Source organism: Sebastes fasciatus, chromosome 19 (assembly GCF_043250625.1).
Source record: "Sebastes fasciatus isolate fSebFas1 chromosome 19, fSebFas1.pri, whole genome shotgun sequence".
In the NCBI taxonomy this organism is placed as follows: domain Eukaryota; kingdom Metazoa; phylum Chordata; class Actinopteri; order Perciformes; family Sebastidae; genus Sebastes; species Sebastes fasciatus.
Genome location: NC_133813.1, coordinates 17531903 through 17603991, shown reverse-complemented (window position 1 = coordinate 17603991; position 72089 = coordinate 17531903).

Sequence of the window (72089 nt, the reverse complement as noted above, 5' to 3'; positions counted from 1 at the left end):
GAAGCACTGGCCCATCACATCTATTATTCAGAAAAGCATGTGTGAGCAGCTGTTTCCAGGCTCATTAGACAGAGATCACACAGAGACTGATGATACAATGATTGATGTGCTCTCACCCTAACATGCTTTCTGTGAGGATCAAGGTAATAGCTTAGAGCGAAAACAGAATTAATGATTAAAAATACAGACACATATGATGTCAACTTATCCTCATTCATACAACATCAAGCATGATATCCTACAAAGTTTTTCCTTATTTTTCACATGTTTTCCTTTGAATGTCAAGCAACACATGTCAATTTCTGCATGTTACGTGCAAACAGTTTTTTTTCAAAATAAACATCAATCATTACAGGAAACAACTTGGTTAGGTTTAGTTGGGTTTAGGAAAAGATTGTGGTTTGGGTTAAAATAACTATGTTAGTGGCGTTACTTAAGTACGGAGGTTACGCGACAAATAAATAAATGTTGACTTCTGGTTCCACACAGTACACAAACACCAGTCTCCCGAATAAAAGTCCACTATTTTTTTTCACCCATCCGTCCACCCTGACCTCCTCCCTATGTTGCTCTTTATACTTTCTGGTTCACGATTACGTGGATAAATATATATTGATTTTGTGGAATATATACAAATTACAATGCATTACTTTTCGTAGGTATAACTACGCAGGCAGGTCTCATACACTGTTCGCTGCTAAACGTAACGAATAATAAATAATGAATGTGTAATGCACTGTAATTTGTATATACTCCACAAAATCAATTTGTATATAATTCTCATAATTATGAACCAGGAAGTACAAAGTGTGGCAACCACCACACAGGGAGGAGGTCGGGGTGGATGGGTGTAAAAATAAAATACCGAACTTTCGCCCAGGAGACCGACGTTCATGTCCCGTGTGAAACCAGAAGTCAACGTTGATTTATTTGTCACGGAACTTACTTAAGTAATGCCAATTCCGGAACCACAATCTTTTCCTAAACCTATCTTAGTAGTTTTGTTGCCTAAACCTAACTAAATAGTTAGTTTGCCTTATCCTGACCAAGTCAATCTTTTCCTAAGCCTAACGCAGTAGTTTTGTGCCTAAACCTAACCAAGTTGTTTCCTGTGAAGACAGAAGTGTATTTTGAAAAGACTGTATGTATGTAATGTGTGGAAATTGACACGTGTTGCTGGACATTTGTAGGAAAATGAACAAAAAAGGAGGAATAATGTTTCCGTAAGATATCGTAGAATATGTTAAGCTACGAACGGTGTATGAGAACAGCCTGATGATGTAGCTGGTTACATTTCATGCTACATGAAGTAGACTACTGGTAAATATCTGGAAAACCACTGTTTCTTAGCCTTCATAGCAAATGAAAGTATTAAAATGTTGGATGAAAAAAGCATATCTATTTCCCACAAAAAAATAACTAAAAAACACGAGGCTGTACTTGAGAATTTTAGCGAATCCTGGGATAGAAGATGTGAGCTTCACTGCTCTATTTCCCTTTGTGTCTTCCCCTGATGCAAGCATTAGCAGATGAGTAATAGAGGGGAAAGCCTCTACCCCTCCAACTAGTCAATCCCATAATGCCCCGCCCTGCCACTTGCTTGGATCTAGTTGCTAATTAAGGGAGTGCTATAGCAGGGTTACCCAGTTCACCCACAGGACACATAAATCAAATTAGTTTTCTTTTTAGCTGCAGAATCATCACAGCAACTGTACAGTAAAGCCATCAAGTAAATGCTTTTAGATCAGTGCACTTTTTTTGTATATGTGTGTATGGACCTTATGTGTGTGTTTGTGCAATTATACTCAATTGTGCTTTTAAGTGTGTCCTGTGTGTGTACATGCATGGGCAGTATTGTGCTTCAGTGTGTTCCCGTTGGTGCCCATTTGGGCATCTTAGTGGGCCTCATTCCGCCCAGTTGCGCAAGGGCTCGGCCCATTAACTAGATTTATTTGGGAGAATGGATGAAGATGGAAGGATGGGGGCTGGTGGAAGGGACAACATGGAGAAGAAGAAGTACATGATAAACAGAGAAAGTGAGAAAAGAGTGGATAGGGAGGAGAAATAAAAAGGGAATGACGAGACAATGATGGGAGTTTACGGGAGTGTGTTTGGAAGAGTAATGGCTCCCCTCTCGTCCATTGCTAACTTAAGGCCACAGAAGTGTCTGTGGGAAAAAAATGTGTATCAGGGTCTGGGCAGCTTAGGCAATTTCATGGAGCTGAAGAAGATGATGGTAATCCAGTTAAATTGAAAAATTGGAATGTCTATGCATCCTCGTTCATACCCTTATTAATTCTTTGTTACATTCATGCAGCCAGATAGTTTATATGATTAGCACTGAGTGGGGATAATAACTTGCTCAGTGCTGCAATTTTGAAAAACCCTCCTCTGCCATGGAGAAGTTGACTAAGTATTTACATGGTGTGGTTTGGGAAAAAAATGCTAACGGCAGGTTTTTAACTGTGCCTCAGTGATGCACAGTTCTGAATAAATTAAAGGATGTTGCAGGCCCACTCGTGTTTAATGGAACAGTTAAATGGAGTGTCATCGGGAGAGGAGAGAAGGTGAACTCTGGCTATATATTAGGTGTTCATGTGTTTCTCTAATTCCTGCATCTGTACATGTCTGTATGGGCTCTGATTGGCCATCCTACACACGAAAAGTGATCTTCGCTGTCGCAGCTATGAGTTATGAATGCCCCAAATGGATATTTGAGGGAAACTTAGCGCCATAAAACATCTAAAAGGCACAGATGTAAATTTTCCTGTCCACCCACCTGTCACAATAAAGTCCCTTCTCTCTTGTTCCCCAGGTTCAGTTCAGGGTTAATGAAAATGGAGATACTTTATGGCTGCTGAAAGGCACTGAATCTGTACCCGATCGTTACGCCGTGGAGGTAGTAATGGTTGGTTTGTTTCTATTTGAGCTTCTAGCAGCCGTGTTTGTGTGTGCGAGCAAGGGTGTAATAAATCATCACTCTCGCAAATGTTTTTACACAGCTCTGTCCTAAAAAAATCATTATGATTTAGAAGTGTGTCTGATTAGTAATGACAGTTTTATATCACTCACTAGTTGAGAGCAGGCAAGGAGATGTTTTTCTTTCACCTCCCTCGCTGTAGGACACCGCCAGAATGAAATGTACTGGATTCTGATGAATGATGAATGTGCAGGCTTCTGTCTTGCTGACATTTCTCAGTAATAGGATGCAAAGAAACAGGGAAAAGAAAAACAACATTGATAAATTGTCCTAATTGGCAATATAATATTACGAAAGAGAAGATGGAGAGGACATAAAATACAATTAGCTTTTATTTTTTTCCAAAAACAGTTACTTCTGACCCAACTATAAATATAAAAGTAATATTTAGCCGGGCAAAGTGGTTCAAACAAGATACAAGTGGCACATCAAACACGCCACTTCACACATTTACCATTGGCACACTTCACCTTTGATCTGCCTATGCTGATATTTTTCAGTTTGCACACACTGCTGCTACTGACATATCTGCTGCTGCCTAATTGGTTCAAAAAAGTAATGATGAATCATCCTTTTGCAGTGATGTTTGTACTGGATGATTCTGCAACACGCAATTAATGAAGCGTTACATTTACATAGTGTAGTTCTGGTATGTTGTTTGGTCTTAAGTGAAAAGTAAGGATCTTGAGATATTGGGAGTTTGCATCCCATTTTGAACCTAAAATGAATGCAACAAGTCCTCCCAATGAAACGCCAAATATCATTGTTTGTCCGTGCTCCCAAGTGTTTTCTGATCTGACGCCCCTATCGGCAGGAAGACATCATTTCTGTTGGCCCCCCAAAAGTGTTACAAACATAGACTGTATATAAGAAGTGGACGTAGTCAACATGACGTCACCCATTGGTTTGGGGACTACCATTTTGAAGCCTCGAGATCGTCATTTTGGTCGTTGCCATCTTGGTTATTTGCAATCAGAAGTGACACGACAGGGTTGAGCTAAGCACAACTGAATGCTGAACTAGACATTTTCAGGCGACCAAAACGTTTATATTTAACTTTAGTGACACTTAAGTTAGTTTATTATTTGAACTTTCATGAACTGAAAACACCTTGTGAAGCTTTTAAGACGAAAGCACGGACAACACCCAGACAGGACAATTCCGTGGTACCGGTCTGTCAATCACAAGGTAGCCACACCCTAAAGCGTACCTTGCCTTATGGTCTATTTGACTCTAAATGGGACCATAATTTACTAAATAAACACCATGCTGTATTACAGAAGACTTGAATAAACTCATATTTACAATGTTTACTGAGGTAATAAATCGAGTGAGAAGTAGGGTGATTTTTCATAGACTTCTATACAATCAGACTTCTCTTTCCGACCAGAGGAGATTAGAAAGAATGCAAGTTTAAGGCACTTCTGCATTGGCTTCACTTTTCAGACCCCAGAGTTGCGCAGTGGTTACAAAAAAACAGTTTTATGATGTGACAACACTATGGTTAAGTTTAGGCACAAACACAACCTGGTTAGGTTTAGGGAAAAATCTGATATGGTTAAGTAAATGTGTGGGTTTATCATGAACATGATCTTTTCCATATATTAGACACAATTACTGCTACAATGTGTGGATATTGGATAATACTGGCATTAAATGTTAAAAATGAATGATGCAATACCAACAAAGGTAGCCCAAACGTTACCATGACCAGTCAGCTTGAAGTAAGATAAAACTTAAACCCTGAAAAACTGCAAGTTCAGTTTATTCTGAGGTACCGAGCTGTTGAGCACAAATCATCAACCGACTCACTACCCAGTGCTATAGTCTGCATGAGGCAGTTACTCACCTGAATGTCGGTGTTTCACTGAATTTGTCAAGAGGAATTATTAGAACAGATTTAACTCCAATGGGGTGTATTTATTCTCTAATTAAAGATATAGAGCACAACGGTCAACAGGTCAATGCAACTGTCATAACACTGAAAAAGCATTCTACTTGGTTTCTCGCTAGAAAACACAGAGGGGTCAGTGTCACGGCGCTGTTATTGCTTTTGCTGTCTTTTGCTGCTTGCGTCTTATTTGGGTCAGGAATTGTGTTTTCCCAGCCCTGCTTTGTCAAAGCCAGATTAAATGCAGACTTCTCCTGCCAAGGGAAACCCAGCAGGGCCATCATGCCTGCCAGTCAGAATGAAGCTCAGACAGGTTGCGACCTCACTCTTTGTTGAATGTGGAGAGGCTGGTGTGTAATATCAGAGAGAGCAGCAGAGCGCTGCTCCTCTGCTGTGGCTGACAGACAAAGAAAGGTAATCATGGAGAGGAGGAAATTCTATTATAAAGAGATTGATCTCTGAAACATAGTTGGGGTCTCACTTACACCGTTTGGCAGCAAAGAAAAAGGTAGTGCAATTACAGTGCAGGTCACAGGAACACAAACAGAGTAAAAATGCCACCAATTAAGAGCCATTTGTCTCCCGCCACTCCAAGAATTAGCAGAATTGGACCCACTGCGGAAGGAAACTAATTTTGTCAGTCATTGATCCCGAATTTCTTTGTTCTCTTGCAAGGCACTTATTGTTTCTCCTTTGCAACTTAAGTTCACCAGAAGTTTAAAAAAGGTCCTTTTTGTGATGTTCCACTGGTATGTATGTCCACCATGGAGGTCCTGATGCAAGTGTAGTTTTAATTCGTTTTTTAACTTGCAAATGTTTCTTCTTTTCTGTACCTATACTGCAAATACTGCAATTTCCCTTTGGGGATAATGCAGTTAATCAAACTTGCTTGTAATCCATCGTAGCATGGTGAGGTTGTACCTAGTGACGAGAAGGGAAATTCCACTGCAATAGTGACAGAGGTGCAGTGCACATACGGTATAAAATGTATCCCATCCAAACCCTTCTGTGGGCAATACATTACAAACTCCCGGGCTTTGGGCTTGGTGGCCCTTGGTCAGGCATTCAGCCCCTCTCATTAGAGGTCTTTTCCAATTACAGTTGAGCTGTCTGCATTTCTAATGAGACAGTTATTCTGGGGCCATTGTTTAGAAAGCTCTGCCCGCGTTCCAGAGTTTGAAGCCTGAGAGGATGAATGTGGAGGAGTTTATGTTTTAGGGCTGCTTTACTCTGCATGGGGTCCAGAGAAGCAGGGCTGGCTGTCTGTGAAAACAGACAAAGACTACAGCAGACACCAGGAGAGAAACAACAGGATAGATGGGGGGGTGAAAGAGGGACACCACCATCACCATCACCACCACCCCCGCCGCTGCTGCTGCTTATGCTGTCCACTGAGTCAGGCAAAAGCTCCAGTGTTCCCTCCCGTGTTCTGTCACAGTCCAATTGGCCAATTGGCATTCCTGCATGCACCATGGAACATCCAGCTGGGACAGTGATGGAGAATGCTCTTCCTAAACAAACACTACAGCCATCCAGTGCACATACAGTACAATCGCCAGCTAGACTGAAATGATTACTCTCTCTATATATGACGCAAGTCACTGCGTACACTGTGATTTTCTATTTTTCCCTATCTGTCTCCCTACTTTCACTACTCTCTATCTTAGCCCCCATCTATTATACTGTATTTTCCCCATATAAAGGGAAATACTCATTATGACAAAATCGGAAGAAAAAATAAATGCAGGGGGAAAATTTGAGACAGGTGGGAAGACAAAAAGAGAAATGGGAGACAAAAACTGAGGACAAGATAAGATGAGATGAGAGTGTGATCAAGACAAATACTCAATATGGAAGCTGTGGCAACATCACATGAATTTGATAGGCTGAAATTAATTGCTAAGTTATACACTTTGTGCGTACGAGCTGGTAAGTGGTTTTAAAAGCACCAGGGATGATGTGTCCCCACTGTGAAGCTCCACTAAGAGGAGTGAAACAATTGAAGCATGCACTTGAAGGCACTCAGATGATTTTCAACAGCAGAACACTTTAGAGAATGAGCAGAAATGTTAGAAAATATGGTTAAAGGTAATACGTGTACCCTTGTATGGGTGTGTGTTCCTTCCCCTCAGTTTGAAACAACAATTAATCTTTGCCTCTTTTACCTCTCTTTTTATACCCTCTGAAACTAAAGCAACACTGGACTGGAATTGTACCAAGTCAGGTACCATTATGTCAGGTACCAGGTACCTGACATAATGGATTTACAAGCAGTTTAGCTGACAGCCTCATCCCAGCCACTTACAAAAGAAATGTCCACAATAAAAAATAAGTGAACATCATAACACCTCCAGAGTGCCTGAAGGGAGATTTTTCACCTCACCCCTTTTCATTAACATTTCATTTTCCAGAGTCAAATGGCTAACTAATCAACATTTATGAATACTCACTTATTGTTCAATCTATTATTTTCCTATTGGTCATGAATTCATCATTTTTGGGTTGAAAGGGCAATTAAAAAGACATACTACAGTGCATACAGATAGTTTGCAGCAGCTATGAGTAATCATGGCATGCCATCACATTCAGACTGATCAAAAAAGCACAATGCATTCTTGTGGCAGAAGTGTTTAATCCACAGACATTTAGGGTAAATGTGTGCCTTTGTGATGCCCTTGAGCAAGGCACTTAACTCAAATGCTACAGTAGGGTTGCCAGATAAGACTGTGGTTGAATTGGACAGCTTTCAGGTGTGAACATGGAGAAATATATAGCCTGCCAGTCGGTATCACAGCTAACAAATATAGCTAACACACTACATTCACATTTACAGTTGCACCTACAGGCAGCATATTGTTTTCATTTCACCTACAACTTGCATGTGTTTCTACTATTTAGGACAAAACCAGAAAGACTACACACACAAACACACACACACACATACGGTCCTTTCACTGCTGAGAAGATACCAATAAATCACTCCGCTTGGAATAAACAAATGAGATATGATGTGTTCATTTGTCATCTTTTTAGGTACTATTGGTAGGCAGATGTTTTTTTTTTACTTTCAACAGAGCCAGGCTACCTATTTCCTTCCGTTCCCAGTCTGTATGCTAAGCTAAGCTAACCATGCCCTGGCTCCAGCTTTATACTCAAAAAACATATATATGAAAGTGGTATGGATCTTCTCATCTCACTCTCAGCAAGAGAGTAAATATTTCCCAAAATGTGGAACTATTCAACCTTTACCAAAAATCAAGTCTTAACCTTAAAAAAATCTGTGGTGAACCTTGTGAGGACCTCTTTTGTCTCCAATGGGAGGTAAGTCCCCATAATGTAACTATGTGAGCAGGTACATGTCCCCACAATGTAGTTAATATGAACAAACAAACATACACATTCATTAGAATGAGATAATGAAACACCAGACAGCAATCCAGTCAAGATTCAATGTATCCTGTGGTAAATATAAAATTATAATATAAAGCATGGTTGTACATATGATTACATGTAGGAAACACAAAATGGACCACTCAAAGTTTAATGTGATGAATCAGTAATGGCCCTTTTAAAAATGCTAAATCACATCAGTTTGCCATAATTTAACTACAATGAGGTCAGTTAAAATCCCATATCACTTATTACATTATGTTATGATACCTCTAGTATTCATTATCCTAAAAAAATAACCTCTATAACCTTCAGAGGGGGGACATGTGGACAGAAATGCTTGCAGATATTATTAAAAAGTGTACAAGAAAGAAGCAGAGTTCCCCACTGATATTCCCATGTCAGTTTGGCTGTACGGTTGTGGAGAGCCAACTTTGTCATCAGGCCTTATTAAAACCAGACGAAAGGCAGTGGAGAGGAAGCTGGTGTCGGAAAGGAAGTGTGGTGAAGGGCTGTATAAATAAATCTTGACTTTACAGCTTCATTCTGGGTTTTAACTTAGGTCCAATTCTAGGTGGCATTTAAAAGTGTGCCACCTGGCGAAGATATATATCCGGGAGTACTTAACTTAACAGTGACCTCTCGCCCTTCTGCTTTTCACATCTGGAATAGTGACGGAAAAAGCTGAAAGTCACACATTATTCACATATGCTTAGAAGGAATATAACAATATCTGCTTCAGTAATAAAGGGATATGGCTCAATGTGAGAAAGCTCCCTCACTCCACCCAATTTGACTCAAAGTAATCTATTCCTCAGTGGCAGAGGACAATTACGCACTGAGAAAGCCTCACTTCACTGCTTTATCAAAGGCAGCACAGCTGTAGAGGCAGATAAAAGGCAAAACTAATCAAATAAAACTATTTTCACACACGCATACACAGGATTGGCCAGGAGAACAGCAGGACTTTTGACCCATGTGTTATATTGTATAAAGGCAAGACACTCACAGATGGTAGTACGGAGTGCCAAAATAATATTAGGCTTTTTGTGATCTCATACACTTTGGGATTATTGGAGGATTTCAATCCAAAAAACATCTAGATAGACGTCCTTTATCAAGCAGGCTTTGATTTTCACAGTCAGGGAATGATGTGGAAAAATCTCTCGTCCTTTGGTGCTGTGCCACTGTAAATTACCGACAGTGACTGTACATGGACAAAGAATATGTTCTGGCAAACGGAGCAGTTTTCTGGATTTGAACATTATCCTGGCTTGACCTTTCCCACACGGTGTTAAGCTTCCATTTATTCATTCACACGCAGAAATAACACTAAGGAAGTCTCAAGATGTTTAGCAGAGGATAAGGTAGGTCAATGTTCACCTCAAATGGCACTATAGTGTATAGATCAATTATGGTTTGATGGAGACACAGTGTCTCATTGGGATAGCTGTATAAGTCACCAAGTGTTAAAGGTCGCTGTTGGGACACAAACATTTAGTTTTTTTTCTTCTTTCTTTACTAGTATTTCCACAAAGAGTTCAAAAGCTGGAGCCTTTGTGTTAAGTGCTGCATAAGCATGCACGTTTACCCAAATTACAGACAAAATATATTTTCTCACTTACCTCTACCATTACCATTAGTTTTAGTTTTATTTACGCAAGGTTACCTACTGTATATCTCAGACCGATCTCATTCCCAGGTAATCAAATAACCAATGTCACGGCTGTCAGTGTTCGATACCGCCGCAAAAGGTACCCCTGAAGGTCAGTATGAAATGCACCGGGTGTTCCATTAACAGCAATGTAATTCGCGGTAAATGCTCTGAGAAAGTGCGCTGGAAATTTGGTGACGTATTATGAAGAGCAAAAAGACACACACTGTGTAGAGGAGTTGGATGGGTCCAACAAACACAAGGCTTTCATCCAGGAGAAAGCATCCTGTGCATCAAGCTGTTTGTTTGAGTCCCATGTTCACAACGTTCAGTGTCCTTTTCACTGTACAAATGTAGTAGTTTTAAGCCCAACCATGTAATTCTTGCCATGCAATGTGGCCACTCCAAATCTGCAGGAAGAAATCTACAAAGTGTACAACTGTGTGGTCACTTGACAACCAAAGGGCTTTTAGGCATCCATGGTCAGGGGCCCATCATATCACACTGTTACCCATGACTACATGGTTTCTGTATATGTATTTTAAGCAGTGGGCAACTCTGGGGTCTGAAAAGTCAAGCCAATGCGGAAGTGCCTTAAACTTGCATTATTTCTAATATCCAGCAGGGGGCGACTCCTCTGGTTGCAAAAAGAAGTCTGATTGTATAAAAGTCTGTGAGAAAATAAGCCTTCTTCTCACATGATTTATTACCTCAATAAACATTGTAAACATTAGTGTATGGTCTCAATCGCTAGTTTCAAGTCTTCTGGCTACCATATGATTGATATGTTGCTACTACAGCCATGTCCGGTCTGGAAGTTGTTTTCGTCTTAGAACTTTATTCCTTTCACAGTGTGTCTTATTCAGCAAAAGGTCATCGTTTGTACTTAGCTCCACCCTTTCATTTCACTTCTGGTTCCAAATAAAGAAGATGGCGATGGCCAAAAACCAAGATGGCGACTGTCAAAAATGCCAAACTTGAAGCTTCAAAACTGCAGTCCACAGTGACGTCACAGTGACTACGTCCATTTCTTAAATACATTCTATGGTGTTAAGTGAAAATGTATGTTTATGTGACAGAAATTTTGGTTAAAATTAAAATGTTTAGTCTTACATAAATTCGACATATAGTTACGTATTAACAGATGTAGAAGTGCAACTAAAGAGCAGCATCAGTAACTGTGGTGGTTAGCTTCATCTGAGTAATTAATTAATTTAATTCCCAAAGTGTTAATTTTGCTGACTTGAATTTTTGTTAGGCCATCTACTATCTGTGGTACACATAATTTGTCTTCCCCCTTTCTTTTAGGACAGTAAACAGTACTGCATACTGTATGCTGAACACAGCAACATAAAAGGTCTCGGTTGAGAGCAGCAACAAGTAGCAATTTCCTTTCGATCATTATCTCCATACTGCAATATCTGCAACAGTCTGCGAACAATAAATCAGTCATGAATTTAATTAGATGAAATTGATTAAACTGATCTTTCACCTTTTCAAATGCAACCCACAAGAGAAAAAAAAGCTACTTCTGCCATTTCATCATATTTGAAATGGACATTTTCCACAAGGAAGTACTGTAGCTCCACAATAAGTTTTACAAACCAGAAACACAAAGGAAAGGCTGTAAAACAGCAGCTGAGACACACAGGGGGGGAAAAAAAAAAAACAGCTTCACACGTGAAACTGGTGAGGCGCTGAAGAGAAAGACAGCTGGGGAGAGGGAATGAGAGAGAAAACAACAGCAGAGAAAAATGAAAGTAACAAAAGAACACAACTCTTAATAGAGGGATACAATATAACCCTCAGGCAGCTTCGCAATTAAGCAATGCCGCAAAGAATGTCATTATCACTTGGGAGAAAATAAGACTCCTTCTTCTTAAACAGGATGCAAGATTCTGTACCGTATGAATTATTTACCCTACTTAAAATTCTCTGCACCAAAGCACGTGTCAAGCTTGCAGCCGATGAGCTGTTTTCTCAGTCAGGTATGAAACCAGATATTTCTGCTTAAAGGTGAGCCTCTTTAGTTCTCACTTACAATGCTGCCCAAGACGTGATATACTCATAACAGAGCTGCTGAGGCTTCAGATGAAATGAATACAAGATGAACACAGGGGGAGGAAGCATTCAAGCAAAAATGAATAGAAAAGAGGCAGGAGAAGTTCACTTAGGCTTAGGTTATTGTTTTTTAGCCATATTCACACAGTTGTACCTAGTTTTGGGACATCTAATTATTTGTGATAATTGCACACAATTGCACTAATCTCGTGAGTCTCCCACATTCGTAATTTGTACAGTGAACATTATATTACATATTAGCTATTTGATATGGGTTACCTGCAGGTAATATTTCAGAGACCCTATTCTGTTTTACTTTTTGTACACGGTATATTCTTCACTTACCAATTATGGAATATGGAGCTGGTAATGACAACTGCACGGGTGATTTTCAACAGCACAAGCGTGGTGATAACTAGGTACATTAAGTCATGCAGACCTTTTTTTGCTTAAGGACAAAGATTTAATCTATCAGGGGGGTACAATTTGAGAAGATAATGAGATAAATAGCAGGAATTGCAGTATTTTGGTGGAACATGCACTTCTCTGCCAGTCACAGTGGCAATTTTGATGTGGCAGCTGGAGGGACCAGTGTTGGGAGATGATGATTTCCCCAAAAATTTGCCTCAAAATGATATGTTTAATGAAGACTCTGTAGTCTGGAACTCATTAATGAGGGAACCAAAATTGAAATGGGCACATTAATTATCTTTTTTGATCTTATCATCGTAAAAAAAATTGGTCTAACCTTCAGAGTAGTTCATTATAGCAGAACTACCCAAGATTGCTATTAATGGCGTGGCCAATGCACTTAATATTGTTCACGCGGGATGCAGTTTCACACTGCTGACTGGTTTTAGTATAGGACACTCTAGATGTTGTCTGTGTAGTAATGGAAATATGAGACTAATATGCAGGGATGGCAATATTTTACTGAAGTAAAAGCACTGTTACTTTAAAAAAATTCTTCTTGTGTAAAATGTAGTCAGAAAAAAGTGAAAAATAAGTATTTGAACTATTAAATTAAAGAACAAAATGAAGTGCATCATGCCAGCCTATACACTAGCCAAACAACATCATGCCACAGATTATTTATAAACCAAACCAACAATAAATTTCATTAGCAGCCTTTGCATACAACAACTGCCTTTTTCAGTGTAGTGTAATCAGAGTTAATCAGAAAAAAGGACAAAACTCAGACAATTAAACGTAAATGACCAACAATAAATTAAAAGAGATGGACACTGTGACTGGTGCACCATGCAATACTAGACTGCATAAATTAAGCAGCTTGACACTTTAACAACAGACTAAAGCACCAAAGGCAGACAACACGGAGGGGCAGAAACAATAAAAACTCCACAGCAGCTACAGCCCACAAACACACATTATATAGCAAAAAGAGAGCTGCACAGTGTTTACACTCTGTGTACCACACACACACGCACACACACACACACACACACACACACACACACACACTCACACACACACACACACACACAGACAGAAATATAGCCAGGCTATGCTGTGGTTGTTGACATCCTCTTCTGTAAAGTAAGTTTGCAACAATTAGTAAGTTTGTCCTCCACAATCTGTTCTAACTTCAACTTCTCTGCTCATTCATTGTCAATGCATAATATAACCAGTCTCTCTTTCCCACTGTGTTTCCTCAAACAGTTGTCAAACACTGTGCTGAATTTTGGCTCTGCAGTCACAGCAGGGATTGACACAAACAGCAGAAAGGCCCCACACGCATCACTGAAGGTAGTAGTTCCTCAGTAAATGATCATGATCATGTTAGCCATTCATGCACCTGTTGGTCACGCAACATCATGGGTGTGTTCGATTTGGATCTCTTTCCGGAGGGTGCATCAAATCAGTGTTTAATTAACCACATATTGACGTCATCCTTACTTTTATGGCGTTGTTAATTTGGCGTACTGTACACAAAGCTAGGCCTGGTCAGGAGGCGACTGCACCAGAATATTGTGGTCAATGATGTCCAACGCAGAACTAAAAGAAAAAAATATCCTAATCGTAAAAAAAACGACATTACAAATGGTAGTAAATAAAAAAATATGAAGCATAGAGCTTATTGATTTTAAATCCTGCAAAACAGGTGGATAATTTCCACCAACATTGCCTCATCTTCTCTGTTTTGCTTTGACATAAACCTCTCTATTGATCACTCTGATCCCAGTAAAGAACCGCTCTAAAAAAGCAGAAACACAAGCAAAACAGAAAAAATAGAGCATAATCTTCCCTCCAGTGTGAATCAGTCTGTGCTTGGCACGCATGCATGTGGCCTCCCAGTCACATACAAACAAACACAGAGACAAGCTTCTCTAACTGTGAAATTACTGTGTGGGTGGCTGCAGAGGTGATAGTCTGTCACAGATACAGCATGTGGCACCATAGCAGAAAGCAATCATTGCATACAGTTAAAAAAAAAATTTGTGAAATATTAGTTAGGCTCTGCTTTCATCCAAAATACATACTTGTGCCAGAAATGCACTTATAGCATTTATACTCTCTGTGTGAGCCATAAAAGTGATATATAATGTAACAATTTACCAGACTCATATAATATATGTATTGAAGACCGGAAGGGATTTAATAAAAGCATAGATCCTTGTGCAATCATATCAGGCTTTAATGCCCTCAGGCTGGCGCTACAAAGCGCCCCCTTGGAAAACAAATAGCTACTCAAAGTCCTTTATTCCTTCTGCTCTTAGGCTGCTAAGTAAGGGATAATGTGCAGTGAGCCGGTCATTGTTGTGAAAGAAACCCCGACAGGGTTACCTGAAGGGGGTTTCTTTCACAATGACCCGCTCGCTGTACATTATCCCGCTTATTACACAGCTACTTTCTTAAGAAATCAATAATTTGACACAAAAACGGTCCTGCCAGAGTCCAACATCAGAACTGCGCCCATACTGTAGCAATGGTCTGTTATACATAGCAACAGTCTGCTATAAAGAAATAACAGACCGTAGAACGCCGTGATTGTATAGAGGATTGTACAGCGGATGTATTTTTACCATAAACTTTGTAGTTTTAAGGTGGACAACACTTATAATGAAAATGTTTTATTCTTTTTTTATTGAGTCTGTCTGACGTTCTCTTTTATCAGCTGGTATGGGTTGCTTAACCTCAAAAACAGGAACAGGTTGCAGGGTATAGTCAAAGTGTGCAGTTCTCTGCTGGTCACAGTGGCAATTTTGATGTGGTAGCTGGAGGGACCGCTGTTAGGAGATAAGAACTTCCCCAAAAATTTGCCTCAAAATGATATGTTTAATGAAGTCTCTCTGTAGTCTGGAACTCATTGATGAGGGAACCAAAATTGAAACGGGCACATTAATTATCTTTTTTGGTATATCATCGTAAAAAAAATTGTATTACCTTCAGAGTAGTTATATTATAGGAGAACTACCCAAGATTGCTATTAATGGCGTGGCCCATGCACTTAATATCATTCATGCGGGATGCAGTTTCACCCTGCTGACTGGTTTTAGTAGGACACTCTGGATGTTGTCTGTGTAGTAATGGAAATATAAGACTAATATGCAGGGATGGCAAGAGTACTATACTATTTTACTGAAGTAAAAGCACTGTTACTTTAAAGAAATTCTTGTTGTGTAAAATGTAGTCAGAAAAAAGTGAAAAGTAAGTATTTTAACAATTAAGTTAAAGAACAAAATGAAGTGCATCATGTCAGCCTATACACTAGCCAAACAACATCATGCCACAGATTATTTATATCCAAATCAACAATACATTTCTTTACCAGCCTTGCATACAACAACTGCCTTCTTCAGTGTAGTATAACCAGAGATAATCAGAAAAAAGAACAAAACTCAGACAATTAAATGTAAATGACCAATAAATTAAAAGAGATGGACACTCTGACTGGTGCACCATGCAGTACTAGACTGCATAAATTAAGCAGCTTGACACTTTAACAACAGACTAAAGCACCAAAAGTAGACAACACAGAGGGGCCAGGTTGCAGGGTATAGTCAAAGTGTGCAGCAAAATTGCAGGCACCGCCCTGAATGACTTGACTCCTCTACTCCAAAGTAGGGCCTTGAAGAAGGTTCAGTCAGTCCTAGCTGATCATAGCCATCTCCTGTCCATTGAGTTCAGGTTGCTCCCGTCAGGCCGCAGATACAGTTTGCCTAAACTTAAGACCAATAGGCTCAGAAATTATTTTGTTCTGACTGCCATTGGTTTCCTACACAATGCCCTGTAATGTTGTATGTTTTAATCTTTTGTATTTATTGCCGTTAATAGGCTATTTATTGTGTTTATTGTATTTGTTTGATCACTGCGTGGTACTGCTGACTGTACAACAAATTGCCCCTACGGGATAATAAAGTTTTCCTTGACCTTGACCCTTGACCAATCAGAATCGAGTATTCAACAAAGCCATGTAATAAATGTTGATAGTAGCCTTTTTTTCCTTTTTTTTTTACTTAAACCACAATAGCCAGTTTACACCAATGTCTGTTTTTCTTCACATGGCTGGTAAGCCTTTACATTCATTATATGTAGTAATGTAAATGCAATGTGTAAAAATGTTTTTATTATTATTTATGTATTTATTCTATTACCATGTGCATTTTTATTCTAGCCTGGTCCTCATGTGAGTCAGTATGCACGGGGCCACAGAAGGTGTCAGTGTGCATTTCTGCCCAATGGACTGAGTTATTTATTTATTTATTCTCTTATCTATTGTCCCTGACGTCCGTGTGTCTGTGAGTTTGTGTATGGTCTGGGTAAAATGTAAAACTGAATTGCCTTTCTGGGATAAATAAAGTTGTCTGAATCTGAATTTTCTTCATTTTCAAGCTAGTCAAAGTTAAACGTTATAATAGTGATACTCGTTACCCGGAGAGGTTAGAAGATATACATTTCTAAACCAATCAACGCACATTTCTACGTGAAAACCTGTGGACCTAACATTAGTACATCACATCATTAACGTTAACCAGCACTTCTATGCTACGCTAGCTACTGAAGGTATACTGTAATGCAATTCCCTCAAGGCGTTTCCGGAGATATTGGGTTCACAAGAATGGGATGGATGTGAGGTTCACAGTGACTTTGACCACCAATTTCTAATCAGTTCATCCTTGAGTCCAAGTGAACATCTGTGCCAAATTTGAAGAAATTTCCTCGAGGCGTTCCTGACATATTGCGTTCACAAAAATGTGACGGACGGACAACCGTAAACATAATGCATCCGGCTGTCGGCGGTATGGAGGCATAAAAATCTGAATTCTGGCTTTAAGGATAAGCTGAATAAAATCTTCAAATAAGCCATAATAAACTCATAAAGACGGAGAACAACTACAGGGACAAAGGTGCAGGAACAGGGGACCACGGATGAAGGGATGATTGGTGTAATTCTGAGCTACAAGAAATGGAAACCTGCCTTCCTGTAGACACCGGCAATTTAATCAGAGCTGAGTGAAAGGCTACAGCAACAGCCAGTTAAATGAAACGAAAGGTGCAGAAAACACAAAAGTGTGTGTATGCGCTCACACACACACATGCTCACACACACATATATATAGACTTGTGCTGTGGCCCATAGCCAGAAGAGAATAAGCTCCAAATTCCAACTGGTACAGTGAAAGCTGATCCGGTTTTCACTGAGCTGCCGGTGCTGCAGGCCTGCTGGGGCCAAATGCAGACTCTCCATTCACACTCTGTTGATCTCCATCAGCTGGAGCACTACACCGCAGGCTTTCTGCATTCAGAGCTGCACTACCTATTAAGATCGGATGCACTTTCACTGCGCCGAATGTGTTATTCTCCGATGACATTTCATCCATTATTCTGCTCTAAATGGATTGAGTTGCATGTTGGATTTGTTCTTTTTACATAGCCTACTCTACCTGAACCAAGGCAGGTTTGCCTCACTGTAGACAAGCATTGCATCACTGATTTTTTTTAGCAATAAAGTGTAAAACCAAAAAGCTCAGTCAGCGGCTGGAGGGGCGTGTCGGTATCTGTGTTTAATTGACAGAAGCTGGCAGGGAACGAGAGGCTGCTATAGCTTACAAGCCATGCATGGGCAGATAGTGTGTTGTTAGTGGTATTGAAGAGTAAGGGCGACACCAGCATCTAAACTGATCGAAGCGACATTTTCAGGTAAGTTTACATGCTGTTTAATGTGCTGCAGCTGAGCAGCTAATTGGCCCTTTTTTCACAACAGCCATCTTGACATGTCATTGCAGGGTAAACACAGGTGTAATCAATAGCATTAATTATGGCCCTGATCCTTTTAGGTGGGTCAGGGCTGTATTGTGCATGCTGGCTCACTGGAATGGCTTTAACACACTAAATATAATGGGAGCATGATTGATAGTATCAGTTACACCTGTGTATTTCCTGAAGACGGATATTTACGGAAGAAAATAAAAGATACAGTATCTGCTGGTTGTGATTGGTTATTCCTCATCACGACATGCGGTGCGCACCGCAGCGTTCCAAAAGATTAACTATTTTTTATCTCAGAGCGCAGCCGTCGCACCCTGAAAAATATCCGCTCGAGAACACTTGCGCATCGCGACAACGTCTCTCCCACTTTTGAGCGTGCCTGCTGCCATTCTACATTGACAATTGATTTGATGGCAAAAAAGCGGCCCCTAAAGCAGTAACGTCTGCATTCTAACATCAAATCTGTACATGTAAAGATTTGATTGTATGTATTGTATGAAAGCAATTTCTCCATACGTAGACAGAGAACTAACGGTATTCCGATAAATTAATGCAAAAGAAGTAAAGAGCGCCATCATAGTATAAAATATGAATGTATTCTTTTTGGTTTCTGATTTTTTTTTCTTAAAAGAGAACACAGGACATGTGATTTTACAGAGTCTGCTTTATCTGACAAAAAAGTCAATGATTTTCTTGGGCAGTATTTCTGGACTCACCAATATGGACAGGGTCAGACATCCTTGCTTAACCTGCTGCTATATAATGATCTGCATTTGGATAATTGAAAATGGATGGATGGCTGGAAGGAATAATTGATCAACTCTAAATGTTACCATTATGTATTATTTTATGTATGTTTTTTTTGTTTTTTGTTTTTGCCCTGATAACCATACCTGGAAGGACAATATGCAAACCTTTCATTGTAATATATTGCAACAAAAAAAAAAAACTAGCCTCGAAATTTAAATTTACAGCGAGACCTTTTCTGTGGCTTTTTGTGTCTCCACAAAATTGACATTATAAGGTCCAGTAATATGGTATTTGTGGCAGGGCTGGTGTTCATAAATCCATTTTTATTTGCTGAATCCTATTTCTATTTCCTGCTGCAATGATCCTTGCAGAGCCCATTAGTAACATGGCCCAAGCATAGTGAAATATGGTAATGGTTGATTTCTGGCAATTCACCATCACAGCCAGCAGGGTTGAGCTAGCCTGTCCCAAATTGCACAAATATGTTTGAGGACATGTTAGGGGTCATCAATTTATTTTGGCCTGCCTTGCTCCAGCTCTGGTCTGTAGGAAAACACTCCCACCTGTCACACTGAGCACACACATAGTGCAGCAAGGGTGCTTTGAATAGACACAGCTCCCTGTCTCCCCGAAACAATATTTCACACAGAGCCTAATACCAGAAAGGCTGCTGGCCAAAACATCCTCATTACTGCCAGAAAAGATACACAAAATTGTGTATGTCCCGTTAGTCCAAGATTATTAGGCCTCTCAAGCCAAAATTGAAGGGACACATTTATTCAGTGAATGTCATCAGAAGCGTCAAAACTAATTTCACATACGCCACCGTCTGCCAATACAATATGTGTGAGGAATGCATGAGCTCCATGCAAAGCTGGGGTATGAAAGGTGAATGGCTTCTCTTTTCTCATCAGTGCTCTGAATGTGAATTTGTGTCTGACTTACGTAGACATTTTCATACTAGTTATTCATGCTAAATATGTTTTGTGTCAAAAAAAAGTTGGGTATGCTTTAGCTATTTCATATATTGTTCAAATACTAAAATGTGGTTTTCGCTCATTTTGGTATGTCGCTATCGTTCCGTTCATTTCCAAAGAAAACTGGCAAAAATAGGACACACTCAAAGCGAAAAGCTGCAAGGCATTCGCCAACTTGGAGCCTCAGAAATTACTTCTCAAACTTGACAAGGAGAGCATGCCGGAACACATGAGATTCAGCTGATTTACAATACTACAGCAAGTCCAATTCAATCCAAGATTCAATCTGTTGGTGCAGATGAATTTTTACAATTTATTCCAGACAAAATGACACAGTTGAGCTTGTGGGCCATTTGTGAGCATGAGCGGAAGCACCAATATGTCTGTGATGGAGATCAATAAATCGTCAAATTTTTCTTTCAATGCCTCTTACAAGTAAAGCGACAGTAACAGGCATACCAAACAGCAATCTTATATCCTTACTGTATGTGTGATAGCCCTGTAATAGCCTGTACTCTGCATCTTGCCAAGTGCCTGCTGGGATAGGCCCCCGTCCCCTACAATCTTGCACAGGATAAGTGGTATACATATAATAGAGAAATTCATTCCTCCCTCTGGTGATGAGCTCATTTTCAGGATAAAATACCAAGAGTTAGAAAAATAAAGCATCCCTCCACAAAAGGGACGGCCTACTGAGTTGTTGCCCGTCTCACTCAGCACAAAGCTGTGTGGTCGATACTTTTCACTTTAGCTCGACAAATAAACAGCACACACAAAGCCGCCAAAGCTCAACTTTATTTCATTATTTACTTTGCCTCAACATTGTGCCTTTATTCTCCCTTCAATCCATTCAGTCTTCCTGTAATTTGATTTGATTTTCAATTCGATGACAACATTTGCCAAAACATAACGAGGACAAGTATACTCACAGGAAGAAATAAATCAAACAACACGTTTTGTTGTTAAATTTTATTGTCAATTTCTCCAAAGATCCCGCCAAGCTTTCCCGGTCACCCTGCAACACGGGAGCTTTAGAAACAATCAAACCATTTGGATGCTGATTTTGCCAATCTGTATTCCCCAAGCAGATGGAATATGCTACCATCTAAACCCCAAGCTTACAAATAAAAACTCAAAAAAGGTAAAACTTGTATCCAATTACTAGAATCACATAACTAGAACTAAAACTATAATAAAATAATAATAAGACTAGATAGACTGTGAAAGAATGTGAAGTTGGTGTGCTACTGCCAAACCAAGCACGGTCTTCTGGATCAGGTTAGATGCATTAAAGGGATAGTTTGGGTGTTTTGAAGTGGGGTTGTATACTTATGCTTACTAGGTGTATTCCTTACAGTAGATGATGGTCGGCACACCCCCAGCTTGGAGAAACAGACAGGAGCACCGGCACCGAAGCAAAGCACTGCAGTGCTGTGGATGGGGCCTGCAGAAAAACGTATTTTAGCTCACCTAAAAAAATTATATCCGTTTAAGGGCACGCTATATTTATAATATTTTCCGATGGTGAACTGAACTGAAAGTGAAATATATCGACACGTTTTTTTTTCATCTGAGCCTGCTAGCTTTGGAGAGGGCATAGATAAGTTTCACTTTAAGTTCAGTTCCTTGTCGGAAAGGAGAAGGAAAGGGCTGAAGATAAATTGGTGAAAACATTCTAAATATAGTGCACACTTAAACGGATATTGATTTTTTTTTTTTAGGTGAGCCTTTATTTCAGTTGGCTAAAATATGTTTTTCTGCCGTCCCCGTCCAAAGCCTTGTATTGCTTTGCTCTGGAATCGGTACTCCTGTCTGTTTCTCCAAGCGGGGGGCATGCAGACTGTCATCTAATGTCAGTAATACACCTATATAGATAAATACCTCATAGAACTGCACTTCAAAACACCCGAACAATCATTTCAAGGAGTTGTTCCACCAAAAGTCTGATGATCTGAACTCCATAATAGATCTTAAAAAGGAAACAATTCATTGTTAAGGTGGAGGGAAGGAAATATAAAAACACCTGATGAAACAGGTTAGTTTATGTTTGATTGCTTTCGACTTTCCAGTTGGGTCAAGATGTTGGCGTCTGGTAAAGCACCATCGGAGAACAGTTGCAGTATTGAGTTTTCAAGATGTCCTGATCCACTTCTTCATTGTACTATATAATGACTTTTTTGTCATTAGTCAGTGCAGCCCAGTATGACTTCTGCTGTGATTTCTCTGTTGCCAAAACCAGGCAAAGACCATTTGCAGGTGAATGATGTCTTGAGAGAGTGGTTATCTTTAATTCATATAGATCAAGTGGGTGTCATTGCTGGCCGCCTCGCCTCTAGTAACATGAGGAGACCTTTTCACATAATGTCGAGTGCCGTCATTTCAGCATCCAGCAGTGGCAACACCACTGGATGCCGAGAGAGCATTTGACATCATAGGATTGCAGTATTTGTTATGTACCAATATGTATACAGTGGGTTAAGGATCTTTATTGTACTGTAACGGTGTATTGTCACCTCATTTTCAACTGCTTGGATCTATTAAACAGGGTTGTCCTGTATCGCCACACATATTTACGTTAGCACTTGAACCATTGTTTTCACTATTAGAAATAATCAGAACATAACTGGAATCCATACGATTTTAAAGTCAATCTTCATGCCGACGACATTTTGCTATCTAACCCAGGACTCAATTCCATACTTTTTGAAGATCATTAATGACTTTGGCCAGCTCTCTCATTACATGGTTAATTGGTCTGGGAGTGAAGCCATCCCGATTAACTATCCTACAATTCCCGATCACCTATAGCTTTACCCCCATTGTATGGAAAACACAAGGGTTTACAATTTTTCATGGAAAGACAAAGAAAATACCAGAAATCTTGGTGGTTTGGGTATTCCGGATGTTTATACATACTATTTTGCCTATAATGGTAGATATCCGCTGTCATGAGCATTTAAAGCCCAATATGATGTAGGTTTTTGGGGTTGGTCGGAGCAAAATATAATTCCAGAAAATAACAAATACATTTCTTGTGGCTCCCTATTGTATCACCCTAAATGTAATAGAAATAACCCCTTAATTCTCCATTCATGTGAGATAACTACAGAACATTATAGACATATTTGTATTTCTGGCTTGTCCCTGCATTCGTGTCCAATTTGAAAGAACCCAATATTTACAGCTGGAGGAAAACCAGTTTTTAATGGGGTTTGGCAGCAGTAAAATCATTACTAAATTGTATCGATTTCTTTCTGATGGCAATGTTATTGAATTTAATGACTTGAAAATGCAGTATAATTTAAATGATGCCAAATTATTTTATGCAGTTAACAATTATCAAACATTTTATTAAATGGTGACATTGCAAAGGGCATCCCCATACAAGCTAATTAAAAAATAAAGACAGAGAAGGAGGGGCAATGAGTGGCAAAGGAACCGTTTCCAGCCCCTTGTCATGCACTTTTTATAACTGTTGCATAGATATGAAATCACAGTGGAAGTATCTCTCTCCACAGATCAGTTGAAGATTTTATTTAGGTCATGTATAATCCCCCTCAAATTAAAGAAAATGTGTGTTAGATCTGAGTTGGCGTGGTTGTGGTGGACCAAGTACATTTATACATCAACTGGATCAGAATAGCAGACTCCCAGACACTGTCAGATCTTTTTTTTTTCAGTAGTTTTTATTGCTGTTTTGTGTTTTCCTTCTTTTTTTTGGTGGTGTTCTGTCTGCTGCTTGAAACAAAATGAAATTGAGATCCTGAATGCTGATGTATATGCTACCCCACGTACCTTGATGATTTGCTGGAAATTGTGTATGAGCCTACTGATGATTTGTTTTGATGTCAAAGGTATCACTGTGAGCTTTCTGCTTTTGCGAGGGTGCCAGGCTGGAGGCTCCGCATACCCGTCCCATTTGCAGGACTGGACTAACGGTGTCTCCAACTTGACACCTCTCGCTCCCCCAACTCCCCCATCTGTGACTATGCATTGTTGTGTGTATGTCTCTTGTATTGTTTATGTCTTCAATAAATGAACAAATAAAGTTTTGAAAAAACAAATAGACAAGTGCCCCAAAACTGAAAAACCATCATCTAGAAAATGCAAGCAAAATTAAATCCAATGTTTACTATATCATAACTTTACAAAGTCCTAGATATTCTTTTTAACTGTTTTTTTTTTTTTTAAAGCAGGGTGGGATGTGGATGGAAGAAACTGTCCTCATGTCCTTCTTAAAACGGTGAATTATTTCCTGTTGTTATTATTTTACAATAAAAAAGGGCTACAATTAGGGCTGTCAAAGTTAACGCGATAATAACACGTTAACGCAAATTTATTTTAACGCCACTAATTTCTTTAACGCATTAATGCAACCTGCTATTTTAGGTTGTAGTGGACTCAAACCTAGAGTGAAGATACTGGCATCATATGAAACTAGAAAACCAAAGAAATCCATTGGTACCAACCATGTCATACTAGCTTGTTACGAATGAGGTGAAATAACACTCCAAACTTACGCTAAATTTTGGCAAGAAAAACTGGTATGTCCATTTTCAAAGGGGTCCCTTGACCCCTAACCTCAAGATAAGTGAATGAAAATGGGTTATCTGGGTACCCACGAGTGTCCCCTTTACAGACATGCCCACTTTATGATAACCACATGCAGTTTGGGGCAAGTAATAGTCAAGTCAGCACACTGACACACTGACAGCTGTTGTTCCCTGTTGGGCTTTAGTGTGCCATGTACAAATCACTGACTACATTTGGTTTCACAATTTGCACTGCCTGATGACAACTGTGGGACATCAGGACAAAAAAACAATGAGAAATATAGGTGTTTTTTTTGTGTTTGTTTTAAAAAAAGAAGACATTTTGACATGCCACAGAAAAGCACAGGTGTAAATAATAACATTAATGCTATCTGAATTTCATTTAGCTGCTACTTTGCATGCTGGCTCACTGTCACACTGTCGTGGCTTACTGGGACACTTGAATAGAGCAGAGCCATCGTTAATGTTATTAGCAACGCCTGTGCTTTTCCCACTAAGACAAGTCAAAACTGCTGTGAAAAAGGCCTATTGTATTGTTAGGCCTATGAGGAAAATGCCACTGGCTTCATTAATTTTATTATTCTACGTTTTTCACTTTGTGACGTGGATGAGCATTGCTCACACATGGCTCTTTCTGTGCTCACAGATTGTCTAGAGGAAGCGACAGAGCATAACAACCAGTGAAAAGTTTGAGTGATGTGAGGAAATATCGAGTTTACTACAAGTTTGCTGCACTTTTCTCAGAGTTTCAGCAGCCACAGAAGACACGTAGGAGCTAATTACTAATTAGACACAGCTGCTGGAGTGAGCAGGAAGACACTGACATGTGGGAAGACATATGGTGGGCAGGTAGAGAAACAAAGGGCCTGTGAAAGAACAAAGGGGAAACACATTTAAAAAAAGAACTATAAGAAAATACAAGTGCTTTATTTTTTAACTGCACACAATACCTTTCTGTACATAGATAGATAGATATTAAGTTTATTGATCCTGGGGGAAATTCAAGTTTCCAGCATCACAGTTCCTGCATACATTAGAACACAGCATACATTTATTGCTGATACAGCACAGGATTGCTGTCGTGTTACTGCAGTTGCCTAAACCAGCAATAAACATGGAAAGATTGTTTTATCACTCGTATGGATCATTTTGGAATGCATTGGACTTCTTTTTTTTTTTTTCATTGATTTAAGAGCACTTGTTGTGATATAACAAAATGTCAGAAGAGAATGATAAAGGGCAAGACGGATTTGAGCTGATGTTAAAATATTTTTAAATTTGCCCAGCAGAGTGGAAAAAAAGGGCCACGCTCATTTAACCTTTGCTAATAAGGAGGGAGAAGAAATGACAAGAGAGACAGACGGAGAGCATGATCAATGAATAGAGGAGAGTGGAAGAAAGACAGAAACAGCCAGGACAAAGAGAGAAAGAGACAGAGATTGACTGAGCAAAGACAGAAAATACTTCATTAAGGAACCGTCAAAGGAAATCTGAAGGAGGAACGAACGAAAAGACAGCCTCCCACTTCAATCTTCTTCTTGAGTACGGGCTACTTCACATACTGTAAGTGTTTTAAAACCTGCTAGTTAAATGATGCCATCTGTAGAATTTACTCAAAGGGTCATCAGCATGGCACCATAAAGTAGGCATAATTACAGCTAACTGATAATGACAAATTGGCTTGAATTTCCAAGAAGAAATGAATGTGAGTGGAGGATGTGGGTATAGCAAACAAGATAACCCACAGATGGCGGAATTTAAATGAAGCTGTTAAAGTACTGAGCATATTCACAGTTTAAACCTAAGCTCTTATTAGAAAAAATTTAAATAGAAGCTTCCAAACACTAAAATTTGCCTATTATAATTTATGTAAGAAACAGGCCAGTCTATACAGAAATGCATTCAAAATTAATTAAATGTTAAATCAAAGCTAACTAGTGCTTTAGCAGTCTGAATTAGTCAATTCAATTAGTATTTTCCAAAGTTAGTCTATGTAGAATGAAATGTCCTTTTTGTGTTGGCCAGTAGGCTTTGTCCATTGCATTAATATTGCAGGATGACATTTACTGGTATCCACATAATTGCCTTTGCCCAACCCAATCTTAAAGGAAGGTGTATAAATAGCACAACATTACAAGGACATTCCGTGTGTCATGAGAACACATTTTAGCCTTTTTGCATGTCATTTTTACACTACGGTAAGGGCCATAGTTAGGTTTAGGCAACAAAACCACTTAGTTAGGTTTAGGGAAAACATTATTATTGGGCTTAAAATACGTACAGAAACAACGTAACAGAAGTACAGAAAACACGTCACAAACGTCACTAAAAAACATGCCAAAAACGTCGCTTCAAAATAATTCAACAACACTTTGGGACACGAACACCACTCTCGAACACCGATCTCCTGATTGGAAGTCCTGTGTTTGTTGGACCCATCCACTTCCCCTCCCACCCGCCATAAGCAGTCTCTCTCACTTATTATTCTACGTCACTAGCTCTGAGCGTAGCATGTTTACACAGATGTGTTCACATTGCAATCAATATAGACTACATGGCGAACAAATGACACACCAAAAGCAGGAACGGTGCTCTTATTGCACGTGAAATGACTTGCGAATTACCGTGTCATTCATACGCCATTTAGTGCGACCGGGATGCTTTGCCAGTTTCTGCTGCAAAGACCACCAATAACTTGTGTCCAACCATAAACTACAATGTCCGTGGTTCAAGTCAGGGGACTTTTGTTGCATTTCTTTCTCTCTCTCCACTCTCCAGTTCTGAAATAACTGATGCTATTGCAGCATCTACGCTAATCTCTTCAGGTCGTGGGATGTGTGATCCCACAAAAACCCAGCTCCGGGCCCTTCTGTGTGGAGTTTGCATGTTCTCCCCGTGTTAGCGTGAGTTTTCTCCGGGTTGTCCGGCTTCCTCCAACAGTCTAAAGACATGCAGGTTAGGATAAAATACCCCCCCAAATATGATAATCCAAAAGGCCCCTAAGCACCACACAGAGTAGTGTTTGGTAGTATATTCCACCCCGTCTTGATTTGTCAGCTCTACAGCAGTTTGTATGACTTCATGTTTCAGGCAACCGCAAGAAAAAAAAATACATGTTATACGTTTAATATTCACACTTGAAGTTTTAACTCAAACTGATGTAAATGAAGTAATAGCTGTAAGGCAGTACTGCTGGACTACTTAGTGATTTTAATCACGTATGCTTCTCTTCATTTGATATTACTGCTCCCTGTAAAACCGAGACAATTAGGTCCGACAAAAGATCCCAGAGGATAAATGGTCGGCTAAAAGAACATTATATGCCCCATTATATGTCTCTGAGCTAATAACTACCATGAGTCAAAAACCAAGTCTGCTATTCATTGTCCTGTTAATGCTCCGCCTGCCACCCGGCTCCTTGTGACTGTGAGAAAATCTTACGCTTAACTTGGCAAAACTGAAGGTATTTGACAGATTTGTTACTCCTAATTCCATGAACAACTGTGCTCCATCTCCTTGCAAGACCTTGTAGACGTACTGTAAATGCCATGAAACCCCCTTCAGCCCATTAGTAAAGCACATTAAAGAAAAGGATTGAGCCACTTGGGTCAGACTTACTGGTATTTGCAGCCCTACTGGCCGTGTTACAAAAAGACAAAACCTGATATCAGACTGTTGAATCACCAAGCCTTTCCTCAAACTCCCCTTTATCTTCCCTTCATAAAATCGGACTCCCAAAAAGCAGCGTATCCTCATAAAACGGTTTGTATGGTATTTTACGAAAAGTTATTTCTCATTTTTCATGCGTTTTCCTGAGAATGTCCAGCAACATGTGTCAATTTCCGCCTGTTACATGCATGCAGTCTTTTCAACATAAACTTCCGTTTTCACAGGAAACAACTTGGTTAGATTTAGGCAACAAATCTATTTGGTTAGGTTTGGAAAAGAACGTGGTTTGGGTTAAAATAACTATCAAAGTGGCTTAACTTAAGTGTAGAAATTATGTGACAAATAAATCAACATTGACTTCTGGTTTCACGCAGGATGCGAAAGTCTGTTTGTTGACCCACCCGTCCACCCCAACGTCCTCCTTTTTCACATTTGTCTCTCTTCCTGGTTCACAATTACGTGGATTACATTCAAATTGATTTCATGGGATATATACAAGTTACAGTGCATTATTTTTCATAGGTATAGCTACGAACGATGTATGAGAACAGCCTGCAAAAAGACACATTAATGAGTTATATAATCTGGGTTCTCCTCTTAGAAATTGAAATCTTAAATATTTAAATTACACCAGAAACACCGGGACTAAAATGTGCTAATGCGAAAGTGTCCCAACACGCACCACATTTGCACTGAAATTAAAAAATATAAATTACATTCGTACTTTGTCAAACCCTTTAATTCAATTTGACACTAATAGCATTTAGTATAAGTATTGTAGATTCTATTAACAGCCTAAACTCTAGGACCAGAAAATGAAAATCCTCCTGTTACTAGTTTTGTTTTTTCTTTTGCAGCCTAAAGATGGTTTACAGGAAAGTATGATCATCAGAAAAGATAAGATACTGTATTAGGCTCTGACTGTGCTTGTACTTGAAAACTTCGGTAAGCACTTACAAAGAAGGTTTTGTAACCCTCTGCTCTAGACATGGATAGAGAATTTAGTAAATAAATAATTTAGTAAAAAGTAGAAAGAATATTTCAGTTTTAGACAAGCACCACACCTGTCAAGAAAACAACCCTGTCTCCCACAAAATTAAGTTCCCACTAAGCTGTATAAACAAAATACAATTTGAGGGAAACATATTTTTTATTACGGTCGCTGTTTTAAACAGTTTTAAACATGTGATTAACAAAACGAAAAAGCAACAAAACTACTGGGTTAGGTTCAGTTAAAAAACATCATGGCTTGTCTTAAAATAACTACGACATTTGAACAAAACAAAACTACTTTGATAGGGTTAGGCAACAAAATACTGGGTTAGGTTTAGTAAAGAAAAAATCATGGTATGGCTTAAAATGAGTTAAAAACAAAATGAAAATGCAAGAAATTACTACGTTTCACACAGGACACTAATAGAGGTCTCCTAGGGGAAAGTGCTTGCTCGCTCGTTATACCCGTTGTTATTCAATAACATTTTTATTCAACTTATTTTAATTCACGGTCGCTCGATGTACTACATCACCTGCTCTGCACGTCGCTCCTTGTGCTACTTCACTCGCTGCAGCCGTCCGCAGACTTACAAAGGTATTTGTGATACGTAAAAGACAAACGTAATCCGTGACAAAATAGAAAAACAAGAAAAATACCTTTTTTTGTTATCTTATTTTATTGATACATTTAAATCCTATCCTAGGAAATACGACCATATCGAACAATTACATAAAGAAGGAAGTAGTGCTTTATGTAGAGAGGCGGAAATTAAAGATGAGGATATCAGGTTGCTTAATGGGCGTGACGAAATATTGTCATTAGACAGTAAAAACAAATATTGGCATTTAACATAATCAAGAGTTGTGCAGAATCGTCAAATGTCAACATTCTTGGAGTTGTCACAAGCAATTACAAGTGATCAACAGAGTATGGCATTTCGTCAATAAGACTTGGTGTGCAAGAAATATAGTAACTGAAACATGTTTAGCACTAATGATGGTCCACAGTGGCAGATTACCAGCCATTGTGTATTCCAAGCTGTCTGTTTTGTTTGTGCTCCCAAGGAGATGTTACACTTCCTGCTCCACTGCACGCATTAGCCAAATACTAGAGAGACTTAAATCTGCCCTCTTGTATATTACGCAACCGAAGCGTTTAACATTGTTCCACAAACAGAGACAGGAGCATTTAATGCTCCTCTATGAACTGAGAGCACATATCTATTATTAATGTGTATTTATTTTGACTTGATTTGATTTTATCATCACTAAAAGCCTTGTTAAACTGCTCTTTCAACACTCAGTGAGATGTAAACTTGTGCTATTAAACAGCTGATGTAAAATATGCAGCGATAAAATTGGAGTCATTAAAATTATTACAAAAAGAAAACTGCTATAGAAAAATGCCTTAGGAATGTATATTCATTATGTTACCCTCTCCATCCTGCAGAGGAAAAAAAAAAGTTACTCAGCTTTTGCTAATGAAAAAAGAAATGGTGTAGGTTATCCAACACAACGCAGCCTTCAGGCTTCACGCTTAGTTTTAACTGTCTCCTCCTAAGTGGCTTTAATTGCCCAAGTGTACCACTGTCTGCTCAAATTAGATTAGTGCACCGCTGGATACACATAAGAATGAAGAACTAACACTGCATAGCCAGCCACGTGCAACTGAGGCTGATGATTGAGTCTGATCATGTTTTTATTAGACACAAGTTAAAAAGCTAAGATAATTAAGGTCAAGGCACTTTACAAAGGCATATTTGAATTCAAACTTTATTCGAACCACTATAGGCTATATATATACATAATTTTGAATGCTGGCATCGTATAAAAGGGGTCTAGCACTATCAGTAATCTGCAACCTTCATTTTCAAATCAACATTGAAAGAAAACATTTAGTCACAACTGTATTTTAACCCCTTAACACAGAGTGAAGATACTAGTATCATATGAAACTAAAAAAAACATAAGGAGTCCCATGTTACCAACCATGTCATGCTAGCTTGTCAGGAAGAATGCTAAATAATGCTATGATGTTACGGTAAATTTTGGTGAGGAAAAACTGGCATGGCGATGTCAAAAGGGTCCCTTGACCTCTGAACTGAAGAAATGCAAATAAAAATGGGTTCTATGGGTACCCACGAGTCTCCCCTTTACAGACATGCCCACTTTATGAATATTACGTGCAGTTTGTGGCAGTACAATGTTTTATTTTCGCCAATTCTAAACGGTATATTTTAATATTTCTGCATACTTGGGTTCCTAAACAGTCTTGGAATTACATAAATTTGGTATGGCTTGAAAGCTGAGACTTAGGTGTATTGACAATAAGGGGGATTTGTGAGCAGTTTTCAGAACAGTGTTGCAATTCTTGCAGAAATCTCTAAGTATCAAAGTTTTTGATACCAAATCACAGCATGGCTTTTTCTACGGTGTTCCTCGTGATCTTGGTGTCTTAATGTGGTATTTTTGAGGGATTATTGATATATTTTATACATTTTTGAGTGGTAAAAATGGTTCTAAGACCTTATACACTTTCACAATTTATTTTAATTAATTCATTACTTTTGATTTCTTATTAATGACTACAACAACTTGACACACAGTACAGTGAGCTGCATTTCAAATTAATCTTCAGGTTCCCAGCTTTCAGATGATGTACACTACTTCTATGTGATATATCTTGTTGACTTTTTATCTACCCCCGAACATCCCCTGTCCCCTACCCTTACCCCTAAAAGAGGGCATAATGGTGAGGGGTTAAGGGTCCCATAGTATTGCAATAATTTTCTAAAAAAAAGAACTGATATAACTGTAATTTCTTATGAAGGTTCCTGGAGAGGACCGTTGAATATGGTACTAATTATAGGGAAGATGGAGACAGTGTTTGTTAGATTTAAATTAATTTAAATTAATTCCAATTAATTGATAGAGTAACCATGAGAGTCGACGGAAAGTTGGTCAGCTGAACGTGCAAAAATGTAAATTTTGTGGTTGTAAATCACAGGCAAGCTTTAAAGTGAATGTGTGAAAGACATTCTCACTCCCAACTTGTCAAATACCAATGCTTGGTGCATCCCTCTGGTGTCAGTTTTGGACGTGCTAGGGACGGCGTGCCAATTTATGTTTGTTACATGCATAGTGTGTTTCCAAAATAAACTTCCGTCTTCACAGGAAGTTTAGGTTTAGGCAACAAAACTAATTAACTTGACTGACTAGGGAGTGACTAACGAGTCACGTGATTAGCGAGTGACGAACGAGTCGCTTGAGTATAGAGACTCACGTGACTGACTGACATGACACAATAAGTCAACGTTGACTTTTAGTTTCACACGGGACACAAACAGCAAGTGAAAATCCTGTGTTTTTTTGTCCCATGCACCAGCACTCCCATCCGGCCTTAGCAAACTTCTTGCTCTTAAATACTTCGTCAGTTGCTCTGACCGTCTAATAATGACACGAGCGGGCTTACCTTGGAGTTAGTTGAAAGCCTGATACAGATGCTAAAGGGTTCCTCCGTGCGTCTTTATCCGACCAAGCGTCGGCATTTGACGAGTTGGGAGTGAGAACGGGTTGGAACGTGTGTGCAGCCCAGAATCCCTTCTCACATGAAGTGAGTCTTATATGAGTTTGAGACAAGGTCAGTGACAGCACTCAAGTGTACTGCCACTGAGCAGGCAAACAAAGATCGAGGAATGACGCATCCTTCGCCAATTCTGTTCATCAACAGCCATACTGCTGTTGCACTGCTGTGGGTGAAGCTACTGTGAGACACAGGCAGCAGTGAAGAAGAACACTGAAAAGAAGTATCCTCGAACTCATGTAGGTAGTGATGAATTCAGGTGTGTCAGGGTATAACAACACAAGTTGCATCATACGGACAGCATCCTCATACTCCTGAATAGTGATGCCCACAGCATAGCTAAAACACCAGCACCAGCGTGTTCAGGTGGCTTGAGTAAATAATGGAGCCAGAAGCTTATTTTTTTGTAAAGCATTCAACTTAGATGCCTTATGGCGCAATGGTTATTGAAAGGTTACATGAGTCATGTACTGCAAATGTTCCTTGAGTCATTAATTAGATGTTTGCTGTTCTTATTTTATCATGTAATGGACTCAATGTGCGTTGTAGATACTTATATAATATGAGTCATACCTGATTGTACTTAATACATTAAAACTTCTTCTCTCGGAGCCTCAAAACAGAACAAAAGCTAGCTCAAGCCCAGTTCACGGTAACATTTTGACATTTCAGTGACGATAAGCAGCAGAGAGAAGCAAGTGAGTGAGCAACCCTGAATAATTGAATGTGAATGTGTGTGCAGCCCTTTATTGCTAAGAATTACATTCATATTTGAGGATTCTGAAGGATGTACAGTTCGTCCGATGTCAGTGCCAGTGCAGGAAGCAATGCGCTTCAGTATTTAGCGAGGTGGGAAGTACTGTAAGGGTTGGGACTTGATTAAGATTGAAATATTTCGACTAACTATTTGACAGATTGCCATGAAATTTTCAACCCGGAAGATGAGCATCAATCAGCATGTTTGCATTGATATTGGCATTCAGCCCAAAGCACAACTGTGCCTACATGCAGCCTCTCAGTAGCCACTAGGTTAGAGCAGCAGTGGGTGGAATTGGAGCAAACGTGATTAAAAAATGTTTATAAAACGGTCACTATATCCTGACAGTAGTGCATGAAAAAAAAAAAATATCCCTTAGTGTCCTCCGTTGTCCTCTGGTGCTCCTAATGGCATCTTCAAGATTTCACCGACCAGAGGAAAACATCCAATCAGAGCTCATCTGGAGCCTTGCTGTCTCTGAGCAGCTGTCAATCGCTCACAAACTCCGATCAAATGCTGAAGTTGAAGAAATACCAAGCACCGCCCACCAGCCAGAGCACAGACAATAGGAACGCACTCTCTGAAATTACCTGTGATTGGCCAAAGTCTCCCGTAACGGACTAGTTTTTCTAAAGCCTGAAAGCAGAGCCATGAGGAGGTGCAGAAGTCTAGTTATTTCTCAGAACACTTGAATTACAATATTCTGAAAGGTTATTATGGAATTTTTGCCCAATGATGCCAAAAGCATTCTGCCTACTGTCACTTTAAGGCATGTAGCTGTTACGGTTATGGTTAGGTTACACCTCCAGGAAATAAATATAAGTCAACGTAATGTCCTCACACGGGACAAAAACATGTGTGTCTGGATTTAATGAGGATACATTCCCACTATAATGACTGAAACTGTTCCCTGAAGATGTTCTCTATATTTATCTCCTTGCTCTCCATCCTCTATTCTCATCATTGCCGTCATCACTCCCTGTATCTGCAAACGGAGACTGATGACAATGCATCAAGCTAGGATAGAGCAATAAAAGAAGAGAGAGCGAGAGATGGATAAGGTGGAAAACAAAGAAGAGATATGAGGAAAAATGACAAATTGAAGAGGAAAGAAGCAGAATAGGAAAGGAAAAAAATTGTAGAGAAACTAAAACAAAGCTACACAGCACAAGATTAAGTGTCCAGGAAAAATGTGGGGCACTAGAAGAGATAAGTGGATGATGCTATACCTTTCCGTTTGTGTACTATCTGTGTGTTTGGGCTGAGGGAAAGATAATGAAACAATAGGGAGGGAGAGTCAGGGTTGAAATTGGGACTGACACCTTGAAAGTTTGTCCAAAAACCAGACGGAGAAGCATCCCATCTCTGAAACCAGATCTGTCAAGACAGAGAAGTTTAGAAGGCTTGGAGAGGGGAGGAGAGACATGGTGGGAAGAGAGGAAAGGAGACAAAATCTATACGAGAAGAGCTAAATTATTAGAGACGGAGCGGAGTTCAGAGGAGATAAGATTACAAGACAAGAGGCTCTGTGAGATAGAGGCAAGATAGAGACAGGTGCACCATTCATAGAAGGATAAATGAACCAGAAAGCAATAGAGCAATAGAGGAGGTGTGGGTAGATCATCAGCCGGCCAGAGTGTCGGGCAGCGATATGAGGGGGAGAGTGTGACAAGGATGCATGGCAGCAAAGAGTTGGTCATGATAGATAGAACGAAAGAAAAAAGAGGCAGAACTGCCAGAATCCACAGCTCGTTGTCATTGCAAATAATCTGCTTGGGGTCACTTTATTCAGCATGGCCATGGCGGTGTCCCTTAGTTACACCTTGCTGCTGCTCTTCTGCTCCACACTTTGCCAAAGAAGATGTTGATGTCAACACATAACAGTATATGTGCACTGAAACCCAAACCTTTAGCAGGAGGATTTGAAATGAGTTGTTAGCCCAATTAACATATAAGAACATTTTCTATCTGTGCTTTTAAGTTTAAGACACGTAAACACTTTCAGAGTTTGAAGCAAGTCAAAGTCAGGTCTCAAGTCAATCGAGAAAAGGTCAAATCAAGTCTCCAACTCCAAGTTTAGACTCAGTTAATAGTGTTCGGTCTGCACAAGGTACGCGGGTCATTCAGAGATGATTACATGGCTTTTTCTTTTTTTACAGTCACCCAATTTGCTTGCTTGACACTCAGGTTCGCATTATGAGTTTTGGGATTTGGGAGGTGTATGCATTAATTCCCTCGACGAGCCTCAGTGACCTACGATTTCCCACACCCTTCTCTGCGTAGGTCAGGTCCTCTTAAAGTCCATCTAAAATCACTATCAGTCACTCCTTTTTGCAGTCAAAAAATCGTTTATTTTTTTATTTTTAAGAAAGAAATATAATAAAATATATTGTGGAGAAATATTACAAATGTTCCTTTTTCTGTTAGCCAGTAAAGGGGTGGGGTGTTCATGTTTTATTGACAGTGGAGCTGGCAGGCTGAGCTCCAGCAGGGAAGTGACAAACAAACTGCGACTTACAAGCCATTGGCAGACAGCATTTTGTTAACAGTAGCATTGAAGAGTAAGTACGCCAGGACCAGCATTTAAGTTGACAGAAATGTCTTTTTCAGGTACATTTTAAAGCTGTATTGTGCTGCAGCTGACCAGCTAACTAAGCTGCTTGACGTCAGCAGTGCGCTGTCCCCTGACGATGTTTGTGTGGTAGCTCATTCAACAAGCAAGACGGAGGACAAGACATGGGTCCATGTTTGCAAGTTAGTTAAGAAAGAGACATTAGCAGGAAAATTAATACTAGCTGTTTTGTAGCATGTATGTCATGAGGAGGTATTTTAGGCTTTTCGCGTTTCATTTGTACGCGACGCAACATGCCTATGGTAATGTAGTCAATTAGGTTTAGGCAACAAAACCAATCACTTAGGTTTAGGCAACAAAGTCACGTAGGTTTAGGAAAAATGTCATGGTTGGGCAAATAAGTAAAATACGTACAAAAACAACGTGACATAAGTACAGAAGACATGTCACAAACGTCAATAAAAAACATGTGAAAAACGTAACTTACAAAACAAATCACAGGCTTGAAAATCCTGTGTTTGTTGGACCCACTCAACTTCCCTTCCCATTCACCATAAGCGGTCTTTCTTGCTTTTTATTTTACGTCACTAGCTCTGAGCGTAACATAATATACCTGAACGCGTTTACATTGCAGTCAATATAGACTACATGGCATAAAAATGACACGCCAAAAGCAATAAAGGCATTCTTATCGCACGGTGATTGCCTTATCGTGTCTTTCATACGCCTTTTTCTTTTTGACATACTGTGTAGTCATGAACATAAATATACAAAAACAGAATATGTCTCCATTAAGATATTAAGTATGCTGTCGTTCTCTCTCATGGAAAAACACACTTCCTGCCAACAGGTAGAAATATCCACAGAGACCAGAATTGGTGAAGTCCTGCCAAGCACTGTCATCTCCATTTTAATACTGCTTAATTAGCTTGGTTTGACAGGCTCTGTTAATATGTAGCTGCTAAATGACTTACATCCAAGGATTATCCACTGACCCTACAATCAATCAAGACGGCATAATGGTAGCCAACTCTGAACAGTGTTTTATTATCAAGAGAACGAGCTGAAGCAATAATAATTTGTTTTGGATTTCACCACATGGGGTGCGACATGTGTGTGACATTCATGCAGATGCAGGCTTTCAGACTCTTAATGGCCTTCCATTACCATCAATCACAATAACCTTAAAGCGCAATACCTGCGCTAGGATTAGCACTGGTGGCAGCATTTCATTGAGGTTTGCCACTTCCAGTTAATTTCAACTTGACCTGACAAAATGCCAAGAACCTGCACTGATGTCTAGGGTTAGACCATTGCCTTTAAAGAAATAGTTTGACATTTTGGAAAAAGACACTTGCTCACTTTCTTGCAGAGAGTTAGATGAGCAAATGATTTCTTTCAGATAGGATTAAACCTACAATATTACCAAGAGGATTTACAGACGGAAACTCGGGATAATTAAACAAAGGTTTTCTAAAACATGTTGTTCTGTTCATGCACTTAGGTGAAATTTGATGTCACCAGTTTGATATATATATCTATAAATTTCCGATTTCTGTGTAAATACCTTCTTTTCAATCTGCCGAGCCACTTATAGAACAACCCACTAAGCATGTATTTGTAGAGGGAAAAATGTTTTATGGACCATGGAGCTGACAGACATGCTTTGCATCCATTTGGCTACGTTAATCTATCATAGTTTCCATTATATGTGTCCCAAACTACTACAAGGGAAGAGATTTAGATGGCTGTAAACAAGCGTCAGCAGCATCAGTGTGGGGTAGTGTTTAGCACTTGCTTGGTATTAACGTTGACATCCTGCCATTTACAAGTTATGCTTCAGAGTAAGTGGTTCGAAAAAGAAAAAAAAAAGCAGCATGCCGCTCTCAGGCAATGACCCGTCATTGAATTAAGAAGGCTGTCAAAGTTACATAGCAAAAGAAAATCCCATCTTTAACTCTGCAGTTTATACAGTATAAGTATGGAGTCCAGTGACAACTTGTACAGAACCTTTGAGAAAGTGACTCAGGTGATGACGATTGGCCATTTAGCCTTTGGAGCACACCTGTCAGAGCCAAGAGGTGGTGAAAAAGGTGGTACAGGGAAGTGATTAAATGAGTGTTTATATCTTTGTGTACATACTAATCTAGTGCATATAGTACTGCAAATGCATCTATCATTTCGGAGTCCTCCTCAGATCCACATATCAGGCTGATTAGGGTCACTGGATGAGAGAGATTTATGGCCGTGCCCGTCGGAGCAAGTGATAAAACTTGACCATCCGTGCATATAGTTGACTAATAACCAAAGAGACCTAGGTGGAATCCTAATGGGGAAATGAGGGAGCGAATGAAAGGAGAGGGAGAGGGAGAGATGAAGGCGCACAACAGGGAGAATTCAGTAACGCAGAACTTAAATTATTGCGATTTTTTCTCGAGAAGAAAAGGAATCTGATTGTCTTTGTCTGCCAGTAGAACGACCCCCCTTGCATATAGCATTTAGTTATCTATCAGACAATCAACGTAGCCCCAGTTCTTTCATGCTTTATTAAATTCATACAAAGTTGTAACATAGGAAGAGAGGAAGTTAGGGGAAAAAGGAAAGAACATGAATCAGAAACAGCTTCTACTGAAATGGTGTAAGATGCAAAGAGGAGAGAAACTTTTTTCTTCGGCGCCTATGTGTGTGTTTGTCCACCAGTTTGTATGTGCCGGCCCATGGGTCTCTAATGCTGTTCATTAGCTGGAGGAGTTGTGTCAAGATGTTAAAAACAGGCTGCCAAAGCCTTGAGCCCCTTGGTGTAACGCTGCCTGCTCATAGATGGCATTCCTCCCAAAGGACTGGGCCTCGCTGTCGGTAACAGAGCACAGCAGACACAGAGCCCAGTCAATTAAACAGCAACACTGTTCATATCACAGTTACACCAAAGGAAATACTAGGACATGAGGTGCCACATGCCCCCTGTAGAGTGGGAACAAGAAGAGATCTCAGGAGAAGGTACACACACCTAGAGGCAAACACAGTCATGGATTCTCATAATTACGCTACTACAAACAGACTATAGATTGTTATACCTCTTCTGGCTCAGATGATTGGTTTGACAGCCCCAGCAGTCATCCTTTTCTTCCTAATCCTCTCAACACACATCCATGTAGTGACCTTCAGAAGGTTGATAGCCGCGCTGGAGCTGGAGGGAGGGACAATGCTTCGCTAAGCTCAGTGAGATCAGGCTGCACTTTATCTCTCCATCCGTTTCTTTCAGCAACACTGGTCCTGCCGATGTCCCTTTTCGGGTTCCTCTGCAGGAATATCAGATCCTGGTGGAGTGTTTGGCATAGTTGACCAACCAGCATTTATCTACTGTCTTCACCGGCATTAACAGGGCAGTTTGTTGTCTCAGTGAGACAAGAAGAGCATCCTGGGACTGATGTAAGCGGCATGACAAAGTGTTTACCACCAGTAATGAAAAGTGACTTTAGACAATAACAGTGCTTATGTAGATAACGTTCCACAACAAATTGGATGTGTTTGTAGGATTTAGCTCTTAACTCCATCCCTTATCCAGGACCATTATACAAAATTGCTGTCTATTTCCAAGAACTCAGACATTTCAGTCACCCAGCAGCTAATGGAATTGGTTTCCAGAAGAATGTTGAAAATGCAAGCACATCCGATGTTAGGCAATCTTCTTAGGTGTGAAAAAAAAAACATGTAAAGTCAAAGATGTCACAGGATTTCTTCATCCAGAAGTGCGCTCAGCGCTGTCACAGCTGGCCAGAAGATATATAGAGAGCCTGAGTCATGACCTCACGTAAACAATGCAATCTCTCATTGAGCATTTCTTTGATCAGTCTTTGGGAAAATTGACTGAATTACATTCAGACATGTCTGAACTAACCATTGCCTATTTTGTTGAGCAATGACACTGAATCTTTGACCTGTGATGGTCTAGTGCTCATAGGAAATGATGTTCGTTAAAGGCCCTGGCAATTTTCATCCCCCTAGTTCTGTAACATCTCATTAGCCTAAGAGGATTTATAACTGTATGACCCTCCAGCTTTGGACCATAGACTGTATATAAGACGTGGACGTAGTCACCGTTACGTCACCTATTGGTTTGTGGACTGCCGTATTGAAGCCTCGAGTTTGGCATTTTGGCTGTCACCAAGTTGGCTTTTTGCAACCAGAAGTGACACGAGAGGGTGGAGCTAAGTTCAACGGAACGCTGAATAAGACATTTTCAGGCGACCAAAATGTTACAATTAAATTTCATGAACTGAAAACACACTGTGAAAGGGTTAAAGTTGTAAGACGAAAACACAGACAAATCCCAGACCAGACAACGCCATGGTAGCAACCTGTCAATCACAAGGTAGCCACGCACTCAATCATACCCTGCTTTATCATCTATTTTACTCTAAATGGGACCATAATTTACAAAATGAACATCATGCTGTGTTGAAGAAAACTTAAAACTAGTGGTTGAGACAATAAACTCATGTTTTCAATGTTTACTGAGGTAATAAATCAAGTGAGAACTAGGGTAATTTTTCCATAGACTTCTATACAATCAGACTTCTTTTTGCAACCAGAGGAGTCGCCCCCTGCTGGCTATTAGAAAGAATGAAGGTTTAAGGCACTTCCGCATTGGCTTCACTTCTCAGACTCAGAGGTTGCCCACTGCTCTGGACTGAATTGTTGTGAGTGAAAATGTCCAGTCTTTGCTCAGAAGAAACTCCTCGCTTAGGGACAAGGCATGAAACAGTTATTTCAATTCCAGTCATGCATGTCTATTTTGACTGATTTATGTAAACATGTTACAAATAAATGTCTATCCGAGGTATCGTTCTAATATACACATATTTCTTTCAAACATACAACACAATAATGCTAAAAAAAGTGGACCTATTTCCACTGTGGTCTTTTTTGAGCGGTAGGTATATGCAGCAATTGAAAAGAAAGGACAGGTGTCCTAACATGTCCAATTACAAGACAACAACCTTATTACATCAGCTCAATCAACTCAACGTGTTTGCATACAAAGAGCGTATAATCAAAAGAAACAAACACCGACGCACATATACAACCTGTTCCTCTCATCCATTTTATTCACAGGGAAACTAAAAGTATTTGCATTTCATTTGCATGTAAATTAAATCCCCCATCTCTTTTGTGACTGACTGGAGATTGAGAAGCTAAACAAAAAACACCTTTTAACCATTTTAGCTATTTAGGAAAGTAAAACAGGCTATTTCTTTGACGTTTGCTTCCAACGCAACACAAGCTTCTGAAAAATGCATATACAGTAGCTGCACTCGAATTCCTATTTTTTTCACAACACCTGTTCCAGCACCATAGCAACAGTGGTCCAGTCTACCTCATCTGCTGGTATGCTGCTCAGTGCATTATGGACAAAAATAAACCAACACCTGTGGGGGTGGACATGCATTATATTTAAAATTTGGCGTACTTAGAAGGCACAGAGATGTTTTATTCAGGCAAACAACACAGTGAAAAAATCTTTTGATAATGGTCAACCTATGACCTGAAAATGATTGTAATTTCGGGTTATTCAGAACAAATGAAAGTTCTAGGCAATCCTAGGATGGCTCATTTCCCTCAGGCTTTTTATATCTTGGCTTCCACGATGTCCTGTGGGAGGAATCATTTTTCACCAATCACTCGCTGAGTGTTGTGCCGAGAACTAATCCCAGTCCAATTTATTCCATTTAGGTCAGAGAAGCAAGTAAAGAGAGCACTCTTAAATCTTCTGTCTGCATTTAGAAACGAATAAACTAATTAAAGGGCTGCAGAGGCTGTGGCCGGGAATTAGTGCGCCAAACGGCCTCCCATAACCTCGTTTCCAGCAGGCCCGTCGATTCCACGTGTCATTTATATGTTTTGTTCCATTTTATTACTGCGAAAAAAAGCCAACACAAGAGGAAGAATGATTGAAAGAGTAAAAAGAAAGTCATAAAACTGTAATGTAAAACAGGCATGTGCATTTTCGTGTTCTTTTTCTTTCTCTCTCCGGCGGGCTTTTATTAGCTTGTGATACAGTCATAAAATACTAATTCTTAATGCGAGGGACAGGAAAGCATCCGAATACAGAAAACAGATGAGGAGAACTTGTGATTTATCACACATCTCTATATTACTGGTTTACGATGCCTTTTTCTTTTTATCTTTGGGTAGATTGCAGATCTTATATTACATGATGGTTTTGAACTCTCCCACTTGGCTATGATGTTTGCAGGGTTGTAAGCATGGCGAGAGGAAAAGAAACCACAAGGTCTGTCTGGTATAGCTGTTGTAAGAGGTTCTGCATTTTAACTTTAATCTGCAAGTGTCTGCACTGCAACAGCCTCCCCGGCCCGTTTCTAATCTTAGAGTAGAATTGGGGCTTTGCCCTTGATTGTGCAATTCTTTATGGAGGTGGACGATGTGTGCATGAGTGTGGGAAAACTATAGTGCTGCTGCTATTCCCGTTGGAAAAATGGAGGAGACTGGGCAGGTAATAGAGATAAAAGATGGCAATAGAGAGACTGAAAGCAAAGGGAGTGTGATAGGATTTTAAAGTGAGAGGAAAGGAGGATACAGTATAAACTAGGTCACAAAGGAAGGGAGGGAATGAATGTTAAATGACAAGAGGACAGCTGCTTCTTAGGTCATTGACACACCGAGAGATTTAGCAAAAAGTACATAAGGGAAAGACAAATTAGATCATGCTCTCTGCAACCTTAAGCAATCTCCAAAGGCAGCCAGAGACAGCAGATATTAAACAAAGCAAAATAACAATCTCTAGTGAATATTAGCCTACTCCAACTTTAATCTGTTACCTAACTGCCAGCTGGGAATATGGCTGACGTATCCGTTAAGGGATCTTTTGACCGATTTTTGCAACAGTTGCAAGTTTCAAAAATGAACTGCCCTTTAGCACGACACGTAAGCATTTTCTGATCTGATGCCTCTATGGTTTAGTTTAAGGCACAAATGACGTATTTAGGGAAAGGTTGTGGTGAGTTAGGATAATTTCCTAGTTAGGGAATGATCACAAATGACATAAACCAGTCTCTCCTATTCTGATCTCCCAGGAAAACATGATTATTATGCTTATTACTACTGACTACATCATTGTATTAAGTGTTTTTGGTTGGTTTTATTTGTTTTACTTATATTTATATTCGTTTGCCATGGCTGTATATATTGTGTTTTAATGTTTTTTTTATTGTTTGGTTTAACCTGCATGCTTTTACTTTGAAATGTACTGTTTGCTTTATGTTGCTGCATCTTCACTTCCTGTTGTTGGGCATGTGATAATTACCACTAATGACATGCACCTGGTTGAGCTCTCACCTTTTAACTGACATTGCTTTTAACCTATCAGACACCAGGATGGAGTTACTGGAACCAATGGTGTGGCTGGGAGGAGGGACCTGACCTCCAAATACAGAAATGGTGAGCATGTGGGCATTGATGATGTACATATCTCGCTCAGCGTACCTATCGGCACACTGTGAAGGAGTCACGGGAAGAGGGAGAGGAAGGGTCCAGCACTGCCACTGCACCATGGCAACAGACAACCGCAGACCGGGCAACGGACAACCGCAGCCCTTTCTCATAGGCCTATGAGTCCCTCCCTCCCCATGTGCTAGGCAGTCGTAAAAAGGCTGATGAGTGAGCGGCTGCCACGGTGGCCAAGCCGGCCGGTGAGATCCAGGCACACAAGGACATTGTCCCCGGCTCTTACTCTAAGCTTTTCGGACTTTTAACCTCATCATTTTTGGACATTTCATACATCTTTTAGGGTTATATTTTAATTGTTGGTTTATGGTAATGTTACCTGGGTTTTAGTTTTTTTTATTGCATTTTATAACAGTTTTTTGTAACACTTTTTTTTTTATACGCACATCCCTTTTCGACTCCTTGGTTACCTCAGTGTTGCTCTCAACCCAAGCGAAATAACTCTTAAAAACTCCCCTTCCCCTCCATTACAATATAAACTTTAATTCAGTCAGAACAAAAACAAGCTGTAAAGAAAATTAAAAAGCCAAGAACATGTGTTTGAAGACTTCATTAGGGAGTACAGTCGACGAAGCACCATTTGGAACAGAACAGCTTAGGAATCCTCATTTAATGTACTGTACATTGCTGACTTTACTTTGCTGACCAGCGCATCACGGTGACAGACTGTCCTGCAGTTATGTACAGGGGCTTACATTATTCTCTGCTGTCAAATTCCCCATGTACTTCCTCTATACCTCCATCATCTCAAGGCTTAATTTCTCTGTGTCTGCACTCTCCTGAACGCCGCTTATTTAAGTCAATCTAGTCAATTGCCATTTTATGCCAGAGCCCCAAGGGAACCTTCCTACGACAATCATTATCCTAAACAGAAATTCTATGACTCATTTTCTTCCTCTCCTTTTGTCCTGCACAATGTTTCAATTTTCTCTCTTTTTTCCTCTTTTCTCTTAAAGGTGGTCGGTTCAGCTCAACTTCAAAATGAATGTGAAAAACAAAATGACAGTTTCTATTCATGTATGAAATTTAGTAATCCAAGCCTGAGGTCTCATGTCAAAGTGACACTCTACTGCTCCCTGTGGCATGCATAGTAACCACAGGACCAGCAGCACCATCGGTCCCTCCTATGAGCAACAGTGTGTTGTGTGTTTCCATGGATATGAGTATCCTGGTTATGATCATGTTCGTGAGAAGATGTTTAGATGCAATATAGAGAAATCGGGAGCAGGGGAGCAGTGGAGCAGCGGATGAAGATAGGCAGCTTCTTTCATTACCGAAAGACAAAATTTTGTTTCTTCATCAAATGCTTTCACTGCCTCCATTATTTGTATTTCTGTTAGGTCAATTGGCTGAAGCCGCGCCTGCGCAGGTAGACGGCGGCGCTCTATAACCAGGATAAGGTGTAGGCTATGCATGCAACCAACCCGTTCTCACTCCAAACTCGTCAAATACTGCCGTTTGGTGATGAACCGGGCTTTCAACTAACTCCAATGTAAACCCATCCGCTGCGTTATTCGACAGTCAGGGCAAGTGACGTAATGTTAGAGTCAACTTAGGGTGGGCGGGCGGGCGGGAGGGGTGGTGGATGAATCAAACAAACACAATACTTTTAACCAGGAGACCGGTGTTTGTGTCTCGTGTGAAACTAAAAGTATAACGTTGACTTGTCAATCTTTAGTCACGTGACTCATCTGTATCGTCAGCGAAGTTAAAGTTTATTTTTGAAAGGACACTATGCATCTAACGAGGGTAATATTGACACCCCGTCCCTAGTCCATCCAAAAGTAATGCAAGAGGGGTATCTCATGCGTTGGTCTCCAATGCCAAGGGGCACCGACTGAGTTGAACGAGTTGGTAGTGAGAATGCGTTGTTGCAACAGTACCTTTCGGTATATTCCAGCTAGCATATTCCGGTTTCTCTTAAACGGGATAAGGGTTTATTCGGGTTTCTGAATTTGAGATATGGTGTTTACATGCCCAAACACATAGGCTAAACGGGATGCTTAAAAAAAACGATCATAAACGGGATACTCATGTCCATGTAAACACACAATAATCAAGATCAAGATCTGAAATTTGCTTATCGCTCACCATGAGGCAGGGCGCAGAGCATATTGCACACACTTATAAGTCATCATTACACCTCCACAACACTTCACAAGCAGTTCATCCGAATGAAAGTAGCCAAGTCAGTTCATTTCCAAAGAATAATGATAAACAGAAGGAGACATAAGAGCAAGCTGTGGGCTACTCATGAGCTTTGGCATCAGGCTCACTACACCAGAGGGTCAAACTATCCAAACATCTCCAATATTTTCATTATCAGTTGACCAATAATCCAAACGCCAGTGTATCAGTAATAAATAACATAACATAAATCATGAAACGGTATACTACCGGACAACGGTGAATAGATGGTAAAGTGTTTTGCTTCCAACATTAATCCTCAGAGCCAACCAACAAGACTCTTATCACTGTTGATAATATCTAGAAGATGCAATGTAGATATTGCCATCATATATCACAGAAGTTCCTTAGACAAACAATGATTTTAGATCATTTATATGGTCATACAATAACTTTCCCTGCAACCTAAGAGACCTTAAGATCTTAAGACCTTAACCTTAAGATCGAAGGAGATAAACCTGCACGAAATGACGGATGGACATTTATTTTAAATAATAATAAATCACTTTCTGCTCTGGGGAAACAAAAGCATACAAAAGAAAAAAGAGTGAATAGTGATTGGCAATGTCACACATTTTGGTTTCAATCCAGTACTAAGTAACACCAGGACAGTATTGCTGATACCAGATAAACTGACTTTATTAACGTTCTGTACAATAATGTCTTGTCAGATTTTCATGTAATTTTAAACATTCAAATAGGAAAGGGCTGATATTTCAGTCTGCAAATAATCAGAAAAATAAAGCAGCACTGGAAAAGCTGATAGGCAACTGCAGTAGTTGTCGACAAAGCCTCCGTTTGCAGCCTGCCTGGACAATCTCTGCCTCTCCGAGGGGCATTCATCAGTAAAATTTGTTTTGGTCACCGGGGCTTCTCCTTTCTCCTTCCCCTTTTGTTGCTGCTCTGTTTGTTCTGTCTCATTTTTAACTCGGAGTGTGTGTGTGTTTGTTAGTGGCCAGCCTTCCTGCAAATATCACAGTTGGGTACATTGTCATTAACAGGCGAGGAAAAATGACCAAATTATGGCTCAGCACCTCTAGAGGATGACGACTGGGAGTTATACCCAGGTGATGGCTGATCTCGTCTTTGACAGTCGGTGCAGATAATGCCGTGCTGTGGTTGCAATTTAGCTGTAAATGAAAGAGGAATCCTTATTTTTGAGATGAGGAGGTAAAACTGCTTTACAAAGAGACATAGTTATTTCACTGGGTGTGGGCACAGTATTGCCAGACTGGGCAGTTTTTCTTTCCCAGTGCACACAGTTTTTTAAATGCAGAGGACACTGGACCTTGGACTTTTGTCTAAAACTAAATTCGTTCAACATCCAATTGCAACAGGCCCACTTCAATGCACCTAAATCTGTAAAATATCAATAGTGGTCTCATCCAATTATTTCGAGCGACTAATTTGTGCTCCAGTCCGTACCATACGTCAATGCATGAATGCAATCATGCTGAAGGATCTATGGAAATCTGGTTCTCATTAAAGTATATTTTCAAAAAGTCATTGTTAAGAGATTTAATCAAGAGCACACTCTGACTGGTGACTGAAAGCTCATTCCCTATAAAAAGATCATTAAAAAATGACAAAGCACAGAAGCCCAGACTTTAATGGCCAGTTACTCAATTGAGTAATCAGAATAAAAGATAGTTTTATTGCCAAGTACATGGAATTCATCTTGGTGTTTTGGAGCATAACAATAAATGCAGTGCAACAATCAAGAGACATAATAGACAATAGAAAAACAAACAATAGAGAATATGAAAAAATAAGAAATATGTACAAATATAGCTGTTTTTAAAGTGGAAGAGCTGTACATTTTGTGCAGAAATGTGCAAAATGTGAGGCCAAATGTTAAAGTTGTAATGTTGACCTAGTTGGCTTGTTGTAGTTGTGCTTGAGGCATTTTGCTAAAGATTTTCTGTTGTCCGTAGAAACACCACTCTTTGTGTGAAGTGGCAAAACAGATAATTTGCAACATGCTGCAAATGCAGGTTACAATATTATAACCCTAGTTCTATAAGCACAGACGGAACCCTCTATTGGACTCTATGGGTATTACTCTCCTCCAATCCCAAGCAGCATTCGCCCACTGAAAATTTGCATAAGTGTATCCAGCCAATCAGGATGTACCTACCCAACACTGTATGTGTGCACCCCACAGTATATAAGGCAGCACACACTGATGTCTGCTATCCTACACCCTCTTCAGTGAGCGGCCTAGGAGCTCTAACTCACACAGGCCTCGGCCCATACTGGATTCTAGTGGGTGGAGCCTGATGAATCCACGCCCTGCTGCATAACATCGACCCAACCACACTGATCCTGACTGGCTAGAGGTTAGTCACCGCAGCCCGACTATTTCTTTATAACTTTGGCTTCCACAGTGGAGAAGTAGGGGGTAAAGCCATGGCCTAACCCTGCAGGGGTCAAAAACACAAGCAGGACACCCTGCACACCACATTGATTGGGTCATCAACGGGCACAGGAACATGTAGGTCTATCATGCGTGGGGTTTAGGTGGGGATCAGGTGCAACTCAACCGACACACACCCCCACCCTTTTCCAGTCCAGTCCTCTGTTGTTCCAGCAAGCACAGCCTCTGAAAAGGAGCCCGACATGTCCAAGAGATAGAACCGTATGAACGGACAGGGCGTCGACCATGGCGCCGCTGTACACGTGTCCTTGACACTCACTTCACCAAACAAAGCCGCTGACTCTGCCATGCTGCAAGTAGAGTGTGCGCAGACCGCAGTGGGAGGGTCTTTTCCCGCCTGCCTATAGGCTTGGTAGATGCACTCACAAAGCCATCCTGCCAGGCGTTTTCTTGGAAAGAGCTTTACCGGCCACACCTTCCCGAAGCACACAAACTGCTGTTCAATGCATCCGATGGGGGCAGTGGATTCAACATAACGTGCCAACGCACATACTGGGCAAAGCAGATCTCCGTATCTTTGCTTCCCTGAACCTGCATGGCCCCTCTCTTTGGTTCCTCTGCTGTGTCTGTGTTTTCTATCTCTAGGGCTGCAGACCTGAGGAGTGTAATCAGTGGCATGGGACACATCTGGGCCCTGTGTGCCCTATGCATAACAGCCTGAGCAGCAGCAGTCCTTTTTTTGGCAGATCTCCTCTTACCCCATTTCTCTGTATTGTGGCTTTTGGTTTCTTTTCCTTGTTTTTAACAGCACACATCCATGCAGCACATTTTTCATGCATCCACTCCCCACACTACTGACTTTACAGATTCCTCCCAGCCATTATTTTGACTTATTTTGACAATCTTTTTGGTTAATAAATCGCTTTATTTGTATATTGTTTTTATATACAGTATGTTATATGTGTATATTTTAAGTATGCCCATGTGTCTACCGTTTTTGTCACAGGTTTAGCAAAAGAGATCCAGCTGTATAACCACCAACCTGAAATAACTCCTTAAATTATTGGGAACAAAGAAGGGATTTGGTCTGATGGTATAGCCCCACTTCGGTCACCACGTAACAGTAAGCAACTGGGGTGCACCGACAGGGTTAAAGTTAGGTTTAGTTCGCACACTCTCTGAGCTAAGGTCAGTATGAGCAAAGCTGTCTTGAATGACAACGCTTTCCCAGAGGAGCACTCCAGAGGCTCAAAGGAACCCTTCCCCAAGGTCTCAAGCACCAATGGCAGTTCCCACTGCCTCCTGACCCCCCTGCAAGAACATCTTCATGAAAGGGAGGCTGTCCTAAATGTAGAGGTTAATCTTTTTGGAGTTGTGACAGAATCATATAGTCTGGTTCTTTGCACTGACATGGGTCAGTTGAGGTGGTTTGGGTTATCTGATCAGGATGCCTCCCGGACGCCTCCTTCTGCAGGTTTTCCGGGCTTCTCTAACTAGAAGGAGAGCCTGGGGAAGGCCTTGAAAATGCTTGAGGGATTACATATCCCATCTGACCTGAGAGTGCCTCTGGGTCTTCCTGGAGTTGGAAGGAGTAGTAGCAAGGGATAAGGGCATTCTGGGCCCACTTTGCTTAGCCTGCTGCCACTGTGATCCAGACCTGCAGCTGCAGAGAATGGATGAATGCAAACACATCACAGAATGGTGAATGAATTCCATTCAGCATTGGTGGCAACCGAATCACAAGTACTATAATTTGGCTTAACCCATTATCTAAATGCACTGTAGGGAGGAAACATTATAGCCTGGATAATGATTTCTGTAATACATCATAAAGAAGGTTCACTGCCAATAGTTTGAGATGGATGCAAAATAAATGTAGATGTTTAGAATAACAAATTGTCAATCCACATTAGTGCAATTAATGCACAATTATGTAGGATGTATGTGCATTAGACTCATCCTGCAGAACATACTGCACGTTGACTTTGCTTATGTGTTCCCTCACTTACTACTCGCATGGAGAATTGTCCGTGAAATTCACCTCAATTTCTTCAGCGGACTCATTATACTTATCACACACAGAGCACTGCAGACTGTCTGCTTGGTCACCTAGCTGGCAAACTGCATTGCACAGCAAAAGGTAAGCAAAGCCTCTATCACAACACATCAATGAAGTAAGTTCGCATAGCCCATATCAGTGGCTTGCTTGCCACTGAAAAACGTGTCTGCAAAAGCCAGATAACTAGAGACCTTATGTAGAAATACCTGAAGACCGAGTGCTCCTGGCTCCCAACCCAAATAGACACCGCTGAGGGGCTGAGAATGGGAAAGTCATGATACAAGCAGAGTCACAGAATTAAAGAAAGACAATCCTTGAGACGTGGTATGGTAGATTGTTGTATCTAATTGCAAGCCTAGAAGCAATAGCTAATCTGCTTTAGTCAAAACCAGGTAATGAGGGAATAATGTCTTGTTTTACATTTCACACAGTGGTTGCCTATAGAAAAAAAAAGAAAATACTGTTTCCTGAGGAGGGCCTGCGGGGTAAAAATGTTGTCAATAATGACTGTTTCACAGCAGAGCTTTAATTCCAGAGTGTGGATACTTGTATTGCATCGATATTTTATTTCCCGCAACTGAGCTACTGAGGTTTTGTTCATGTGCTTAGATGGTTGGCTCATTATCTCACTCCACATACATTGTGACTAAAGTGTGTTTGGAACGGTTCAAGGACCACCCTGTTAACAGTGTTTGGTGAAGTGCAGGGTTACACTTGAATGTGCAGTATAATACATATGTATAGTGAGATACATTTAGTGCAAAAACTCCCACATAGCCTACATGGCTTTGGCTTGACTGAAAACCTGATAACTAGAAAACCTCTGTAGAAATACCTGTAGACCAAACACACTACTGAGCGGCTGGGTTAAAAAGATATATATAAAATGTGTTGAAAACTAGAAATGTAATGATTGAGAACCAAGGGTTACAAAATTGTAGGTAATGAAATAAAAGCATGCACCACACTAATGACACAGACTAATGCAACCTATTTAGAGCTCTGTTATCTGTCTCATGCTGCTCTGAGCAGTAGCAGAGTGATTACAAAGGTGCTCTTCAGCATTCACTCTACAGTAATATAATTCTGTAGCCGTGTTTGTCATTTTCACGTGAGTTTTCCTTGAGCTGTGTACAGGATTGTGTCTGCCCCTTGCAAGACGAAGTCTCTGATCAAGGTTCGCTGTGGGGGCAACTCCCCAGCTACAGAAGGATTAGTAGTTAATAGGGGCCGGCCCAGCGAGGAGATGAATCACCTCTGTAGTGTGCACTGGTGAGACCAACTGCTGTTTGTTTGAGTGTGTGTGGAGAGGTGCTACACTAATATAACAGCTTCAAAGACAGCTTGAACACAGCATGGCGGGCCACCCCAAGAGAGACTTGCACTTGATCGGAGCAACCGTGCAAAGGTAAAGGTGTTGTTCTGAATGTAAAAAGCGTGCCAGAGCACTCGCCCGATTCCCTACGCGCATTTTGTATTGGCCAAGATAGGCCTTTCCTCCTGATGTCAAGATATATGCAGATACTGGTGTCATATAATTCAGGGAATTCTGAAACTACAAACATTTACTTTTCCTATTGGCCATGTGAGGTATTCTTCACCTGCACCCAAAGTTCAAGGTTGAATTTTGGGTGCAGGTTTCTAGCCTATGGTGTCCCGCATACAGAAAATAATTGACGTCCTAACTGAAGACCCTCCTTGATAAGAAGACTGACAGGTTGCATTTTCATTTTAAAACCAAAAGAACGTGATGACATGTATAAATCCGATAGACTGGGAGCGCTGTTTCTGTTATTGCATTTGAATTTTGTCCACTGTACAGCAGGTTAAGTCTTTGAAAATGAAATGTCAAATATTTTCATTTTCAAATGGTTAGAAAATTGCATTTTAATTTTAATTGTGACTTAAATAATGCTTGCACAAAAAAAAATGTCATGTTGTATTTTAATAAAAAATTTGTATATAATGTGAATATTGTCCACTGTACAGCATGAAAAAATTAAATGTCAAATGCTGTTTTCATTTTCAAATTGTAAGAAAAGTTGCATTTTCATTTTTACTTAAATATTACTTGCATAAATGATAGACTCTGGTTACGTTGTTGATATTATATTTAAATTTTCAAATTTGATTTAATATTGGAATATTGTCCACTGTAGAGCGGGGTACAACTTTGAAAATCAAATGTCAAACAGCTCTTTCATTTTAATCATAGAACGCACATTTGAGTATGTGAAAATGAAAATTGGATTATTGAATTTTCATTTTCAATTTCACTCAAATAACATACATATGTGAAAATTCATAATGCTGTTGTTGAATTACATATTCATTTTCAACTTTACCTTATCATTTTAATAAAGTCCCTTACGGGCTTCCATATTTGTTTGTGCCTGTCAGGTCTAACATGTCCTGTCATTCCCTCTTAACCCCTCTAAACTCTTCCTGCTGTTCCCCAATCACCTGATCATCAACTGCCAGCACACCTGGCCCTCATTCCCCTTAATCAGCCACCCAGTATACCTGCTCACAAACTCCAGTCCTCTGCCAGATCATTAATATTGTGCCACATTAGCTGTAGTGTGCAGCCTTCATCCTGTTTGAATGCATGCCTGCTTCCTATTTGGACAAGTTTTCCCCTGCTGATTGCCTGCATATTGCTGAGATTGTCTCTGAAAAATGACCAAATATATGTCTACAGAACGTAATTGTCACAATTGACATAAAAGAGCAAAATATTCTGTTTTATCACAGACAATCCCAGATTTGTGTCAAAATCCTTTTGTGCTCCTCTGTGTGCTTTCAAAGGGCTAAGGGGGTTATAGATTGGGGAAGTCAGAAAACCATCATTTCTGATAATGTCAGAGATTTTACACAAATAAATAATACAAAACCACAGGATTTTAGCACAGCTGAGGTATGGTGGCACAGTGATTCTGTGGTTGAATCTTCAAACAAAGCAAGCATCAAAAGCATCACTCACACTGTAACAGTCGAAAATAAATTTAAAAAAAAGAACACATCACTTTAAGAATAAACATACAAAGAGACATAAACATGAAAAAATAAACATAAAAAGATTTTTATTCATCGGGATAGTTGTTCTATTCACATTTAAAAAGGAGATCAGTTACAATCAAAATGATGGTAGATTTTTGTATTTGAGCAAACCGCAAGCCTGGAGGCAATAGTTAATCTGCTTTTACCAGAATGAGGGAATGTCTTGTTTACATCTCACACAGCGACTCCCTATAGAAAACACTTCCTGAAGAGGGCCTGCTTGAGTAAAATGTTGTCAATAAACACTGTTTCACAGCAGAGCTTTATTTCCAGCATGTGGATACTTGTGTTGCATCGATCTATTATATCCCGCACCTGAGCCACTGAGGTTTAGTCCATGTGCTTAGATGGTTGGCTCATTATCTCACTCCACATAAATTGCTCCAAAATGTGTTTGGAACGGTTCAAGGGGCCACCCCGTTAATGGTGTTTTTGGTCATCACATACAAGTGCAATGTTCTTGCAGTAGAAATGTGTAGAAAAAGATATATTTCCAGTGGTAAAAACATAAGTTTTAGTGCAAAAAAAAACCAAATAAGCCTTATACCGTGTTTGCAGTGAACTGTCAGTGCAGCACCCCCAGGCATTAAAGCTCCAAATACCACAATAATTTTGGTTTGAAACTAGTTTTTAGCTTTGAAAGGAAATCATTACTATTCATAAATATTGTGTGAACTTTACAAGATCAAGAGAATGACATGAATAAGTTATGTTCTAAGACTAAGAGTATCCAGCCACCGTGCTATGGCTCCTCTCCCTGGTGGCTTGATTATCCATGAGTAAAACTAGGCTTTCACAGGGCCTTTTTCAAACCGGACCCTCCCCACTCCACCTCCATGAAGGAGTGAACACCATTTGTAGTCACAATCTCAGCTGAATGAAGCACCCTTCTTTAAGGTGTAGGGTATAAATACAGCGGCAAGCTTAAGGACGATCTTCCCTCTCTTCGACGATAACTGTGGTTCGCAGTATTAAGAATAAAAAGAATATGCAATATACAGAGAAACTAAAAATAAAACTTACTCCCTGGCTTCTGTGGTGGTATTTATTTTCCTTTTTTGTAAACAACTCTCTTAACTGTTTATGTGATTGGTTTTTGCAGCAGTCCCTGTAAATATACAACACTTACAATCAAGGGAACACATCTACCATTTTCTAGACTAGACAATTTGATTCTAAATACAATGTAACCATATGTTGTTTATGTCTGTATGACAATATTAAATGTCTATCTTAGTTTGAGCAGTTTACGTATGCATGGGTATTTGCACGGAACTTATACATTTGTACGGAGCGTGTTCCATGACGAACACAAAACGACGTTGCACGCGACCAGTAAGTCGGCATCGATGCAGGCTCGCTGTTGGAGGGTTTTATAAACCACTTCCACTCCCCGCTAATCGGTTTGGGATGGCACTTAATATGGCGGATTCTCCACGTGAATGCGCAAACGGAGTGGAAGAAGGGAGAAGGTGTAGGCGGTGGTTTGAGAAAGGCCCACAGTGTTTCTGCATGGAGGTTGAGCTGAATAAACACTCAGATCCATGCTCTGCCTGCTGCTGTCTTCTGGGACTAACTTACCTATCCACATTTTATTTCCAAACAGGACTCCATTTGTAAAAAAAGATTTAATAATAGAACCGTTGAAAGAAGTAATATTCGCATCCCTTTAGTCTTGAACACAAATCAACCAACAGATGGCAGATTTCTCAACGGAAAAGCCACGAGCTTCTTCAGCCTGAGTTGCACTATAATTGGCCACACTCCTCTACACTCGGCTAAGTTTAATGGATTTGATTTGTCAGATAACAAATTGCACCTTGCACAAGCTTTTAATCTAAACTGGATCTGTCTTTTTATCATTAATGTTTTTTTTGGGGGGGACCAGGTATCTTCTTTTGACAAAAATCAAACTTCACACACTACACATATGAAAGTTTTCTAGTTTACTTTTTAAAGTAAGGTCTCATAATTCACTTGACTTGGAGGCACCTTGTTTTTTCTTGCTGACTGAGTTTCCAGCTCCAAATATCTGGCAAGTCTTTGGACTGTGGGAGGAAACTGGTGCACCTGGCACAGGAAAGTCATACAAAGACGAGAATAACATGCAAATCCAAACCCAGGACACTCTTGCTCTGAGGCGAAAATGGTAACCAATGAACCACAATAACAGCTGGGTCATATAAACAGGAAAAACAAATAAACAAATACAAGAGTTAAATTAATTTTAAAAAGGGTCTTGTCATTTGCATTTAAGGGTAACTTCGGTATTTTTCAACCTGGACCCTATTTTCCCATGTTTTTGTGTCTTAGTGACTAATGTGGACAACAATTTCTGAAATTGTTCCAGGGTTGAGCCAGAGTGCTGTAGACAACTCCCGCTCACAAGCTAGAATGTAATCCTATGGGGCAAGCTGGCACCATCATTTACGTCCAATAAAAGTGCTTGTTTTTTGCCATGACCGGCTCTGTTTGCTATTATAAGTTTCTGACATTATGGAAAGAGTCTCACTCAAAGAGAAGTCTCGTTCTGAAATATGCCAAGGTGACGTGTTGCCTGAAGACAATGGTGGAATAGTGGAATACATCCATGGTGGAAACGTGAGTGGCAGCCATGCAGAGTTTGTTGTGTTGGAGTACAGAAAGCATAGATTTTCAATGTCATGGCTGAATATTTAGATGATTTTGACAATGTGGATGAGGTCTTTGAATTCGATGGCCACCTGAATTTATTTGAGCCATGAGTATACGGATATTCAGATTTCACAACGAGACTTCTCCTTGAGCGGACTTGGACACGATAACAAACAGTGAAAGGTACAACCCGTTCTCACTCGCAACTCTACAAATACCACCGTTTGGTAAATGCCCCACCACCGTTTGGTAAATGCCCCTCGGCATCAGAAACTGACGCGTGGAGGCACCCTTTAGCAACAGTATGTGACGAACCTACTTTCAACCAGGAAACCGGTGTTTTTGTCCCATGTGAAACTAAAAGTAACGTTGACTAGCGTTATCACGTGACTTGTAGGCTTGTAGGCTATTATATCTCTGTAGGGTCCTTTCCATAATGTTGTCAGACACTTAAAATAACAATCCGAGCCTGTCCGTAGCAAAAACAGGCACTTTTAGGGAACATAACGTTACAATAACGCTGCTCACTTGCCCTCGCAGCTTGTTTCGGCCCTGCCGGTTACGGCGTTATCCCCTCATTACTGGACCAATTTCAAAAAATGTTGTCTCCATTAGTCTTAGACACCAAGACACAAACACCTCGGAAAATAGGATTGAAAAATACAGAAGTTACCCTTCAACAGAGTTAAAGTGGGCTTTAACTGACAAATAAGAGTAAATCAGGAAACAGTGGGGATCACATCTGTCACATTAAAGTAGCAATAGGACTGTAAGAGAGGAACAAAACAGCAGCAGCAAGAAAAAGAAAAAACCACAAGAGCAACTGAAAGCTGAAAACGCCCCCTACAATGCGCTCTGACGTTAATGCAGCTCGGTTGAGGGTGGGAGGCTGTCGGCTTTAAACACACAGCAGGGTGATTCCTTGCTGTGTCTTTGTAATGAAAGCACACGTCTTCACAGTACGACATGCCACAGGGTGCTAAAGCCTGTTAAACGTGCTTGTGGAATACAGGTTGTGTACAGTGGAGACAGACTTCAGTTAATTAGCATTTGTTTATAATGTTCTCGTTAAAAATTGTGCACTTAGGTGGATAATTAAATGGCACTCCCATTGAGCTGATACAACGTGTGATGTGTGCTCTTTGCAGTCTCTCTAACAGCAGATTCAATCCACGTATTGTCATCTCAGCCAAGATGCATTTCAAAACATTCTATTTGAACAACCCATCAGAAATACCTGTGGTGAAGTGACCACAATAACCATTCACTGCAATCTAATATCAACAAGGAAACTTGCTGAGAAGATAGCCTGCTTTAAAAGAGGTGAGCCCACAAAAGCTTACATTTTGTGTTGCATATAAAGATAAAATATCTACTTCGGAATTGAATGAAGTTGTGAAGCATACCACACTGCCATTTAACTGCAGGTGTGTAATTGCCGCTGAGGAGTAAGTCTGCCAGGACAGGATTTACAACACTTAAATCGATTGGCATATTATGCGACTAATTAGGAATTTTGTTTGTTTGCATATCCCTTTGAGACAACCCCAGAAGCTCTAACGCAGTGTGGAGTTCATGTGGTATATTTTCAGGTCTGATGCCGGACTGAGAGGCCCCTAATTGTAAACATATGTGAAAGAAGTAGGGCAAAGGCCAGGGGCTGAAAGATAACATGTAGGGAATACCTAAGGCATGAGTTCATATCTTAGCTCAGGGATTGGACGATCTGAACCCAATATATGGGGGTGCGAGGGACCCGAAGTGCAGGACTTTCATATTCGACTGGAGGCCTCCGGACTGCTCGAGACGTCCGTATGACATGTGTGACTTGTTTGTAATAAACTCTATTTACCAGCAAGAACAGTGTCCTCGGAGCTTCCTTCATCATCACTTCAACAGCACGGTCGCAGAAAAGATACGACATAATTTGGCGTCACGAGACAAGATCGGAGGTGACCATCAGCACAACTTCACAGAACGGTGAGATCACTCATTGAATGCTGGTCATTAATTGGGGCTGTTATGTGGAGTTGTTTGGACACACCGTAAATTAAGAACCTTCTTGTTATAAGACATGTACTGTTGATTTGATGTTTAAAGTGAGGCTCCGTGCTAAATTTAAAAAAAAAAAAAAAAGGGGGAATGAATAGAGAAAAGATATAAAGGGAAGAAAAGAAGTATGAGAAATACAAGGAATAGTTTAGAATAGTCATGGTAACTATAAGGTGTACTAAAGAGTATTGTGCAAGATTAACGCTAAGACACATGCATAAAAAATGCATATTAGACACTGAGTAACGATGGCTCTGACATAGTCCGGAATTAACTTAGAAAGACAAAATTGGGAAACCTGGATCCAGGTAATTTGAATAAATAAATGTAAAGAGTGTTAAGAGAGATAAGGAAATAAAGGAAATGATCATATGACAAGCCGCAAATCGGATAGGATAGGGCCCTCAGGTGAGGAGCATTGTAGTATGGGCCAAATTAAAACCTGAAACAACATCTGATGGTCAGTTAATAACTGGAGAGTGTAGAATCACAATTCGGTTGACAGTTACCACTCTGACGCTGTTGACGAACGGTGTTCAAGAAGCAGCTTCTCGTCGAAGATTTTACATCTCATGGGTAGCAGAAATTTTACGAGAAAAAGTAAGGAAATAGCGGCAGAAAGCATGCATAGGAATATATCTAAAAGTTCAAGTGAAGAAAATGTGGGTGCGTGTTTACTTTGGGATGGAAGGGTGCAGTTGAGAAAAATGGGTGTGCGTTGGAGTCTGGATGTGTGTGCGTTGGAGTTTTGGAGTGAAGAAAAGGTGGGGGTGTGTTTACTTTGAGGGGAGCAGAAGGGAAAATGTGGGTGCGTAAATGTGTGTGTGACATTTGGCTGCTGATGGAGTCCAGATGTGGGCCATAAAATGGTTAGAAGACTAAATGAATTGAATGATATATTGTATAAAACAATGAGCTTCTTGCCTTTTTCTAAGAAGACTAAATGAATTGAATGATATATTGTATAAAACAATGAGCTTCTTGCCTTTTTCTAAGAAGACTGATGAATTGAATAATGTAGTGTATAAAACCATGAGCTTCTTATAAAAGACTAAAACATGAGCTCTTCTTAAAAGGGACGTTATATAATAATTAAAGCTGTTAAAGCACAAAATGAACTTCTCTAAGAAGGGTAGTGATTGAAACCCCCCTCCCTCTCTCTCTCTCTCTCTCTCTCTCTCTCTCTCTTCCCAAAATTCCTTTCGATGACCCTTTCTTGGGAGATACAGAAAATTCCTTTGCCATTTGAACTGTTTGGTCCAGTGGGGTTCTTTAATGTTTAGATAAGGGGTTTAAGTTAGGAATATAATGTATGATGCTGTTAAAGGGACCTATGGGTTCACAAGAGACTAAATCATTGCCTGTTCCTTGTCTGTTATGTCATTTATGGTGAGTGAGAATTGAGACGGGAGACAAGGCAGAGGGCCGGCACATCACGGAGGGGGGATTGCTGACGTCGACTTGGAAGGCTTTCCAGGTCAATCTACTAAAAAGGCCGGTACAACTTATACACAAACTCTTTAACAAAAACAAAACCTGCATTTCCACATGTGTATGTGTTCTCAGTCATAAGCAATATTGATGGTACACATATAGACCTGCTTTCATTTATTAAGCCTAAGAGGAAACTGACCTGCTCAGTTAGGAGAAATAAATAAATGAATTAATAGAAAACTTGGCAACGGATTGATCAGTTAATGCATTTGATTAATTAATGGCATATGATTGTTTAGTCTAACCTCTGCTGACAATTACAGATGTTCATTTATGTTATGGTGCGTAGTCTGTCTGATCTGTGATGTGGTGGACATTCAAGGTGGTGACTGTTTGAAGATTTGAGCTGAATATTGATTGATTAGATAACTGGTTGTTTATTGATTGATTGATTAAATGACTGGTTAATAATTGATTAATTGAGTAGTTGGATAATTGGATAAATTGTGGATTGACTGATTGGTTAGTTGATTAATTGGTTAATTGGTTGATTTGATTGATTGGTTAATTGGATAATTGGTTGATTGGTTAATTGGTTAATTAGATAATTGGTTAATTGGTTAATTGGTTAATTGATTAATTGATTAATTGGGTAATTGGATTTAAAAAAAAAAAAAAAAAAGGGGGGAAGTAATCTAAATAAGCCTTGAGTAGTTTTAATTTCAGCAATTACTTCTTAAAGTACAATAACGGAACATAAGGAAGCCGTTATAATGGGGAAGAAGAACACTAAAAATCCGAAAGTAATCACTCCTGTTGAGATAGTACAGAAGAATAATCCTTTAATTAGGGGTATCGCAAACATTGCAAAAATATCGGAAAAATGGCACAAACGCTGGCCTGAAATTGACCAACCATGGCCAATGGAGGGGACGCTTAACCCAGATGTAATTACAATAATGCGGGTACTTGTATCGACATACAAAGCTGAGCAAAAGAAGGGAAAAAAGGGGATAAAACGCAAAGAGAAGAGGCAAGTGGAGCTTGGCATTCTCCAGTTATTTGAAGATGAGGGACAGAAACTGATCAAAGCTGCAAACGATAAGAGGGATAAAGTTGAAGAAGAAATAAAACAAAACACAGAACAAACAGAAAAACTAAGGAAAGACACCAATTCATCGTTCTCACACATGAACCCAGTGAAGGGACCACCACCCTATGAGGAAAAGACGAAGGCTAAGAAAATCTATCCTCAGATCCCGGTGATCAGTCAGGAAGGTGACTACCGTATCAGAAACAAGGAGGACAGAATAATAGAAACAGGACGAGCGGAGACAACTATAACGATGTATCCAAGATCCAAAAGTAAGAGTAAAACAAAGTTTGGGTCTAGGAGGCAAAGGCGGGACCATGGAAACGAGAGTGACCAAAGCGATCAGGAAGGGTGCAGAGGAGGCTATGACCCTGAAGTCAGGCGGATGTTGGCAAGAGCGGAAATAAGAGGAAATGATAACTCTGATGACAGTGAGGAGGAAGAGGGCCATGAAGAGGGCCGTGAAGAGGATGCCCGGGAGACTATAAGACAGATCGAAATAAGCATAGACCGATGCCGCCGTGACCACCAACAAACTGATAATCCAGAAGAACTAAGAGACTTAGAGAACCACATAGACGAATTGTGGAGGAGGAAGGAAGAGATAGAGAAGGAAAACTTCGAACAAGATACCCTGACAACCAGAGGTCGTGCTAGAAAACAGAAGAATCCCAGAAAGATCTGTCCAGTCATTATCCGAGGACGGAATTTGGAGTACAAGCCTTGGCAGAATACAGATATGTCAAACATACGTGAAAAGTTACCTACTCTTCATGATGGAGCACATCCTTGGATTTCGAAGTTGGAAGAAATCACAGTGGGAGAGCAACTGGCCATGGGAGATATAAAGAGACTCTTGGCCTGCCTCGTTGGAATTCACGCTATGGAAGAGATTCTACAGAAAGCTGGACTTAATCGATATGTGGGAACTGCTGTGAATGATTCAGAGCTGTTTGCTGCAAGTAGAGGCCAAGTGTGCAGGGCGCTGAAAGACACATTTCCGACAAACGTACATCCTGACAATATTTTTATTGATCCACTGGGACAAGAGGAAAACCCGAGGGCCTATGTGTCGAGAGTTCATCAAGTGTGGAGAAGTATCACAGGAAATGACCCGGATTTGAATCAAATGGAGCAGTCGATTTTGCGAACCAGAATACAGAAGGGGTTGCCCCTGCCAGTGAGAAGCAAATTGGCAGAGGTGGTTGGTCTTGGAAGCATTGCAAAGAGGGTTTATACGGATCATATAGCCCACCAGGTGGAGCTGTATAGGAAAAAGGAACATGATCAAAAAGACCAGGACCAAGAGACCCTCAGGAAACTTAATCAAATACAACTGACGGATAGTAAGAGGATGGAGAAGAAGCAGGCTCTGATTATGCAGAATCAGGCTCCACTAAATCAAATAGTACCACTACCACAGCCGAACCAGGTTCAGCTCCAATCGTTCCAGCCACCGCCGGTGGTTCCAGTTGTCTCCTACCTACAGCCAGCTTTTGATCAAGCGCAGCCCTGGAGAGGAAGAGATCAAAGAAATTAACAGTTGTGGCTAGACCGAGGTGCCACCCGAGATGCTACTGGACTTTGGAGAAATCATGAGGGGCTGGTACTATCACCTCCAGACCTGTTGGGTCTGATGATTCAGGAGGCGCATGGCTTAGCTCACGTTGCAAGGGGGGAAGTGAAGAGAAAGATCACGAAAGAGTATGGTTTTTGGGCACCATGTTTGCTTGAACAGATTGATTATGTCATAGGCAGGTGTACTATCTGTCTGAAAAACAATGTTCGGAGGGGAGTGCCGGTTCCTCCTGGCCACATCCCAACTCCAAGAGGTCCGATGCGGGAACTAGTTATAGACTATGTTGACATGATAAAACCGATTGAAGGGAAAAGGTACCTGCTAGTCGTGGTGGACAGATTTTCACGATGGCCTGAGGCCTGTCCAACAAAACGAAAGGATGCTCAATCGGTTGCCAAGTTCTTATGCAGAGAGGTCATAAGCAGGTGGGGACTTCCAGATCGAATATCCTCAGACAATGGGAAAGAGTTTGTGGATAAGACGGTGAAATTGATTTGGCAAAAATTAGGAATCAAACAGCGTCTTGGGGCAATCTATAGCCCACTTAGTCAAGGAATCGTTGAGAGAATGAACGGGGTTCTGAAGAATCGTATTGTCAAAATATGCCAGCACACGGGGTTAACCTGGATAGCAGCACTTCCATTGGCGTTAATGGCAAACTAAGGAGGAGGTGCAGGAGAAGCTCGATGAGCAAAAAAGGATCACAGTGCTACCTGGAGACCAGGTTTTCGTGAAGGTGTTTAGACGGAAGTGGTATAACGAACGCCGTGGGGGACCGTTTGAAGTGGTTCGCGGTACCGGAACCGCGGTCCAGGTCAAGGGGTTTCCCACATGGTATTATTTATCACATTGTGTCAAAGCACCAAGTGAAGGGGCGCCACATTCACTGATCCAGAATGTTGAAGGCTCAAGAGAGCCCGAAGACAATGTGGAAGAATACACATCCGAGAGGGAGATGCATGAAAATCCCCAGAGTCAGAACTCAGAAGGAGAGATCACCCAGGTGGTGGACAATGTTGATGTGTCTGTACACATTCCTGATGATGCCAGAAATGACTCGGCAGTTGATGGACAGGAAAGCAGATTTAGAGACATTGTCTTTCAACATGTCCCAGACCCAGCAGGGCCTATTTCAGTTGCCTGCAAAGCGCCAGAGATATCAAAGGGCGGTGACTCCGCTGCAGGACAACCCAGGGATCCAGTCAGACCAAGGAGCCCGAGACCAGTTAGGAGAAGAGTCAAACCAGACCGTTATTAGAACCAGGGTTGAAGTAACCTTGGGAGAGTCAGTTAGGCTTCCATGTCAGTGTACAGAAGAAAATAGTGGTAAAGGGAAACTCAGAGTTCAGTGGGAAGATAGCCATGGTAAGATCCTAGATCTGTCAGAGACAGTACCAGTAGGGAAATATACATTAGTTAATGACAAAAGGAGAGTGAAGGTTGAGGGAGACTGTAGTCTCTATGTATATAAGCCTCAACAGGAAGATCAAGGCGATTACAGGTGTTCTTTTTACGATCGGCATAGTGATACTAGGGGGGAATAAGAGTATAGATTCACAAGAGGTTGGGGAAACAAGAGAATTGACAACGATGACATCAACTCTCCAGACGAAAGCTGGACAGATGGAAGAGAAATCTACTCCTTCAATGGCAAAAGCTATTGAAAGTATAAATGCATCACATGTAACTACGAAGGCGCCTCAGGTGATATCTATAACGTCACCTCCTTGGAGTACTGTGATTAGAGCTAAGTTAGGAGGAACAGTTTACCTTCCTTGTCAATGTGGAAGAGGGAATAATGGAGGGAACTTGTTTCCCAAATGGGAAAATAGTCGTGGTGAAGATTTGTTGTTGACAAGACCTGACGATGGCGTTGTGCCTCGTGGTCAGAGGAAGTATATTTTGTATAATGAGGTTAGGTGGATAAAAATTAAAGATGATTGTTCCCTTGTCCTGCGCAACGTTACTCGGGAAGACGAAGGGGAATATATGTGTACATATCGGGAGCCAGAGTTTAAATTTGTTCCATCTAGCCACTCTTGGATTGGAAGTTACATAAGTCGTAAGGTGAGACTTATGATAACAAACCTAAGACCTGTTGAAGTAACCACTGCAAAGGTAAATAACACACGTATAGAGGCTGCTACTTTAAATTTGAAATCAATAAATAATGATAATGTTTCCAATCAGAGTACTACCTTGGCGGTAATATTAACGCCTAGGAAATTGGAGAATGTGACACAGACACTTGACAAAGTATCGCAATTTCATAATCTGGAGTCTTACCATTGGAGAATAAGTATAGGAGAAAAGTGGGGAATAGGTTTATTTCCGTGGTATGGGGTAGCGTTCTTGGCAGATCACATCGACAACATTACATACACCTTACAGGGCTTTGCAAACGAAACTATAAGAGGTTTCGAAATGTTGTCAAACACCCAAAGGAGCCATAGATTAACATTGTTAAAACACGACATGGCTCTTGATTATATTTTGGCCAAACAAGGGGGCTTATGTGTTGCTTTAAATTTATCAGGAGATGCTTGCTATACGTTGATTCCTGATAGTTCTGACAATATGACTAGTGTCATAGAGGCATTGAAGCACATAAGAGATGCGTTTGGCCCATCAGAAGACGCGGGATGGTCTGCAAATGCTTGGTTACTGGATAAATTGGGGCCACTAGGAGCGGTGTTAGTTCAGGTTTTGGTAGCGCTCGTTATGTCGTTGTGCGTGATGTTTTGTTTTTGCACGATGTTGTTGACCTTTGCAAAGGCCTTGATAATTAAATGGGTTGGAGTTGTGCTGCCCGGCGATCAAACGCTGATGCCATTATTACACGAAGCTGACACGGACGTGGATGAGGATGACGCCATAAAGATCGAATTGGTGGAGGAATATCCATTTTAAATATCTCATATGATTATAATCATATTGTTTACCTCTGTTTTTGCTTGTGTAGTTTGTAGTGTTGATGTTGTGTTGCTCTTTCGAGACTTTGTTTAGTCTCGAAGGGGGGATATGGCAACAAATGAACAATATGATTAATGGACAATATTTACATTTTTACTTATCTTATTCTGTGTTTGATGTTTTAATTGGTATCTGTTCTGTATGCAAAAGATACTGGTTTTCTTTTCTTTCATTCTAGAACATATTGGGGAAGAATACTGTGAGGGTGGTGGATTGTCAGGGACTCCGATGGGCTGAATGGATTCAGACACTTCAAACATGAAAATACGAATGGCCTGAAGAACTCTGAACGTGGACTGTCGATACAACATCCAGAGTCAAGACGTCATCGATACTACACCGGCGTCAAGGCTGCTGAGAAACTACAGCGTTATACAGTCTTATGTCTTCTCTGAGATGTTACCTTAGTGTTATTGAAAAGGAATTTTCTTTTTTGTGTATTACATGCTTGAGAAATGATGTTTCTAAATATAATGGGACCTCAGATGTTTTCTTTTTCTTTTTCTCGATGTTTAGGGACAGTGGGGTAGGCAGGAAAAGGTTCATAGAAGGGTGCGATGGGTCGACCAGCCTGACTTTGGACATTTGTTTTGTTTTAATTTGCTGAGAGTTCCATATGCATTGCTTAAATCAGTTCCATATACAAATTGCTAAAATCCTGTATTTCAGTGTTATGGAGTATTACGTATGGTCGCCTTGGCAGAGGGACCGTGAGAGAATTTTCCTGTATACATTGTTTAATACATTGTTCAAGAAAGATTAGCTGCCTGACAGGTTTTTCACTCTCACTTTTATACTCCATAAAGTTGTTTCAATGGTAATAAGGACAGGTTGTTAAATTTGTCATGTTAATACACCTGTATGTTTCTTCTCTTATTTTTTCGAGACTTTGTTAAGTCTCGAAGGGGGGAATATGTGGTATATTTTCAGGTCTGATGCCGGACTGAGAGGCCCCTAATTGTAAACATATGTGAAAGAAGTAGGGCAAAGGCCAGGGGCTGAAAGATAACATGTAGGGAATACCTAAGGCATGAGTTCATATCTTAGCTCAGGGATTGGACGATCTGAACCCAATATATGGGGGTGCGAGGGACCCGAAGTGCAGGACTTTCATATTCGACTGGAGGCCTCCGGACTGCTCGAGACGTCCGTATGACATGTGTGACTTGTTTGTAATAAACTCTATTTACCAGCAAGAACAGTGTCCTCGGAGCTTCCTTCATCATCACTTCAACAGCACGGTCGCAGAAAAGATACGACATTTACCTCAAAGTTGACTGACACAAAGGATTTCTTTCAGCGCGGTCTCTCTCCATCAACTCCCAACCCTGCTGTGCCAGTACAAAGGGGAACTGTTTTAGAATTTATTATAGAATATATTATATCCTCATAAGCGTAACTACATTTCAGATGAAAGCGATAAAGAATGAAGAGCATGTTTTTTTGGCCATGCAACCATTGAGCCAACTTCAAGCCAAGGACCTTAAGCCAAACTAGCTGGACACAGTTACTGTTCAGCAGCACACCATACAGGGCGCATTGCCGGTGCCATTGAAAGATTATTTTAATCGAGCAGAGTGTTGCATCTCTGTTGACACAGCTGCTAATTGGGTGGAACACCTAATTAGGGTCCTAAAACACACGAAGCAAACAATTATAATTAGAATGTAGAGAGAGATTTACAGATTAGGGAAATTAAGTCTCGTCCAAATAAAAGTTGGACGTGCCAGTAAACACACAATCCCCTAAATACATTGTTTTTCCTTATTTGACCAACTTACTAACTACTGTAGCTGATGAATTAATTAATGAATAGTTATATAACATTATTGTATCAATTTAAATTTCCAATGGTGATAAAGACAAGGAAGTATTGAGTGCATGTATTGACAGATAACTATAAAGTTATTATTAGCTAATTCTGCATAATCATTAATTGAACATACCATGGGAAATTATGTGGTAAAATAAATCAAAATAAATGTTCAAAGCTGAACCAATTACATCTAGTTCATTAACACATTGTCATGTGGAGAGTTACAGAGGATGACCCAAACGCAGAGTACAAGCAGGACAGGAAGATCTTTTAAACAAAAGCGAGCTTTAATTAAGCTGACAACTCCAGAACTAACAAAACAAGGAGGGGAACAAAGTACAAATGAAAACACACCAAAAACAAACTGAGAACAAAACAAAACTACAAACCAGAGGGTGCGAGAGTCACGGGCAGGAGGAACACTAGGAACACTAGGAACACGGAGGAACACTAGGAACACGGAGGACAAGGGACTGGGAAGACAAGTACGAACCAACAAGGACAGAGGGGAACACACAGGCTTAAATACAGGACATGATACACACAGGTGAAACAAATCAGGGCGGGGCAGACAATCAACAAAAGGCGGGAAAACAAACAAAGGAGGGAAGTAAAACCAGACAAGACACAGGAGGAGTGAACTACCAAAATAAAACAGGAAACACCGGAAATATATACAAATAAACCAAATCCAAAATCACAAAAGTAAATAATAAGAGCTGGCACAGCCAGAACATGACATAGCCCCCCCCTCAAGGGACGGATCCCAGACGTTCCACAACCAGAACCGGGTGGGCGGAGGGGGGCCCGGAGGAGGGACTCCAGGAACCCTGGGCACCGACCCTCTCAGGCGGACGGCCTGAGGGCAAAACCGGGACAGAGCCTGAGAACTCGGGCGGACGGCCCGGGGACAGAACCGGGACAGAGTCTGGGAACTCGGGCGGACGGCCCGGAGGCAGGGCAGAGTTCGAACCGAGAAACTCCGGCAAATGACCCGGGGGCAAGGCAGAGCCAGAGCCGGGAAACTCGGGCGGACGGCCCGGGGGCAAGGCAGAGCCAGAGCCGGGGAACCCGGGGTCCCGGAACCGCGGCCCAGCAGTCACAGGAACAAGGCTTTTGGGCTGAAACCCAGGCGAAACAGGAGGTGACGGTTGCGACCCAACCGGCGAACCAGACGGAACAGCAGGTGGCGGTTGCGGACCAACCGGCGAATCAGCCGGTGGTGGTTGCGGACCAACCGGCGAATCAGACGGTGGAGGTTGCGGCCCAACCGGAACAGCAGGTGACGGTTGCGGCCCAACCGGAACAGCAGGTGACGGTTGCGGCCCAACCGGAACAGCAGGTGGAGGTTGCGGCCCAACCGGAACAGCAGGTGGAGGTTGCGACCCAACCGGAAAAACAGGTGAAGGTTGCGGCCCAACCGGAACAACAGGTGGCGGGTGCGACCCAACCGGAACAGCAGGTGGCGGTTGCGACCCAACCGGAACAGCAGATGGCGATTGCAGCCCAACCGGTAAAGCAGGTGGCGGTTGCAACCCAACCGGAACAGCAGGTGGAGGTTGCGACCCAACCGGAACAGCAGGTGACGGTTGCGACCCAACCGGAACAGCAGGTGACGGTTGCGACCCAACCGGAACAGCAGGTGACGGTTGCGACCCAACCGGAACAGCAGGTGGAGGTTGCGGCCCAACCGGAACAGCAGGTGGAGGTTGCGACCCAACCGGAACCGCAGGTGGAGGTTGCGACCCAACCGGAACAGCAGGTGGCGGTTGCGACCCAACCGGAACAGCAGATGGCGATTGCGGCCCAACCGGAACAGCAGATGGCGATTGCGGCCCAACCGGTAAAGCAGGTGGCGGTTGCGACCCAACCGGAACAGCAGGTGGAGGTTGCGGCCCAACCGGAACAGCAGGTGGAGGTTGCGACCCAACCGGAACAGCAGGTGACGGTTGCGACCCAACTGGAACAGCAGGTGGAGGTTGCGACCCAACCGGAACAGCAGGTGGCGGTTGCGGCCCAACCGGAGCAGCAGGTGGCGGTTGCGGCCCAACCGAAGCAGCAGGTGGCGGTTGCGGCCCAACCGAAACGGAGGTCGACCCGACCCGACCCCCGACAGGAGACGTGGAGCGGAGGTCAGCCGGACCGCCGACAGGACACATGGAACAGAAGTCGACCGGACCGCCGACAGGACACGTGGAACAGGAGTCGACCGGACCGCCGACAGGACACGTTGAACAGGAGTCGACCGGACCGCCGACAGGACACGTGGAACCGGAGTCGACCGGACCGCCGACAGGACACGTGGAACAGGAGTCGACCGGACCGCCGACAGGACACGTGGAACAGGAGTCGACCGGACCGCCGACAGGACACGTGGAACAGGAGTCGACCGGACCGCCGACAGGACACGTGGAACAGGAGTCGACCGGACCGCCGACAGGACACGTTGAACAGGAGTCGACCGGACCGCCGACAGGACACGTGGAACAGGAGTCGACCGGACCGCCGACAGGACACGTGGAACAGGAGTCGACCGGACCGCCGACAGGACACGTGGAACAGGAGTCGACCGGACCGCCGACAGGACACGTGGAACAGGAGTCGACCGGACCGCCGACAGGACACGTGGAACAGGAGTCGACCGGACCGCCGACAGGACACGTGGAGCAGGAGTCGGCCGGACCGTCGACAGGACACGTGGAGCAGGAGTCGGCCGGACCTCCGACAGGACGCTTGGAGCAGAGGTCTGCCGGACCTCCGACAGGACGCGTGGAGCAGGGGTCGACCGGACCTCCGACAGGACGCTTGGAGCAGGGGTCGGCCTGACCTCCGACAGGAAACTTGGAGCAGGGGTCGACCGGACCTCCGACAGGACGCGTGGAGCAGAGGTCGACCTGACCTCCGACAGGACGCTTGAAGCAGGGGTCGGCCTGACCTCCGACAGGAAACTTGGAGCAGAGGTCGGCCGGACCTCCGACAGGACGCTTGGAGCAGGGGTCGGCCTGACCTCCGACAGGAAACTTGGAGCAGGGGTCGACCGGACCTCCGACAGGACGCGTGGAGCAGAGGTCGACCTGACCTCCGACAGGACGCTTGAAGCAGGGGTCGGCCTGACCTCCGACAGGAAACTTGGAGCAGAGGTCGGCCGGACCTCCGACACAGGAGTAGGCTTGGTTTTGGATGGAACACTGAGCAGCTTAGGAGAACGCCGCCTCCGAAACCCACGCTTCCTTCTAGGGGCTCCAACCCCTAGCAGGTCCAAGCTAGTGTCCTGTATATCAGCATGGCGAGCAGCAGACTGTAAACTTAGTGGACCTCCCAGGGCAAGGCGGGTTCCCAAGAACCGATCCGGGGCTGATGCTAGCCTAAAGCTAGCTGACTGCTGGGGCATGGGCCGGAAGCTCAGGAAGCCAACAGGCCGGGGCTGAGGCTGATGCTCGGACCGAATCCGGATGCCCAAATGGGCATAAAAGCTCTCTGCTGGGGTCATTATTTAAGGTTGGTTCGTTCTGTCATGTGGAGAGTTACAGAGGATGACCCAAACGCAGAGTACAAGCAGGACAGGAAGATCTTTTAAACAAAAGCGAGCTTTAATTAAGCTGACAACTCCAGAACTAACAAAACAAGGAGGGGAACAAAGTATAAATGAAAACACACCAAAAACAAACTGAGAACAAAACAAAACTACAAACCAGAGGGTGCGAGAGTCACGGGCAGGAGGAACACTAGGAACACTAGGAACACTAGGAACACGGAGGAACACTAGGAACACGGAGGACAAGGGACTGGGAAGACAAGTACGAACCAACAAGGACAGAGGGGAACACACAGGCTTAAATACAGGACATGATACACACAGGTGAAACAAATCAGGGCGGGGCAGACAATCAACAAAAGGCGGGAAAACAAACAAAGGAGGGAAGTAAAACCAGACAAGACACAGGAGGAGTGAACTACCAAAATAAAACAGGAAACACCGGAAATATATACAAATAAACCAAATCCAAAATCACAAAAGTAAATAATAAGAGCTGGCACAGCCAGAACATGACACACATCTAGCAAATATTTATTTGAGAATATTGTATATTTGCTAGAATGACAGTTTTTCTCAGTCGCTTCGGTAAATTTTTTTAATTGTCCGTTAAGGTGCTAAATGCGAGATTGGGAGTATTTTTCTTGCCTCTGTACGGCTCTCAACATGGAGACAGCTGAGCCGGAGGTTCAGGTCTCTCACCCAAAAATAATTTTTACCTGCTTGGGAGGTCTGTATGATTCAGTACTGGCAGTATTGATATCATTTCCATAAGAAATTGGAAGATGGCTATCCATAATCTATAGGCCTTACACCGGAGGCGTGATGAATAAAAAACACAAACCATTAATACCAGCTAACTGTGCTAATAGTGCCAACAGTGAAAACTACGGCAACTGACAGAGCTAACAGTGTTAACCTGGGGGGGTACCAGAGAATGGGTGCTATGCTTCAGCAATGACGCTGTCGGTCGGGGCGGCGTTATCAGCTGTAACCGCGGTATGAGCGCAGTGCAGAGCGGTGGCCGTGAGCTAGCCAGTGGGGCACGCTCACATGCATGAACTTTCACTGAAAGTACGGTACGGATATGTCAACAAAGCAGATAGAAGCTCAGATTGCAACACACACAGAGAGAAAGTGACTTCATCCTCTGCTTAGGTAGACATTACTCCTCTATATCTTTGGGGACTGACCCATTGTTCAGAAAGCCCATTGCTCCAAAAATACACACTCGCCGTGCAACAAACAAAAGTACATAATTATTACGCAGAGTGACATCCGTGGACCTTCCCGCCTCATTGCCTTGAATGCCTTTGTTGGTTGGGTTGGATAGGTTTAGGCATGAGGAGTGAGATTAGTTAGGTTTAGGGTAAACATATTAGGGCAAGCCAACCAGATGCAAAGTACGGCAGGTCATGCCTTTGCCATGGTATTATTATTAAAATATTGCTGCAGGGAAGGTACGATGATGTCATTTTGCATAATAATTAGCCATATGCTTCTGTTCTGGATAACAGGCTTTCTGGACATTTTTCGGACTATTGGGGTTTCAAAATAATGGGTCGTCGGAACAATGGCATGGCACCATATCTTTACATAGCAAATAGTTGTTTGCTGCTATATCAATGCTCTGGATATTGTATAGATAACCTTTTACTTTTGTAAAAAACAGTAAGTGCATTTCTTGAAACAATCCGTATAAACT